The 72,089-nt window shown below is 34.4% G+C and overlaps 2 protein-coding genes across 2 annotated transcripts; one reads left to right on the plus strand and one right to left on the minus strand.

Annotated features, from left to right (window-relative positions):
- The first annotated feature begins 1,372 nt into the window (after positions 1 to 1,372).
- On the plus strand, positions 1,373 to 4,254 carry LOC100253027 (amino acid transporter AVT1I). The gene is made up of 3 exons (XM_002276419.4): positions 1,373 to 1,852; positions 2,496 to 3,103; positions 3,635 to 4,254. Exons 1-3 carry the CDS (start codon positions 1,711 to 1,713, stop codon positions 4,148 to 4,150), a joined length of 1,266 nt encoding a protein of 421 aa, XP_002276455.1. The 5' UTR covers positions 1,373 to 1,710; the 3' UTR covers positions 4,151 to 4,254.
- Positions 4,255 to 7,899: 3,645 nt separating this feature from the next.
- LOC100254731 (la-related protein 1A) lies at positions 7,900 to 39,123 on the minus strand. The gene is made up of 14 exons (XM_002272047.5): positions 38,492 to 39,123; positions 30,218 to 30,770; positions 29,734 to 29,896; positions 28,893 to 28,983; positions 28,580 to 28,651; positions 26,289 to 26,869; positions 16,994 to 17,063; positions 15,107 to 15,211; positions 14,656 to 14,999; positions 14,362 to 14,505; positions 14,214 to 14,277; positions 13,661 to 13,806; positions 13,263 to 13,367; positions 7,900 to 8,490 (listed from the first exon to the last, which is right to left on the minus strand). Exons 1-14 carry the CDS (start codon positions 38,759 to 38,761, stop codon positions 8,337 to 8,339), a joined length of 2,862 nt encoding a protein of 953 aa, XP_002272083.3. The 5' UTR covers positions 38,762 to 39,123; the 3' UTR covers positions 7,900 to 8,336.
- Positions 39,124 to 72,089: the final 32,966 nt, after the last annotated feature.

Consider the following 72,089-nt stretch of genomic DNA (forward strand, 5'->3'; position numbering starts at 1 on the left):
ATTTGATTAGTGCTAGGTTCTTTTACTTTTAGCGAGATCTAATTATTCTCAATACTTAGCAAAGTGATAATGAAATCACACATAAAAGTAGTGTTACCTTCCACTAATCTACACAACTAATCTTGCAATTGAAACTAAGGTAAGTATGTCCCCATCATGCAACCTGCTCTCTTGAAGAAAACCTTGTAAAGAATCACAGATAGTGTGTTTGGAATCTATCCACCTCTATATATTCAACAATGAGATCACGATGTATACTTTTATTTTCCTTCGGTAATCTAAACATTTCTCTTTAAAATCCAATGGCCACAAAGGAATCTTGTCTGGATTAAGATTATCTATTCTAATGATTGAGACTCATCACTTATCACAAATAGTAGTAGAACTCATGATCACTTTTAATTACTATATTGTCCATGATAAGTTTAAAAGTTATAAACATATTTTAAAATTATCAGTAAATTAATTAAAAAATTTATCTTTTCATTAATAATCTCTATTATAAATATGACTTTTATACCATATAATTTAGGGACAAATATCAAGAATTATGATATAAATAATTTATACTCATCAAATTCATGAAAAATAATTTTACTGCCTATCGACTTTCTTGGGTATACAATTCTTTCATATACACCATCATATGCTTCACACGTCTCTTGTATAAGTCTAGACAATGAAGATTGGTGACACAAATGGTATAATATTAATGGATAGAAAGACCCTGTTGAGAGTGATTGTCGTAAAGGCCTGTTTGGGTATAAAGGTTTTTAAGTTTTATCCTTAATGACATGTCTTTGAAATATTGTGGTGTGAATTCAATTAATGGTGCCACCAAACTATGTCATACCCTTCATGAAATCGTTTTCAATATATTAAATTTTCTAATAATTTCTTTGAAAAATGGACAAAAGAAGAAATTGACATTCGCAGATCTTTCTTCTGAGACCCATATATGTAAAATCAAGCTGTGGAGTTCATAAATTCATAATGACGGGCAAGGCATTGGAAATGGTCATCTGGCGGCTGATACATTTAATGCTAGCTGAATGCAACAGAAGAATGCATGTGGGCTGCTGGGGACCTTGAATTTTCATCAGCAAACAAATATAGAGAGATACAAATTAAGGGTTTCCTGTTGGCTGAAGCCTTTGAGTAGAAGATAGATGGGTCCGCATAGTTTGAAGAAATTTGCTATCCATCTCAGTCTTTCCACTTGAGGAACTTTGCGTATATCAGCTCTGAGATTCTTGGTTCCAGTTGTAGTTAATTCCATTATTAACAACTCCTATATTGCCTTCTTTCATCCTCCTATTTGCTCTTCTAATGGGATAAATCAAAATTATGAACTCTAAATTACAGTATGGGCCAAGCGGCTTATCAAAGAGAGGAGATTTTTTTGGCACTCAAAGCAAGTGTTCGGACGTGGATAATACTAATACCAACCACATCATTAGCATTAGCATTAGCATGCAAGTTGGTAGGAGAAAAGAAGAAATATCTTGTTAGGGATGATGCTACATATTTTGGAATACTCTATATATTTTGGTTCTTGTTTGCAATTAGTTGATGACTACATGCATATAGAGAAACCTACCCTCTGATGGGATAACTCTATAGATCTTTCTTTCTATGATATATTCTTGAGCTGTCTCAACACCAACCTAATTCTTAAGTGATTAGCTTTTGCCCTTGTGATCTCACAGCATGGAAGCCCAAGCACATGTGGAGGAGTTTTCTCACACCATACCTTTGATGCATGACGAGATCAACCGTGGGGTGGACTCCAGTACTCTGGGCACTACTACTTTCTTTCAGACCTGTTTCAATGGTCTCAATGCTTTGTCAGGTTCTTCTTCTTTTATCTCTTTTTACTTCTTTTATCTCTTTGTTATATTTATTTATTCTAAGAAGTGTTTTTAATATTTTTAATACTTGAAAGATAAATAAAAAAAATAGAAATGAAAAAAATTTAAATGTTAGAAAGAATGTAACACTTCCTAAAATCATTGTCAAACATACTCTAAGAGTGCGTTTGACATTATTTCTACTCAAAGTGTTTTTAATGAAAATGTTTTCTTTAAAAATATTTTTAAGAGAATTACTTATCAAATGTTTCATCAGAAAACACCATAAAATGATTTTTCAATATATCAAGTGATTTTTTATATTTTTAAAAAATATTTCATAAATTTTTTCAAATACTTAATTTTTTTTTTTTTTTCAAAAACACTTCTTTAAGTTAAAAGCATTTCCTACCAAACATTGGATTAGTGATTCTCTTCAAAACATTCTTAGACAAAACATTTCTACTAAAAACACTTGCACTACCAAACTCTATATTTGATAGGTGATTCTTCTAAAAACACTTCCCCATAAAAACCCTTCCACTAAAAATGTTTTGGGGAAAAACACTTCCAAACATTATTCATCCATAATTGGTTTTTTGGGTTTTGTTGCTCTTACTAAATCCATTCATTTTGCTTTCTCAGGAGTTGGAATACTTTCAATTCCATATGCACTTGCATCAGGAGGGTGGTTGAGCTTGATACTTCTATTAGCTGTTGCCTTCATATCTTTCTACACAGGCCTGTTGATTCAAAGATGTATGGATGTAGATTCAAATATCCGAACTTACCCTGACATCAGTGAGCGAGCTTTTGGGAACAATGGAAAAATGATCGTCTCAATTCTCATGTCTATAGAGCTGTACCTGGTGGCAACAGGGTTCCTAATTCTAGAAGGAGATAACTTACAGAATTTATTTCCAAACATAGGGTTTGAAATTTTAGGCCTAAGAATTGGAGGGAAGCAAAGCTTCACAATAATCGTTGGCCTTATCGTTTTGCCCTCGGTCTGGTTCGACAACATGAGTATTCTTTCTTATATCTCAGTAAGTGGTATTTTAGCTTGTGTTATCATCATTGGATCGATTTTGTGGGTTGGTGCATTTGATGGAGTTGGATTTCATGGAACACAAACAATTCTAAATTGGAGTGGAATTCCCACGTCTCTCAGCTTATATACTTTTTGTTTCTCCGCTCATCTAGTCTTTCCTACGCTCTACACTTCCATGAAAGACAAACGTCGCTTCTCAAATGTAAGTGAAACAAGGTCTTTGAATTCTCTAATCCATAATGTTTTTGGCTTCATTCTATTTGGATGAGAAATGAAAAATATTAGTTATAGTTGTTAAAGAGTATGTCCTTAGGAACCCAAATCCTACAAGTTTAAGCTTTTAGGAAAATTGGTTGTTTAATATGGTATCAAAGCTTTGTTTGGTTGAAAGGTCATGTGTTCAAGCATTACCGCATATTTGTTTCCCAATTTGCATTTGTTTACCTATGAGTTTGTGTCTTCACATGTGGATATGGGACTATTCATACCCGCATATGAGGATAAGTTTCTAGGAAAATTGTTAGTTTAACATGATATCAAAGCTTTATTTGGTCAAAAGGTCATGTATTCAAGCATCGTCGTATATTTGTTTCTCAATTTGTAGTTGTTTACCTACAAGTTTATCTCCTCACTTGTGGTGGATACGGGGTCGTTCATACCTACATGTGAGGGTTTTTCTTAGGAAAATTGATAGTTTAACAAGTGTTTCTCCATTTGTTGTCTTTCATTGCAGGCCTTGGCTATTTGCTATCTCTTCTGTACGATTACTTACACATCAATGGCAACTTTGGGATGCTTAATGTTTGGGTCCAAGGTACAATCTCAGATAACTTTAAATCTCCCAATCGATAAACTCAGCTCTAGAGTTGCAGTATACACCACTCTGATCAGTCCCCTATCAAAATATGCATTGATGGTTAGACCAATTTTGGATGCTACTGAAAACTGGTTTCCATGTGACTACTCCAAAAGTCCCTTAAGATTTGTAATGAAGACCAGCTTGGTGATCAGCACCATTGTTGCAGCCCTGGCACTCCCTTTTTTCGGATATCTCATGTCGATAGTTGGAGCATGTTTGAGTGTCACAGCTTCAATTTTGCTTCCATGCTTATGCTACTTGAAGATTTCTGGCACTTACAGAAGATTTGGATTTGAGTTGGTGATTATAGGGGGGATTATGCTAATGGGTATTTTAGTTGCAGTATTGGGTACATATACATCTCTAGTACAGCTAATAGAGCATTTGTAAGTATAAATTAGTCTCTCAGCTACGGGGTCACAACAAAGTTTTGTTTCATATTATGATACGATACCATTGTCAAGTAGTATGGAATGACTAGTGCATTGTTCCAAGTTGATGGGAGTTGTATTTCGGAAAAGAAAAATGAAAGAAAATAATCAAAATCTATAAGCAAAATATTTGTAATTAGCAATTCCAATATAATAATTGTAATAATTGAAAATTGTCTCAAATTTCTAATTAATAAATATTCTTTTTGTTAAAAATATTGTATAGAATATTTTCTAAGTTATATATTATTATAATATTAGATTTCTTTATACAATAAAGAAAGTTATTAAGAATATTTTTATAAATATTCTAGATCACGAGAAATTTATAGAAACTATACAAGATGGATAGAGATGTGAAGAAGAATGGGACAAATCCGATGGAGGCAGAGGATTCGTGATTCAAGGTGCAGATACAAAGAGTAAAGAAACATGAAATGTTTTAGGAACTCAATAGTTATACCCGCTTCTATCCTCTATAATATTCTCTATGGTATATTAGAATGATTATCTCTCATCCCTGGTATAAGCACGGTTGATCGAACCATATTAAAATCTCATGTACCTTTTATGTGAACTACTTTATATTTGTATTCTTTCTTTAATATATTTACATTAACCCTTCTATTGGCACAATAACAATGGTAGTTGAGTGCGGGATTGAAGCTCCAATGAGTTTGACTTTGATTTGGAGTTGGTTGTCTTAGCTTCATCCAAGAGTTTGGGACTTAATTTTAAATGCAGGCAAAGATAGTTGAAATTAACTTCATCCATCAATTGACCCCTTTGGCCAGGTGACTTCCCCAATTTATTTTATTTAATTTTATGAAACTTGCTTCAAATCCACCTCTTGAGGCTTGATATTTTAGACCATAAAGGTTTGAAACCCGGAAGAACCCAAATTATTTACCCCTTCTTTCTCTTTGAGGAGAAAGAGCTCAAAGAGAAAACTTAAAAAACAGAAAAAAAATTAATTTTTTTGGTCATATTTATCACTAATTCTTTCCATCTATGACTATTATTTATACTATTATTGAAAAAAAAAATACCTAATCCTTGAGGCTTTTAGTTTACGTGCCAACATGCTTTGTGTTGTCACTTTAGGAAATGTCATTTTTTCCGGTGTCAAAGATATCTGAAGAGAAACCTTGATATTTTATGAAGATCATCTTTTTTATATTGACACCCAAAAAACATGAAGCAAAACACAAGCAATTATTTTTGCATCTTGTTTTAAGACAAAGGGCATATATTGACCATTGTTAAAAGGGTCAAGATTTTTGTTGATTTTTCTTTTTTCAATAATATGATCTCTTTCTTGTTTAGATAGGCTGCTATATTGCTTTTTGGGGGTGTAAATTTATCAAATTGATTTTGTTTGTATATTCAATTATTTTCACTAAAAAATTGTTTAGAAGAAGAAAAAACATTTTGTGAGACACCCTAGTTACATTATATAAATGCTCTCATGAAAATAAATGGCGGTTCATATCATGGAAGTGTCTCAAATTCATATTTAGAATATATTTCTTTTTTGTAAAAGGAATATTTATATAAAATATTTCATAAGTTTATATGTGATTATAATCAGATTTCTTATAGAATAAGAAAAGCTAGTGAAAATATCTTTATAAATATTTTAGATCGAAAAAAATTATGAGAGAGATAGGATAAAGATGTGAGGAAGAGTGAGAAGCACCAAGTGAAGCAAAAGGGCTCATGGTTTAGGACGAAAATGCAAAGGGATCTAATAGTTATATCTATTTTTTGTCCTCTATAATATTCTCTATCATATAATGGAATGTTCTCTCTCATCCATAGAAGTAAACATGATTGGTTGAACTATGTTAAAACCTTATGTACCTTTCATGTGATTTGCTTTATTTTGTGTGTTCTTTCTTTAATATGTTTACATTGATGCTTCCATTGGCACAATAAGTAGTATCAGAGCTTCTATATACTCAATAAGTGGTATCAAAACTTCTGTAAACTCAAAAAGTGGTATCACAGTTGTGGTGTGAAGATCGTAGGAAAATTATTTTGAAGATGATGTTAGAGATAAAATATAATATTGAGCCTTTTGATGGGAAGAACAATTTTAATATCTAGCAAAGTACTATTTTATTATTTATTTTGCTAGTCATAAAAAGTTGCTTCACGAGAAATGAAGTCCTAGGTCATGCTTTACATAAAGCTTGGATAGTTGGAACATGAAGCTTAAAACGATGCTATTTAGTAAATCAACTTAATAATTTAAAGTGATTTAATAACTTAATTTAAGTTATTAAGTAGATTAACTATGTTTGATAAAATAACTTAATATCATAACTTAAAATTAAAAATGACTTTAAGTATTAAATCAAAATAGTTAACTTATTCTTAATCACAAATCTTTCTTATCTTATTCACTGACATCTAATGAAAGTATATTTAATAACTACGACTCCACATTTAAGACTCATTTTCATAATAAATGTTTTAAAGTTATCTTCTATAATACTTTAAGTATGAATGATGCTTAACTTTAATAAAAATAAATATTAATTAAACTTAACTATGATAAATATTAATTCTAACTAACGAATGAAATATGTCAATTTGATAACTTAAAAAAAAATTAAGTTAATTTTATCAAACAACCTTAATATTTAAAAGTAAAAAAAATAAGTAATAAATTTTAAATTAATAACTTAAGAACAATTTAACTTAACGTCAATTTCAATCATTAAATAATAAATATTAAGTTTTACCAAATGTTTGCATAGCACGACCATTGCAAACTACAAAAGACAAGGCAAGCCAACCCAAGAAATTCACCACTTCCTTGTTAATTTACCTCACCTAAACCCCCATCCTTTTTTGAATGGTGTAAAGAAAAAATTGGGTGCTAAAAAACGAAACACCAAATGCAATGAAAACAAAGCTTTCATTTTAGAAATAATTGGTTAAAAGGGATGAAATACTCCACATATTTGTGAATTTATCTGAACTGTAACCCATTTTTAACATAAATACCGTTGACTATTTCAAATATTTATACTATGTTTTAAAAGTAATTGTTACTTTTACAAGAAAATAATGAGTATGAAGCTAAAAGAATATGAAGGGTCAAATTTATGAAATTGGGTTTCCAATGACCCCTTTAATCAAATAACCCTTCATTTTATCACTTTTCTTTAACTGCTTACACATGTTAAACGTGAAATGTGGTCATCAATTACAGAAAAATAGAACGAATACATTCAAACCGAAGAGGAAAGAGTCAAAGCCTTGATGATTACATAACATTTCACACAACTGACTTTCTGATATTTTTCAACTGGTGAATGAAATACCTGCAACTAAAATGCAAATAAACATATGAAATCTGCTATGCGCCCCTATTGCTTGGCGCTCTCAACATACCAGACCTCTCCAGATTGCACTTCTCGGCCGACATATATGCAGGATGTCAGCCCTATGTTCACTGGATTTGTGACCCACCCAGCTTCATACTGAAACTTTGTTGAGACCTGAATCTCAATCTGGTATGAGACTACACATACACAAAATGGAAAAACCATAGTTTTTCCTAACCAATCCTTCAATACTCCCTGTCAACTTCTGATTGAAAAAAGAAGAAAAAAAAAAAGGAATAATAAAACTTACTCCTTGCCAATTCTTTAAAAAGACCAGAAGCATATAAATGAGTAAATGACACTATTGAGATAGTTTAGAATTCAAACTTTTCAATCTCTTATTGTTAAAATTTTTCCGAGTCCAAGACTCTACAGCTACTCTTTTGTTCCTATGTACAAATTACAATCCAGAAGGGTGAAAAAAAAAATGAAAAAAGAGCAAAGCAGCCTCTTCAATCTCTCAGGCAACTCCAAAACTGCAAAATAAAAGAGGGAATACCCAAAAGCCCAAAACTAGAACAAAAGAAGCTGAGGAGCAACAGCCACACAGAGGCCTAAACAATCCAGTGTGCAATATACAATGTACAAAAATCCATCTTTCCTCAGCATCCGCCAAAAAAAAAAAAAAACAGAAAAGAAGAAAAAAGGCTGCTGACTCCAGCTCCATTGTTAAGTTGTTAGAATTGTTTTTCAAAATTGAGATATAATCATTTTGATGTCCTTGGCGAAGACGGGCATTTATACTGGCTAATGGCTATCCTCTTTTGTGGAAGGAACTTTCTCTTTGGCACGGTGGAAGTCATCCAAGCCACGATATTTTTCCTTGAGCAACTGATCCAACTCTGGATGTTTCTTTGGAGCTGGTTTCTGATTATCTACCCCACGATAATGATGGAATGCCCTGGCACATTACAAGAAATAATCAATCATGATGGAACAGATTTGAAGTAGCATAAGAAGACCAGAGAAAACAGCAGCAGCATGCAATTAATGTGGATAAACTGATTCTTGCAGGTATATAGCCCATAGTGCACCCAATTAAATCCTCCTCTAGTTGCTGATGCAGAAAGCCTGAAACAAATTAAGTTCCCAACTCAGCAAACACAACTTGAACCCCACATTCCAGAAGAGGAATATGAAGGTTCAGATGACAATTTCTATAATCTGTTTTACATTCGTGCTCCACATGGAGAGCTGCTGGTACAGGATGATTGAAGCCACCTATCACTCTCTGTCAAAGATGTAAGAGGAAACTCGGGAAAAAGCATATTCTCTCTTTGCAAAGGAAATCAAGAGACAGGGAGGGTCAATAGCTATCAAAAATAGAAAAAAATAAATGGCAGCCTTTAGATTTTGCAAAACATGCTTAAAGCTAGTATTTAAAATGAACAAAGCAAAAGGTATAGGCTTATGGGGTTGTGATCCTTCACCCACTATCAGTTAAGCAAATAACCTCTAGGAAATGAAGTCGATAAAGATTCAGCACTCATGTGATGTCTGATGAATGTCCTAAGAGCAATCATTTAGATATTTGATGGTCTGCCTATATTTGTTATTTAGAAGACCCAAGCATGTTTGATGAATGTCCAAAGAAAGCAGGTTCAAATAAGATAGACTCTCTTTTTATGCATGATGAATAATTATATCCCTATAGTTTGGCAATGCATTAGAGCTTGAAAACTACTATTTCTACTACAACAGGAAGTGAAATTTGATAGGTGTAAGGATAGGAGTGATACAATGTCTAGGAGGAAGCAATATGAATTACCACATCAAGATGTTAATATAACTCCAAACAATATAAAGTATGGCCAATTGAAGAAGCAAACCACAAATCCATGTTTGATAGGCAAGATTTATCTTAAAAACAACATAAGCAATACCATTATATACTGTTCAGAAGGGATTTTTCATCTTTTGCCAATTTTCTACAAGTTTAAGATATTGTTGTATGAATCATACATGGTATGATTCTATGCTTTGGAGCTTGGCTTAAAGTCATTGCCATTAACTAGCCTTATGGGAGTTTTGACTATATAGACTTGATACAGGGCAGCATCCATTTTAGAATTAAAAGTGTGTTAAAAATATGAGTAGCTTAACTATACATGTACTGAATAAAAGTATCTGAAATCTTTTCTAGTGAGTGCACAAACAAATTTTTCTTAATAGGAATTTCTTGTGAAATTTGTAATTTTAATAATTTGTAGATGAAATAGCTACAATCTCGAAATGATCCTCTGCTTTTTCCTTTCAGAATTGTCGACCAGGGCTTGAAGAGGTATGACCTTGAATCTGAAAGTTTTTGAAGATTTGATGTCACATTCTTGTGCTTAATTTGGGCCTTGATTTCTTTAACTTTGAGTCTTGGCTTGATTTCAGCTTTGTCTTGACTTGGGACTTGGCTAACTTGGCCTTGATGTGACTTGGACCTTGGCAGACTAGGCCTTGGCATGACTTGAGCTTCATTGCAACTTGAGGCTTAGTGCAACTTTTTGCCTTCACAGGGTTGAGCACTTGATCTCAAATTGAAGAAGCCTGTTACAGAGTTGGATTTTGAAGCTTGAAACTTGAAGCTTTGAAGATCTTGACCTCAAGGAAGATTTGAAGATGTCTTGAAGAAAATACTTTTAAGCCTTCTAAAGCCTTCTCAAGAAGCCCTAGAGACATCTAAAGGAGCCTTGAAGATCAATGGAGAAGTTCAAGAACTTTTGCAGAAGCTCTAAACCTCCATCAGAACTTTTCTCCATCTTCTCTCTTCTCAATTGTGTACCAAGAATGGAAATTGGACCACCATATTTGAATGTTTCTCTATCCTCTTAAAATTTTATTTATTAATTAAAATGAATCTTTAAGGATATCTAAAAGACCATATTTGGATAGTCTTCAACTCATTCCTTAATTAGAATTTCCATTTCAATTATCAAATTCACCATTTTTCATTTATTGAAACAAACAGATTTCAACAATCAAAATCTACATATTTTCAATTAAATGAAAGAAAACTTGTCTTCTTGTGCAGGGCCCATGTGACACATGACATTATTTTGTTTGCAAAAAACTTATGTCATGTTTTGACTTTTAATTGACAACAAATTAAATTAATTAGCGATATTTTTATTTTTTGACAGATCCATAACTAACTTAATTTGAGTAGATGGGGTATTATAAAAGGTTAAATTTTGCCCTTTTACACGAAGATCTTTATTTCTTCTCAAATATCTTTCTCACAAGCTTTCAACAGGCTTTTGCTTTTGTTCTTGTTTTTAAGCAATCCTCAAAATGTAGTTCTAGAATTGCTAACTGCTCTAAATACAACAAGACCAATAATCTCAATGCAACTAAGATTGGAAGGAAATTCAGGATCTGTTTGGTAATGTTTTTAAAAACGGTTTTTTAGAACAGTTCTTAAAAGCCGTTTTTTAATTATTTTCATAAACAAAATTTTGTTTGGGAACTCAAATATAAAAAATAGTTTTTTCAGTTTAATCTCCATGAAGGTACTATATATGTACAATACAAAAGTTCTCAAAGTATTCTTTATATTCTAAATCGTTGCTTAGAGCATTCAACAAAAATAGAAAAACATCTCAAATTTGTTCTAAAAATTCATCGGTTTTCAGAAAAAGTTTTCAAAAAACTGTTTTTTATTAAAAGTTTGCTAAACTTAATTTCTATGTTAGAAAACTATTTTCAGTTCTAAAAAGCAGAAAACTATTTTCAGTTCTAAAAAACAGAAAACTGTTTTCAATAACAGTTTCCAAACAGGGCCTCAAATTTTGTAATGAAAGTTTTTCAAGGCATTACGCTAGATACTATCCCCCTCACAAAAAATCCAGCTTCTTGCATTTTCAGCTCATTAATCTTCCAGGAAACCCTTCAAAAATCTCAAAAAAAAAAAAAAAAACCTCTTTCCAAGCTGTTAGGGAAGCAAGTAAATCCAAATTAGCTGGATCTGAATCAGATAGTTTTACTAGCAACTTTGTTTGCACACTCACCCTTATATGGTGATCTTGAATCTAAAAGAAAAGGCCACAGAAATTTTGAGTTTTCAAAAACCACATTTAAGTTAGTCTTTTCCACTTTGACCATGCATGTGTTTATTATCTTGATACAACATTTCCGATGCTTCCTAAGACAGTAACATAGGGTTTCCAGTCACCTCCTATTCTAGTTTCCTGTATCATGTTTCCACGCATTTTCAAGGCCAGTTGGGTTTTGAAAAACCAGATTTAAGTTAGCCTTTTCCACTTTGACCAAACATGTCTGTATGAGCTTGATAATACATTTCTAGTACTTCCTAAGACAGCAACAAAGAGGTTCAAGTCACCTCCCATACTAGTTCCCTGCATCATGTTGCCATATGTGCTCAAGGCTCTATTTCACTTTCCTGCTCCACACCCAATTCCCTAAGTGGTAAACATGGTCATGTTCTTCATTTCTGTTCACTACATACGAAAAGGAAGGATTCCAGGAGTTTTCTATGAAACAAATCTGATTTTGGTTATTTAACTAGGGCCTTTTGCTATTCTATTTTTCCAAGTTTGTCTTTGCAAATCTGGTCTAATATGCTATTCAAATGTCACCTATGAACCATTACCCCAAGAATCAATGGGAAAGACCTCCATATTTTATTTACTAGATTTTCACTTCAACTGCTTTAAAGCTTCCATTTAGGTGGTTCTAAGAGCTTAATCTTAAAACCCTACAATTTAAAACAACAGAAGTTCAAACCAATGGATCTTCTTCAACCATTCTTCCCAACTTCCTGAGAAACTCAATAGTCCAAAATGACAAAGCTTTATCAACTTTCTGCAATGCTATCACAACTTGACCAATTCAATGATTCATCCCCAGTATTCTAGGCTTTTCCTCCATGACAACAGTTAAACCCATACAGAGCCATCTTATTTTGTCATCCACCAATTTAAATGAATTTCATGGCCCTTTCTTCTCTTGATAATCCTCATAGCATGGGTGGTCTATACAGTCCTGTAAGTGTAATAGATCAGACTCCGATCAGACTCTAGCTTTCTGAATTCAGAGAAACCTCTCCAACCATAATATCACTTACTGGGCCATCTTCCAGAGTGGAAGAATTGTTTCACTATAACAATTCTATTAAGCCTACAATAATTTGCATAAAATAATATTTATTTTAGTCAGCATTAATACATGAAGTGGGAGAACTGCTTACTGAAACAATTTTCATCTAAGAGTCAGGCCTATTATAGTTTTGCGTAAAATTGTGTGTGCACGGGTGCACATGCCTACAATCTTTCATTCAATGTGTGCATGTGTTTCATTTTCATTTTTTCCTGAACCAAATTTACAACATTTAATTATCATCTAGTACATACCATCACCATTTATTTTTATTTTCAGTACATGTAGTCCATAATTAGCAAACTTCTTCCCAGCAAACAACAGACATTATATATGTTTAATTCGCTTATTTGCTTAACCAAAGCTACTACAGCTACTGGACATATGTCATGTTCCATAATTGTCTATTCTTCATTTCATCACATGTAGTCAATAATTAGCAAACTTCTACCCAGAAACAATGAAACATTACACATTATTTACCGCATAAGCATGCATAGCTCAAAGTTTTCAGCAGCCAATCGAAGAGCCATTTGAATCAGAAAAAAAAAAGTTACTAAAAGTTACCAGTATTTTTCGAGACCATAAAGATTGCCTTTATGGTAGAAGTCAATGGTGAGCTGCTCAAAATCCTCATAGAGGTCCTCTCTGAATTCCTTCTCCAAACCATAACTGGAAATGAGAAGAAAAAAAATAATAAAAAAAAATTAGGAAAAACATCCAATAGTGAAAAAGCAGACAATTTTTGTGTTTATCCCTATCTTACGATGTTGTGTGGTAGTGTCGGGGTTGGGGGAAAAAGGGAGAAAGATAAAGGATGAGGGGATTGGAGTTGGATTGTTGTGGTTCTTAGAGGGAACACGTGCAAAACAATAACAAGGCAACGCAAAGCAAAGTTAAAAACTTGAAAGATTGCCTCAACTACAAATTTTCAGCATGCAAAAAGAGTTATTGGAAAATAGTACCTATAGAACCTGAAGAGGCATTCTATTCCATAATTATAATTAGCAGCTGCATCTTCCAGTGCAAATTTCCGGAATTCCTTATACATAGAATGGTTAAACATGTCTCTAAGGAAGTATGACCAAAACCTGTACAGTGTGTTCATTTCCTGCATGTAAGAAACAGAGTGCTGATTTCAGTACCATAAGTTACCACTGCACGTCTAGGGCTAATATGTTAACATCAGGAAGTTATCAACTTGGATAAAGGAACAAAGCTTCAAAAGAGTTGCTAGGGCAGGCTTCAGTATATGTGTGCATGTGGACACATACTCCTTATATCACACAGACAACACACACACATTACACATGCACACGCAATGTGTGGGTGTGTCAGAGAGAGAGAGAGACTATCTACATTCATGTTAATATGAAGCAAAAGGCCCCTGGCAAACCTAGCCAAGGAAAAGAAAACAAAAGGACATCCATGTCCTGTAATTCCCAACTTTTTACAATTTTGTAAGATCTTTGAAGGTCATAAAGATATTAAGTGATAAAGTACAGAGATAAAAGCAACCTCACTGCAACCAATTCCCAATTTCTTTCTGTCACTTAGGCACCGTTTTTGGTACTTCAAGTACCTAATGAAAAACCAAACACATGAGCCATCTTTCATAATCTGGAGAATGCAAAGATGCAGACACAAAAACAAATAAATCACTTACTTCTGCTGTTTGAAACCATTTTCTTCTAAAAGCTGATGACTAGGATGCTGAAATGGTGGAAATGACTTTGGCATGGAGCCAACTGGTGGGCTGCTGCCAGAAAGGCTCCCACGAGGTGAAATGCACAACTTTGAAGACCTAGGACTGCAAATTGAGATTTTAACTCTGGATTAGCAAAGCAGGAAGTGGAAACTTAAAACGGTAGTACAACTTGAGCATTATTTGCGTAGCATTTTGGAAGTGCTTTCCCATCTTTTGACATCAAAGCACAGCCAACAAGTACTTCAAACTCACCCATGATTTTCAGGAGGGGTAGAACCAAAGAAAAACCCGACTGAATTACTTGGTGGACTTTCTGATATGATGCCAAGAGAGTTACGACCACTCCCATGATTTCTGAAGTTGCTAGTGAAGAATCGCTGTTTATGGGATGATGCCTGCTGCTTGGGAAAGCCTTTATTTTGCTTCCTTCTAGAATTACAATTTCCTGGCTCCTCACAACCACTGCTCCCAATAGAATTTTCACCTGTCTTTGCATTTACTAACCCTGGAACAATGCTGGAGGATCTGGAGATTCCATCTCTATTCTCAAAACTAAAGCTATTTTTTCTACAATTTGATCCCTTTGTTTTTAGTTCCTGGGAATAGTATGAACATATAAGAACATCAAACAATGCAATTGAGAAACATAAATAGAAAGTAAGAATGATGATAATTAGTGAGAAAGAACGACAGGCTCCTCAACCTGCTCATAAAAGAAAAGGCCATCATTTATAGCAGAAGCAAGCTCATTGGAAATTGATTTTGATTCCTGCGCACCATTTCCAGATCCTTCCCCTGTCCTGCTATTCTACAGAGCAGAAAGAGACCATAATTCATAAGATTCCAACACGTTTAACATCCATTAAGTAAAATCTCATGCAAGCACAAGTGCATGCAAAAACATGTGCAAGCACACAAGTTAGCCCACACAAATATAGATGTCTGAATTACACTGAACAAAATTATTTAAATCCCATTACATAATTATTTGAGACAAGTTTTGCTTTAAGACAGCATCTGAGTAGATTAAAAATAATAAAAAACATATCAATTTACTTTAAGTAACAATGCTGAAAACCTACATGCATCAAAGCAAGCAACAGAGAAAAGAGGAAGTTGGAAATGAAACTGAAGCCATATAACTCAGGACAACTCTATTTCTTGGAATTGTTAATTCAGACCTTAATGAGAAACATGATGCGACTGATTTCAAGACATTGGTGAGACCGGAGGATAAGAGTCACTAGCAGTTTCAAATAATTGAAAGAAGAAGAGGAAGCTTGAAATTCACTATACCTGAGGCTGTTGGAGTCCATCTGATGACGCTTTCTCAGAGAAGACGTGGAGACCCTAACCATTTTCTCTTGCTTGGTTTAAAATTGAACTAGGTGTGTTCAAAATTATTGCAGATCTTTTGACAAATCTAGATTGTCAATATTCCTAAAGGCGTGAATTAAAGAATAGTTGGAACATAGTTAATGTGAGTTTGTGAAGAACGAAAACCCAATTTTTCCTTGATCTAAAGATTTACATTCCATATAAAAACACAAGAGTTGACCTACTTTAGGCTAAACTAGGAAACATCCTAACTCCCCTAAATTAAGAGATAAAAAATAGGATCTAAATTACAATAATATCTGTACAGCCTATTTACAGAAGAATAGTAAGTCAACCATTCCAACCCCACCAAAGCTGGTGCAAAAACTTTTGCATCCCAAGCTTGTCAATGATCCGATCAAAAATTGTATGAGATAATCCTTCAGTGAGCACATCAGCTAGCTTTGGTCTGATCATGATATATTAGATAACGAGCCATATTTATAGCTGCTTTATTATCACAGAACAACATCATTGGATTCTTCACTTCCACCCTCAAAACTGAGAATATTATTTTCAGCTAGCGTACTTAACATATCCCTTCAGCTATTTCTCCAAATTATGCCACTGCACTAGAGCGAGCAACCACTGCTTGTTTCTTGCTTCTCCTAGTAACTAAATTCCCACCTAAGAAGGGTACAGTAGCCAGTAATTAACCACCTGTCTAACGTGGATCCAACCCAATTGGCATCAATTTAAGCTTCTAACTTCAGCTCCTTGTCTCTCTGAAATAAGAGTCCCTTTCCCAATGTCCCTTTCAAGTATCAAATGATTCGATAAATTGCATCAAGGGGTGATCTAAGCAGAGCATGCATAAACTGACTTACTACAATCACTACATAGGCTATGCCTGACCTTGAATGTCACAAGTAAATCAGTTTTCCAAGCATTTGGTGGTATATGCCACGATCAACCATTTCTTCTTCCTTTTTATCCCCTAACTTGAGGTTGGGCTGTAATAGAGTATCAATAGGCTTTCAACCAAGCACACCTGTTTGTTAGAGAAGATCTTAGGTGTATTTTTTGTTGAAAAATGAAGATTTCACAAATTTTCTAACCTGTCTATATAAATCAAACACAGAAAAGAGAGCAGGTAAGGAAAGATATGCAAATGGAAGATAATCAGATGAGAGAATAAAGATAAGCCACATTTACAAACAATATAACCACTTGACTTCTACAAGAAAATGAATATACGGACCAATAACCTTACCTGTGTGACAATCACAAGTCTGTGAACATCCTGATCATTGACAACCATCTCCTCATCCTCATCATCAATCCTTTTTCCAATAACATCATTCATGGAGAACAAGGACCATTAGTAACCACACATGCTTAATTAGAAAAGTAAACAAGATTAAAAGGAACACTATTCCCCTGCATTTTGTACATTGAAAAATCACACAGCTACAATAGGGAATACCCCTATTATTCCACAAGTAAAGCAGATAAATCCAACAAAAGTGATTTCAACAGACACGATAGCTTTATCCCCACTAAAATTGAATAAAATTGAGAAAGAAACAATACTATTGCCAGTTAAAGAGGAAAAATTCTTCTTATCAATGACATTGGCAAACAAAATTTTTATGGACATTTTTTTTTTAACCAGAACATTTTATAGATAAATATCTAAAATACCTCTGCATGAAGACTCCTTGATGAATATAAGATAAGAAAGCTCACATAAGGAGGCCATATTCATCTTCAACAGGGTTTTGAACACATTTGAACAAATTTCACTCACATTAAAACAGTTTCTATTCTTCCAAAGAACATCTTGACTGCTGTAAATTGCATTTGAAGAATCTCATTGTAATGGAAGAAACAAGGTCAATCAGATAGCACAAATCTCTATAAAGTTCTATCTCACAGGGTTTTCTCAAGTCTCATTTTCCAGCATCACAAGTCATAGTCTACCATGGACAAGGCTACTTCCAATCCAAATTGAAGAATTGTTACTACAAACCTGTCACGTAGAATCAAGGCTAAGGAATTTAAATAAAGATCAAGCACATGTTTTTCATGGTTGACAAAACTCCTTTCAAATACCAGCAACTTGCTCAGATATATAAATCATTAAGAAGCCTTTGCTGAGCAAAGGACAAATGTTTATGCTTTGTGCTTGCTTGCAGCTGCAGTTGCTGGGATGGTGTCATGATAGCTAGGGACAAGGGAAGGGCCCCCTTTTTATCCTTTGCTTGGCAAATCTATTGCCAAATGTTGAGTTAATACCTGTAATTTCAAATTTTGGTCCTTGTTGTCATTGATAGTTTTGTCAAAGATGGTCAGTCTACTGTGGAATGCAGCATCACAAGAGGTTCAAAAGAACATAATTTTTATACCAAAAAAGAGAAAACAAAAACACGACTAAACCAAACCAAAAAATTAAAAAAATAAAAGACAAAAACAAAACTATTTTCCCTTCCAAAAGATACTCGTCCTCCTTTTATCTCAATGTCTAGGAGTATCAAGGGCATGAAACAAAGATGCATTAACACGGATTTTCATAACATATTGGACATCGATTTGGAAAAAAAAAGGAAGTTAAGGAAAAATATTAGAAGTGCAGAAAAATACTTTGACAATGTTAATAAAGAATAGAATCTATATTTTAGATTCAAAATATCATTAGTCACAGGCATGCATGATAAGTATGTAGCGTGTAGAGTGGAACAAAAGTACCTAATATATAATACCATATAACTTAGCCTTCTAAATAACATTAATAAACCTATTTACACCTTAGACATTAATACAACCAAAGCAGCACCACATGAAGCTCCTATGGGTTCAGATCTCTCCATCTGGAAAAGAAACCAATAAAAGATGTTGAGAACAGCAAAGAAGAGAGTTCTCAACCTTCTTGAGAAGATTTAAAACCATTATTAGATCTGAAGTGCACGAGTGTTGGAGTGGAACTCAAGTTCTTGCCCACTTCACTTATAAAAGATATTATCCCTAAATAAATCAATGAAGCCAAAATAAGTGTGATTGTTAGAGCAATGGTAAAGGTCTTGGACAGTTAAGTTTACGTGTGTAGTTCAAGTCTTAAGAAGGGCCATTTTTCCCTATAGTGGGAAATTAGGTCTAGGGTTTTCAGAATAAAGTCCTGTGCAATTCAGGAATAAGAAAATAAGGTTCTAGGATAAGATTAAGGATTCAATACGGTTAACAGAGGGATTTTATATCAGGTTTGAGTTGAAGAACAAATAGTCTTTGATTGCAAAGAAATTATGATGGGGAGAAGAAGCCTTGGCAATTAAGGAAAAGCAATCTAAGCAATCACACCTAGGATTCCAAACTAACCATGCTAAATAACAACAGTCAAGCACTCTGAACAAGTGAGCATTTATTACTAATTGAGAAACTAGAGAAGATTTTTTTTTTTTTGATAAGTAAAGGAAGTATATTAAACAAAAAGAGGAAACACCAAAAACCGGTGCCCTCTAAGTATACAGGGATTATACACACCACCTTCCCTAACTAGGAGCCTATCCGGTCTACAAAACTTACAAGAGAAGAATGACTCTCTGCTAGGGAGCCCCTGACCCAAGACCAAAGATTACATACAAAAGAATATTTCAACCTTTGAAGCGAAAGATCCTCATCCCCAAACGCTAACCTATTTCTCTCCTTCCAAACTGACAAAAAAAATACATAAAGGCGCCATTTGCCAAGCCTTCTTGCGTCTTTTTCCCACAAACCCTCTATTCCACCCAAGAAGGGTTGCCTTCACTGTACACAAGAGAGTCCAAAATATACCAAAAAGGGAGAAAAGAAGGTTCCATAGGACCCGCGTCTTGACACAATGCAGTAGGAGATGATCCACTATTTCTTCTTCAAATAGATAGAGAAAGCACTTGTTTGCCAAAGAGAACCCCTTCCTTTGAAGTTGCTCCTGTGTTAAAACTTTACCCCAAGAAGCCTCCCAAGCAAAGAAAGCTACCTTGGGAGGCACTCTTGCCCTCCAAATTCTTTCGCTAGGGAACATAGAAAGACCCCCCGGCTCCATCATAGAATAAAGGGACCTAACTGAGAAAGCCCCATCATTTGAGGCTGTCCATATCACTCTATCTTCCTCCTCCCTTTGAACCCTGAAAGCTTGGATCTTCTGCAACAACCGTTCCACCAAATCAATCTCCCAATCGTTAAACGCCCTTGCAAAGAGAGGAGACCAACCAACCCCATCACCAACAGGATTCCACACCTCCGAAACCCAAACATTCTTCAACATGGACATGGAAAAAAGAGATGGGAAGGACTCACAAAGAGGCCCATCACCACACCACTTGTCTTTCCAAAATTTCACTCTTTGCCCATTACCCAAATGGAAAGCTACCCTACCATCTAACAACCCCCACTTCTTCCTTATTGCTTTCCAAAGCCCAACTCTGTTTCTTCCCATCACATCCCGAGTACACTAGCCCCCCTCCTCTACGCCATACTTGAGGCTAATTACACTCCTCCACAACGCCTCTTTCTCATTAGCAAACCTCCAATTCCACTTACACAAAAGGGCGTTATTCATCAAAGATAAATTTCTCACCCCTAGCCCACCTTTTCTTTTCTCCAAGCATGCCAAGTTCCATCTTACAAGGTGAGGTTTATGGGCTAGAGTTCCCCCACCCCACAGAAAATCCCTCTGAATTTTCTCCAATCTCAACCTCACTTTTCTAGGCAAATGAAAGAGAGACATCAAATAAATAGGCATACTGGACATAGTGCTTCTGATTAGGGTGAGTCTTCCCCCTTTAGATATGTACTGCCTCTTCCACATAGCAAGCCTTCTACGAAAACGCTTTTCAACCCCATCCCACACCGCCAAAGAATTGAAAGCTGCCCCTAAAGGCATTCCCAAATAACTAGAAGGAATCCCTCCCACTTTACACCCCAACTCCAAAGCCAAACCCTCTATATTCAGCACCTTCCCACCGGGATCATCTCACTCTTCTCTAAGTTAATCCTCAAACCCGAACACGCCTCAAACCACATGAGAAGCCAACTTAGATAAGTCATCTCGTCTAAAGACTCCTCACAAAAAACCAACGTATCATCCGCAAACAACAAATGCGATATATGCATCCCCTCACCCCTCCCACCACTCACCTTCCACCCAGATAAGTAGCCCCCACTGATAGCCCTTCTCATCATACTACTGAAAACCTCCATGGCGATCACAAACAAATAAGGGGAAAGGGGATCTCCTTGTCTTAACCCCCTCGTGCTTTGAAAAAAACCGGATGGGGACCCATTAACTAGCACGGAGAATTTCACTGTGGAGATACACCAATCAATCCACTTTATCCATCTCTCTCCAAACCCCATCTCTTTAAGAACAGCCAACAAAAAGCTCCAGCTAACACGGTCATAAGCCTTCTCTATATCCAACTTGCATAACACCCCTCCCACATTGTCTTTCAATCTTGAGTCCACAGCCTCGTTTGCAATCAGCACTGCATCCAAAATCTGCCTACCCTCCACAAAGGCATTTTGAAACTCTGAAATCACTTTCCCCATCACCTTTTTAATTCTATTGGCCAACACTTTGGCCAGCAGCTTGTAGAGGCTGCCTACAAGGCTGATAGGCCTGAAATCTTTCAAATCTTCAGCACCTCCCCTCTTTAGGACTAGGACAAGGAATGTCGCATTTAGAGACTTTACAAATCTACCCCTCTCATGAAATTCCTTGAAGAAGCCCATTATTTCAGCCTTTACTAAATCCCAACTGAACAACCAGAAAGCCATGGTGAAGCCATCCGGGCCGGGGGCTTTATCCTTGCCTAGATCTGAAAGTGCCGCGAACACCTCCCCTTCCGTAAAGGGAATTTCCAGCCCCACAGCCTCACAGCTATCTAATCTCATGAAAGGCAGCCCCTCAACACCAGGACGCCACCCCCCTTCTTCAGTGTACAGATTATTAAAAGCACCCACCACACTATTTTTTAAATCTAACTCCTCCGTATGCCAACAATCATCCACTTTCAGCCTAGACAACCAGTTCCTTCTGCTATGCGCATTCGCCATCCTATGAAAGAGAAACTAGAGAAGATGAACAGCAGCTGGAGAAGAATTTGCCTATTGTCGAGGAAGACTTCCAAGGTAAGGTTTGTAGAAGAGAGTGGAGGGCCATGGATTGTTCTCACAGAGGGAAGCCATAGAGGTTCTCTTCCGTTGGTCTTAAGAAAGAAGAGATTGATTGGCTTTGAGGCCATTTGAAGAAGGCTTCAGATATGGACAAGTCCCTAGGATTTAATCTCAAATACAGGGAAAAAACTAGAGTGCACCTCTTGGAGGTGAAAATAAACCCCGATGGCAGATTTTGCAAATCACAAAGTTCATAACAGGCCAAAAAACAACCTTGTTGGTGATCCCAAAAAGATCCAAAAGTAGTGGATGGGGAAACATTGGAGAAGCCATAGCATCTTCAATTTTTTTTCCCTCTCAAGCAATGGTTATTAGGGAAACACAAGTAGTCAAAAATGGCAAGGAGAAGCTAGATAGGAGATGAGATTACAAACCAGTAGGGAGATGGGCTAGGGCTATGGTTTGTGAATTCCCAAAAGCACTAGTGAGGAGGACCGCAATAGGCAGAGTTAATGTGGTGCCAGGAGATTTTAAGAAAGATCAAAGATTGATGTGGTGGCTTTGTTATCGTGGATGTAGAAACTGCTAGTCTGTCACTTACAGCGGGCAGAGGGTTGGTGAGATCAAATGGGAGCATAATGCATGGATCGTTCCAGGTGGAGGAGGGCCTTTATGTCTTCAATATCCAGTTATGGTGGAAGTACCACCATACCTCTCTCAGGTGGTGCCAAGTTGTGAGACTAGTGGCCTAAAGGTTAGGGGTTGAGGAGAGGGTCTGGCACATGTTGGCAAGGGCATGACAAGGCAAGGTTTGTTGGCACAAAAGGAAGCAAAGGGTGCATCATCTTTTGATTGTCAGAGTAAGATGACAAGATGGGGGGCATCTGATGTTTTTGAAAAGGTACATACAAAGGGGTCAATGGGTGATAATGGCAGATGTAAAGCAATTGGCAGTGGTGGGGGTTGTACGAACATAGTGTGTTTTAAGGGTGTTCAAGGTGAGGCCACAACAAGAAGTGAGGGGTTGGGCTTTGAGGAGTTGAAAGGAGCTCATATTCTTAATGGTATCTTCAGTGAAGAGGCTTGGTGTTGTAAAGGCCTTTTGGAGAAGTTGTTTCTTTTTTAGAAAATGGTTTATGTGGCTTGGGTTGGGTACTTTTAGGCCAAGAGGCCTTATAAAGTGAGAGGTCTCTAGGCTTTTTAAAGGAGGAGAGGGCTTTGTTGGATTTTGATGCAGTTAGGGGGGGGGGGGGGGGGGGGTCCTTCATTACTAACAGAAATGCCGTCTTTCCCTCAATGTCATCTCTTTTGTTGTCAACTAACCACTCCCTATTGACTAATGAGGCCCAATTGGAGGAAGCGGTTAAATTTCCGTGTTCCTTCCTTTTCCTTGCATTCTCCTTTGGGGATGAGGCTTCTTCTTCTCCTTTCTCTAAGTTTGGGTGAGAGGGAGGGGTTCAGTGAGGATGATTTGATGACTCATAGCTAGATGGAAGGGTGACTGGGAAGACACCATAGTATTTTTATTCAAGCCCATTGAGGACGATTTTGGTTTATGGGAGTTCAATGGTGTTTCCAACCAACAACGAGAAAGATACAGTAGATGCGGAGGTTAGGCCAAGCAGAGCAAAGGGAGGGTCGATGGTTATTCTGAGGGGGGAGAGGTTTCATCGGAGAATTGGACCTTGAGCAGATTGGTCCTGCTTTCCATAATTTCTTGAACATACGAACAAAATCAAAGTAAGAAAGGGACATGAGGGCACGATGTGTAGTAGAAGAAAAAGTAAATATGAGTCTTCACATTTTAAAAGACAGCTTAAGAAACTGGAGTGGTCAATGAACTACAATGGAGCAAAAATAGAGAGTGGATGGAGCAGAGAAGGTTGGACTACTCATTAGGTGACAAATGAAGTTAAGAATTGTATTTTGGAACATGAGAGGTGCTAATGATGGTAATAAAAGTATGATTATAAAGTCTTTGATTAAATTGCAGAGGATAAACTTGGCCTGACACAGGAACTAAAATCCAAGATATATCACCTAGTTTGGCGCAAAGTTTAGGAGTTTGAAGATTCTTAAAGTAGGTCTGGCGAATTTGAGGGGTGTTGCAGGCGCAGTCGTAGTTTCTTAGGAAAATAGCTAGAATTGGTGAGCATGAAAGTAGGTGAGTACTTGATTTCATGTCATTTTAGGAATTGTGATGATGGGTTGGTTTTATTCATAGGGGTGTGTAGTTCTTCTTGTTAGAGGGATAGGAGGGCTTATGGGCGAAGTTGGGGGTCATTACAGGGCTATGGAATGACCTATGGTGCATTCGATGTGATTTTAACATTGTCAAATTTCTTGGGGAGAAATGTGGAGATGGTAGGCTATCTACGACCATGAGGAGATTTTCATAAATCATTGAGGACCTTCAATTGAGAGATCTTCCCTTGCTTAGGGTGCCTTTTACTTGGTGTGGGGGGTTAAATAATCAATCCTAGTTGAGATTAGCCCATTTCTGGTATTTAAGGGGCAGGAAGCCACTTCAATGGGGTAGTGTAATGTACGCTACCTAGATCTAAGTCAGATCATTCACCTATTATGTTAGATGGGTGTGGTTTGAGGAGAGGCTCTACACCTTTTAAATTCAAAAAATATATGACATAAGGAAGAGGGCTTCAAAGATATATTGTAGAGATGGTGGCTAGGGTTCAATTTTAGGGGTTCTTATAGCTTCATTATGGCAAAGAAATTGAAAGTTTTAAAGTCTAATTTGAAGAGTTGGAACATAGAAGATTTTGGCAATGTGGTAATTAGAAAGAATATGGCTCTTTCCCTAGTGGATTCTTGGGACTCTAAGGAGAGGATGGGAGCTTTATCTCAAGAGGAGGTGGTTGCAAGGGAGGAAGCAAGGATGGAGCATCATAATTAGGCTTTATGAAATAAACTAGCTAGAAGCAAAAATCAAGGTATGGTTAAAGGAAGGTGATAGAAATACTAATTTCTTTCACAAAATGGCCAATGCAAATAGAAGAAAGAAATCTTTGGCTAAGGTTAAAATTAATGGGCTTTGTTTAACGGAGGAGATTGAGATTAAGGAGGGTATTGTCCGATCTTTTAAGAACCTCTTGTCAGACCTAAGGGAGTGGCAACCCTATATCAAGGACATGTATTTTGACGCTATAAATGTTCAATGGACTAAGCCAGTTGTAAATGAAGGTCCTCTTCCTTTACTCAGTTTTTTTTATTGGCTAGGTGCTAGTTGAGGGCTGGTGATTTTTTGTATCCCCTCTTCTTTTATTTGTGCCTTTTGGCGCCTCTTGTATACCCCCTGTATGCTTTTGGGTCAGCCTCAAGGTGCCATTTTCTAATATATTTCTTTCTGTGTGTTTGCCTATCAAAAAAAAAAAAAAAAAGATGCAGCAAAGTTTGAGGAATCATTTTTAGAGAAAGAGACGTTCAAAGCCTTATCAGATCTAAATTGGGACAAAGCTCCAAGGTCAGATGGTTTCTTAATGGCTTTTTAGTAGTTTAGTTGGTACTTTGTTTAGGAAGAGGTGATGAGATTTTTTAGTGACTTTCATGAGCGGGGTAGATTTGTAAAAAGTCTCAATGCAACATTTTGAATTTTGGTTTCAAAGAAAGGGGGGTAGAAGATCTTAAAGATTTTAGGCCTATAAGTTTGGTGGATAGTCTTTATAAGTTATTGGCTAATAGGGTTAAAAAGATGGTGAACAAAGTGGTCTTCAAGTTCCAAAATGCCTATGTGGAGGGAAGTCAAATTCTAGATGTTATGCCCACAGCCAATGAGGCCATTAACTCTATGTCGAAAAGCAACAATTGTGGGGTGCCATGTAAGCTTGACATTAAGAAGACTTATGATCATGTTAATTAAGACTTCTTACTTTCAGTTTTGGAAAAAATGAGGTTTGACTACAAAGTGGATCAATTGGATTAGATTGTGCATATCAATAGCAAGTTTCTTAGTTCATGTGAATGGCACTTCAGGCTTTCTTCAAAGCTCTAAGGGCTTGAGGCAAGGGGACCCACTCTTGTATTTATTTATGCTAGCCACAGAGGTGCTCAATTGCCTTCCTAGAAGGGCTAGAGAGGGTGGATATTTGTCAGGTTTCAAGGTGAGGAGTAAAGGTGGAGAAGGAATGGAGGTTTCTCATTTGTTGTTTGTCAATGATACTTCGGTTTTTTGTGGGGCCACTCATTGATTAGTGCGTTATTTTTTGAGGGAGTAGTTTTTTGTTATACATTTTCTTTTTTTTTTGGACGCCTTTTAGCAACCAATGCATACGTCTTGTGTACTTTGATACACTCTTTTTAACACTTTTTATGATTTATATCCACAGAACTAGTGCAACATATAAAATCCACAAACAATGTACAATAAATACCATCAGACGTATAGAAAAATCATGAGATACCTTCTAGTCGAAGAAAGATCAACCTTCTTGCTTGTTTTGGGCTCCGGTTCTAGCTCTTCATCAAGCATGAATGGGCTTGCAAAGTCATTAGAAAGGTCACCTACTGCAAAAAAAGATGACACCTCGGTGCTTTCAGACTCATGCCCAACAACTGTTGTGGCCTCAGTCTCTTGCACAAAATCTAGGCAGGGATTATAACCAGTGCTGACATCTGAGAACCTGGCATCTGACTCAAAATTCAATCCATCACTTGAATCCCCATCTCCTCCAATCAAAGATTGTGCTCCATCATCAAACCGAACTTTCTCAGAATTGTGTTCTGCATTACTACAATGCGATACTTCCAAAGTATCTCCATCTGATGGAGAGTTCAACACCAAATTTCCATTGTTTGACTGAAGTTCACAGTTCCCTTCAGAGGTTCCAGTTGTGTTGTCTTTGTTGGACTCATTATTCTCATGATCAATGACAGTCTTCTCCACAACTCGGTCCTGGGGACTGTTAGCTTTCAATGGCAGCCCATGCTCTATGGAAGCTGGAATCCACCTTGACCACTCATCACGTCTTCTTATCCTGTCACACTATAGGAATGACAAATAATCCAAGTCATCAGATGACCAATTAAGCAACAAGTAACTCATTTTTGATAAGTAAATACAGAGTGTATTAAAAACAAAGCACCAGAAATGTGCTTCAAGGTATACAGGGAGTATACAACGGGCGCCTACAGCACCTCCAAAAAAACAAAGAAAAAACACCAAAAAGGCACCCTCAACAAGAACTTGCAAGAATACTCATAAAACTTTTAAATCATTACATTCTTTTGGTAATTTAAATCAGCCTTCAAAACTTATGCAAATAAAATCACCTACTATAGGCCCATATACCATGGACTAGCGGCCCACTTATTAATCCATCTATATATTAAAGCCCCCTCCAATACTACTTCCAAAAGCTTAAGGTGGTCTCAATCACAATACCTAATGCAACTGTCTGATATGGATACCAGCATTCATCTACCATTTTAGAGAAAGAGGACAAGAGAGGGAGTGAGAAAGAGGATGATTCATTGAAAAAGGCTTTATGTTTCTTTCTTTCTTTTTTTTCTTTTTTTCTTTTTTTTTGACAAGAAAATGAAAACTACCTCTCAATTGAGGTTTTTGATGGAATTTTATGAATTTGAAATTTTCCAACAAAAAAGAAAAAAAGGAATTAACAACTTGTGAAATTCAAGATTTTGGACTACTGCAGAATCAAGCAAAAGGAAAAGATGGCAGAGAACAATGATAATATTTTAACTACTTAACAAAATACAGGAGCCTCTATGGGAACTGTTTCCTAGACTTGAAAACACGTTTGAAAATTTTTTTATTGAAAGCTGTTTTGGAAACTTGTTCTGAAAATAGTGTTTTTTGAAAACATATGTTAATTGTTTTCAGTTGTTTTCTAGGGACTGTTTTGGAAAATAATTGTACAAACATGAAGAATAATTGAAAATAAAGCATTACAAATAAAAGTTACTTTTATAAAATATTTGGAAACACAAAAAACACATTGAGAACATTTCAAGTTCCCAAAAAGACTTTTTTTTCAGAAAACATCAGAGAACTGTTTTTGAAAACTATTCCTAAAAGCTGTTTTTTGGGAACAATTTTGAAGAACATTCCCAAATAACCCAAACACCCCATTAACCTACACAGATTGGAATGGATTATCAGTATCCTCCCCAGATGAAAAACCTTCTCTACTTTTAAAATTTAAGTAACCAATTTAACAGTAAACTTAATAATTCTCGTCAATCCTTTTAAACTTGTCTCCTTATTTCAAAATGACAATTAAGTACCCATGCTGAAAATTGGATAAAATTAAATTCAAGCTGACATAATTCAGTTTGAAACTGACTTCTGGCAGATAAAGAAAAATTCAACACAGTTTTAGAAAACTTGGCAATAAAAATAATTTCTCTTTATTTAAATTTTAAACAAAAGAAAGCTTTAAGAAACTTCAATGAAATTTAGGATTCAGAGCATTAGACTGAGAAACTAAAAGAATTATGAAAATTGGATTTCCAAATTTTGCAGTAAATTTGGCAATCTGAACGGGTGAAAAACTCAGATTAAAAAAACAAACAATAAAAAATCCACCTTCACAAATTAAAAACCATGTTCCCACAACTCTGGTTTCAAAGAACAATTTTTTGCTCCCAACATATATACAGTAATCAACTCATTAATGAACAGCAGAGTGGTCAAAGAGAGAGAGAGAGAACTAAAAAAAATAAAAAACCTTACCTGCACCTCTACTGTAGTAGAACTCTGCAATGCATCAAGGATAAATTGTAAATCTGTACTCATCTTCTTAACCTGTGATTCATAACATATAATTATTAAAAAAAAAGAAAAAAAAAAACAGCATGAGCTTAATGGATTGCATTACCTGAAGCTGCATGACAAGAAAGCATGGTTAAGCAAATCTAACACACTAAGTTTACATGCAGCAATCAGGTATGAACAATATACCATTTACGGTAAACAGTACTAGCTTAAATAACTTACGCTATTCTAACATAAATATAGAAGCATTGTACTGAAAAAAAAAAAATACCCTTTTAAAATCAGCAATGATGGATATTGGAACCCATCCTTGGTCATCCATCAAAGAAATCAAGTAATGGTCATTCTGCAGATTTCCATCACTGCCAAAAGAAAGGTAAAAGAGTTGGATAATAAGAGCATGGTATTTATGCATGTACAGTATTACATAAAAAGATTCATTTACATTTTTAGTGAATAAATAAGCCATGAATGTTCCATGGCCATGTTTTAGGTGTCCCTAGGAAATTGAAAGGCTTAATTATGCTTTACATAGGATTAGAGAAACAAACCCATCATTGGAAAAGGGATAATTTGGAAGGGCCTTGTAGCCATCATCACAAATGATGGTCAAAAATGACACAGCATTACTTCTCAAAATCCTAAAACTCATCCTGTGCCATTAGTTATGATCATGAGTTCCATTTATTTAATGGTTCCATTCTAGGTAATGCTCCCTAAAATCCAATTTAAAAGATTCCCAAGCCATTCAATGTCCAAGGGAAGTCCAAAAAATATCCTATAGTAATTGTGGTTAAGCACAAATAAGAATAAAGATCTGCTAAAGTGATGCTACACCTAATCCATTTTTTTCCCCTCTGCATGGAAAGATCTTAACCACCCATATCTTTTACTTGATTTCTCCCTAGAATAGAAAAGCCATCACAACCAACATCCAACCACCCAGTGAAGAAAATTGAGACGAAAATTTATGGGGACAACTAGCAATTTTCTTTTTAAAAAATATGAAATGATGGATGGAACATTCATAAGGAATCATAAACCATAATCTTATTTCACATGAAATAAACTGAAATCAAACAGGACAGGCTGGAACGCCTAAGATGACTTACCTGAAATAATACTCGATCTGTTTTACTATATTAGCCCTTAAAGCTTGTGTCTCTGAAGGTGGTATTGGAGCACCTGGACTTAAAGATGGTGGAATAAAGCGCGGATGAGGGCCCCTAATAGAGCCTGTAGGTGCAGGAGGATGATAGTATAAAGAAGCAGGACCTGTAAAATAAGTGCATACCATGTTGAATGCCATTATAAGACAAATTAGACAACCAAATAAACAAGGATTATTTTATTCAAAAGAAAATGGCAGAAGCAAATGAAGAAGGTAGCTTGTCATTAATAGATTTCACGGAGGTGGAAGTGGCTGAAGGCCCCCTTAATTTGGCCTTGACAAGCCTATATTTTTTCCTTTTAGTGTCATTCTGGTGTCTTTTATTCAGACATATTATGAGATGGCCTATCAGGGCCCAAAAAAAAACACACAAAAGCAAATGTTTGGAAGGAAAATGCAACACACTTTTACAATGTCAAGATTACCTGGAAAGGCCGGTCCAACCATGAACCCTGGAGCTGGACCAAAAAATGGAGGCCTTATGAAAGCCCTGGCCCCCATACCTTGTTGCATCTGAATGCCGTCTCTGAAACCCAATGGTCGTTGAGGATGCCATGCAGGGTTAAAATGGCCACCAGGTTCTTGCAAACTAGGTCTTCTATTCGGAAAATTGACAATATAGGCGTTGGGGTCTCCCCGTGGTGGAGGCTGAACACTTCTATTGGAATCGATACCATGAACTGGTGGAACAAAAGCTTGCATGGACGTCTCAGATCCAGACTTCACTAAATGAGGGTCAACACTAGGAAGGGGCCCAGTAACAGGTGGGTAAGCATAACCAGAAACTGGAATATGCGGCACAATCATAGAATGAAAAACAGGTGGCATTGGCGGTTGATGATAAGGTAAAGGTACAGGGAAAGGAGGTCCACCATTTGTATTGCGCTTGGAGCCTGGCTTTTGATGACGCAGCGGCAAATGCTTGTGTGAAGGATTAGGGTTTCCAGATCCATGTGATTTTTGTTGCCCAACTGATCCCTGGAACAGCAACCAAAAAACATTAACCAAAGCTAGTAAGGTACAGCAACATCAGGTATTTAAATCACTTAAAGAAAAAAGTTATTGCAGCCTTACAACAATTCATACTGGTTTCATGCAGAGGCAACACAGCAAGAAAGATCACGGTAGCAAGTTGCTGTAATATTGAGGACCATATTACTATAACACTGTTGTTTACACTACCATAGCAGTTATTAGCAAGGTATGATATAGGGTTTTGAAAAACAATTAGAACTAATTCTAATTTAAAGGATGAGATTGATTGATGAAGTGCCTAGATAGCTTTATGCCTTGTTTGGTAAAAAATATATTTTTTAAAAGTTCTCCCTTCTTTTTGTCTAATAAACCATCAAAAGGACAAACTCAACTAGCTAACAGTTTCCAAACTGAAGGCCAAGCCTATATCAAATAATTGATCAGCGTGTTTCATTCTGACAAAAACAATGAAAACCAAAGAGATTTTGAAGAACCTATTAGGAAAGGAAAAAGGAAAAAAAATAAAAGTTAAGATGTCAAATATAATAATACAAACTCATCAATGCAGTTGAAGTAAATTTTGATTGCCAAATATGTTAGTAATATGTATAGTTGTTAACTTGTGAAATGTATTATGTATTGTTTTTTTATTTTTCTGTATAATACATTGTATCAAATGGCGAATAGTCTTATATCTCTATTGTAATTTTTTAAATAGGGAAAAATAAATAGAAAAAATATGTATACATACACATATATATTGAAAGGATGAAGTATGCAATAATATATAGCTAATTAGTATGGGTTCATCACAAAATCCACCAAAACAAAGCCTTTTTGAATCTTTAACTATGATTTTTAGTTCCAAATTCTAACTAACCATATTACTTTTATGTGTTGTTGATATATGTCTTTTTTTGTCATCTACAAAGTTACAACTTTTCATACTCGCCATCATTCCTTTCTCATCAAAAAAATTAAAATCAAAAAAATCAAAAAAAAAAAAAAAAAAATTAAAATAAATAAAAAAATAAAAATAAAAACTAATATATTGAGTAAAAGTTTTTATTTATCAATCATCATCATTTTCAATGTCAATATTCAAATTATTCAATTAAAATTCTGCATAAAAATAAATTTACTTAATTCCAAACATGGCCTTTAACAAGAAGAATGTAGCTTTTCATGTAAAATTATTTTATCTTTCTCCATTTTATGATCAATTTCTAATCTTACTATACATTGCAAACAATTAATATAATAATTCTTTTTAAAAAAATTACTTGATTTTTTAAAAAAATTATGAAAAATAGTTTAAGGCATACGTGTCATTGTAATGTTGTACCATGTATCATATTGTGTAACATATGTATATATCATAAAGTACGCTTAAAATAAGATATGGATTGCAATACATCTCAATTTTCATTTAAAAAAAAAAAAAATTATTGTTGTATATGCCATGTATCATAAGTTTTTGACAACTACAATAATATCATGTTCTAAAAAATGACTAGGCATATCAAAGGCAATCCATGTAGATTAGTTTGTGACAATGTACAACATGTGTCAAAAGGCATTCATCCAAAGGAGACAAAGAAAGTGAGAATCTTGCCAAAAGAGGCATGCAAAGCTAGGTTAGCATGTGACATATAACATGTGTCCAAAGGCATGCATCCAAAGGATGCAAAGAAAGTGAGAATCTTGCCAAAAAAGGCATGCAAAGCAAGCATTGGAAGCCCATTGTGTTATTATCATTGACAAGGGGTGATCCTAAAAGAATTGGGGCAGTTAAAAGAAGAAAACTAAATGAACTTGAAAAAGTTTATTTATTTCCTCCTTTCCGTCCATTAAACTCTTCTCCCTTGCGCTTTCCAACTACATGAGATAACGTCACTTCCTTCTGCAGTGTTATGTCTTCTCTTCCACCTTCACTCAGGAACAAAGCAAGAAAGCAGCTAATTATCTAATAGAAGTGATATTTTATCCAGAAGGTGAACCAAAGACAGTCTAAATCAAATGAACCACTATGACTTCATACAAGTGAGGTTTCATTTGGTTATTGCATTGTTGTTTGTGTGTTTCTACATGGATGGATAAACTGAAGCTACAATGCTTGAAATTCTTTATCCTCTCTCCTCTTTATCATTACAATTTATCAAATAAAAGCTGTCTATCAAAAAAAAAATTTATCAAATAAAAGCTATCTAGGTCCAAGGTTCATATTTTCTACAAGAAAGTGACTTTTTTCCTAAAAAATTCTATTTTCTTAAAAAAATTCTATTTTCTAAAAAAGAGATTCCATTTTCTAAAAGGTTTTTACTTCTCAAAGAATCTATTTTTTTGAAAAGTTTTTTGTTTTTAAAAACTTCCATTTTCTAGAAATTCTCTACCTTCTCAAAGTTTGAAATTTTTTAATACAGTTACTTGGAAGATTAAAAAGTATTAGGAAAGAATAAGGAGTTCTAATAAGTCATTATATAGGCTGGACTTTGTAAAGCCTACAAACAAAGCTATTTGATGTACAGTATGAAGAATGATGCCTCCTGAGGTGGACCTCAGCAATAGTTCCCTTCGGTAATGAAAGAAAAGTCATGAATTCAAGCCTCTTTAGTATTGAAGTGGTGACCTCGTTCCTCTCTTTAAATCCTAAAATAGTAAAGCCATAGCCCACTTCACTTGATTGTAAGCAACCTTCCTACAGTTGTCCAACATGAATTCCAAACTTTTCCCAAATGATTCATTTACAAAAAGTAATTAATCAATCAACAAGAAAATTTTGTAAAGATAAAAGTCAAAATGATAATATGATATGGCTCCAAAATAATATAGCCATGTATGGACAAAATATGCACATCCATGACTAGACAAATAAATGGGATATCCAATTCCATAAGGGGGCTGGAGAAAATATGCATATCCATGACTAGGCAAATAAATGGAACATCCAATTCTGTTGTCTGAATCACAAATGAAACTATCATAAATACTCTTTTATTTGGTTCACAAATGAAATTACACTTTGGTCTGAAATGGATATGCAAGTCATTGCCGGTAGTGGCAATATTTCAAAATAGAGATAGCAGTAAGATATTTGGGTATATTTGTTGGTTAGTATCAGAGCAACCCTCAAACTCAAAAAAAAATATATATATATATATATATATTTAAAATGATATAACAGTGCTAATTCATATTAAAATAATTAAATTAAATACTAATTAATTAATATTAAACAAATTGGAAGGACAATAGGCTTCATTCAAACCCACATGTTCATAATCAAGCTGGGTTCAAATCAGGCCAGAAAATTATAACTGGATTCACATGTGTCAATCCATATCAACTAGTTTGATTTTAAGCTAAACTGCTAACTCAGAAGATTTTTTTATTTTATTTTTTTTGATAAGTAAACACACAGAAAAAAATATTATATATAACTCAGAAGAAAATTAAAAAAAAATTTCAAAAATTAAAATAATATTAAAAATGGAATAATACACATTATATTTAACAATTCAACATCAAGTGGATCTGATTAATTAACATTAATCAGATCTGGAAGTGGTAGGTGATAAATTGTATAGGATCTGATTAATTAAGTAGATCTGATTCAAATCTTAACAAACCAAGAAGATCTAAGCCAATTACAGTATACACAGTCCAGCCTTATTAAAATAAATTTGAAATTCATAACCCTGACCTAAACACCCCCAGATTAGAATCAAGTTAAAAGTTTTTTTTTTAATTTGAAAATAATAAACTAGTAAAAACAGCACTATTTATATATCATCCCAAAAAAAAAATTCTGATTGATTAATTAACATTAATCAGATTGTGTCCGGGTTCTCATCCTTCATGCTCTTTTTCATTAATAAAATGTTTGTTTCCTTCAAAAACAAAAAACAAAAACAAAACAAAATCAAAAAACCCAAACCCAGCCAATGCATAATTGGGTTGGGTTTAGGTTCCTCTTCATAATCAGGCCATGAACCCCAATCCAAACCCTCCTTTTATTCAAGCAGGTTATCTTTATTCAAGCAGATTGTCTATCCATCACCATGCTATCTTCCAGGATACAGCATCTCATCCCACTACAGGGATGATTTCATCCTATGTACAGGGTATAAACAGCTTGGCAGGATTTCTAATATGGGGTGCATATTCACATTAAAAATGCTATCAAGTCCCAAGTACGGAGATCCACACATACAAGTGTACAAATATTTTTTTTTTATGAGAATCAAAAAAATGACCTATATCCAGCATACCAAAGATAGCCTATGCAATAATTTTCTTTTTCTTTTTTATAAGATATTGTATTAAGAAAGTATAGAACGCATAAGAGTACACTGGGAGTATACAATAAGCAAAAAAACAGAATAAAAAGGGGGGTAAACAAAAAACAACTTCCACCCTCATGAAGGACCCAACCAATCTACACAATCAATTAAGGACAAAAAATTCCCAGGAATGTACACCTGAATCCACAAAGCAAGATTGTTAAGGAAAGAACTTTTAAGACATTGATCCAACATCTCTTCATCTTCAAACACTCTTCAATTTCTTTCCCTCTATATAGTCCAAAAAATACATAAAGGGGCCACTCTCCAAGCCTTCCTACTACTTCTTTCCACAAAAGAACCTTGCCACACTAGTAGGGTGTCCCATACCGAGGCAAAAATAACCCATGGGATCCCAAATAAAGAGAGCACCAACAACCATAAGATCCTTGCCTTAGCACAATGAAGAAGAATGTAGTCAATGGATTCTGACTCCTCTTTGCAAAGAGTGCACCTGTTGACTAATGACCAACCTCTTCTTTGGAATTGGTCCAAAGTCAACACCTTCCCCCAATAAGATTCTCAAGCAAAGAAACTCACCTTAGAGGGAACCCAAGAATTCCATATAACCCCTACTAGAAAAGGGGTAGCAGAATCTAGTTCCAACAACGAGTAAAGGGCTTCTACGGAAAACCTTCCTTTGCCATCACCTTTCCCAACCAATCTACCATCTTGCTTCCTATTCACCGAATGACCTTGCAATTGAAAAAGGAACGTAATCCAACTCCCAATCATTTAGATGCATAGCAAAATGGAAGTTCCAAAACCCTCCTCCCTCCCTTTGCTCCCACAATCATGCTACCCACACCTCTTTAGCCTCAGATAAAGCAAACAAAATAGTCAACATCACTTTTAAAGGCTCTTGACTACACCAACTATCTTTCCAAAACATGACTCTCTTCCCATCCCCAATTGCAAAGCAAACTTTTGAGTAAAAGAAATCCCTCTTTAGCCTATGCAATAATATTAGTACCATTTATTGTCTATATATATATATACTAGTAATAAGGGCAATATATATCATTCCTAATAACATTCATTTTGGCATATAAATATCTTAAAAGGAAATGAGATTGAGGAGCTAGGCACTCTTAATGAGAACTGAAAAGATAAAAAGATAAAAATGGCCCCAAAAGCTATGTACTTAATTCATGTGATGTCAAATACATGTACTTATAAAAGCAACAACATCCATAGGACGATGCATGTAAATAGCTTAAAAATTGATATCAGGAACTAGAAACCCTTTAACAACAACAAATGTTCTAACATTAGGCCAAAAAAATTAGGTTTTCCACTCAGGGTGTGACATATAAATATTTTAATCAAAGAATATAAAAAAGAAGAGGAGAAAAGGAAAGCCAAGACCAGTAATTAGCATATTTTGTTTCTTGCACTTTTATTCAAGGATTTTTAGTAAATTCACATCCTCAATATTTTAAAACATCAAAATCCAACAGCATATGAAGAAGGAAAAGGAGAAAAAGACGAAGAGAAATTATGCCATTCCTTATCACTATCATATTTAAACCTCAAGTGAACATATAAAGTTTCAAAATTCGAGGGTTCAGGTTCACACAAATACTTCATAAACCTCAAACACAAGGAGCTCCATGCAACACACAAACATTAGAGGTATTGCATCATTATGCACTTGCTCTGTCCTTCATCCTCCTGTCCATAATTTTCAATTATCTCACAATGAAAATCTGAAAATTCATGGACTTTATACCATAGATGATTTGGAAAATTTTGAATTTTAAAAATTTTCCATGTTTTCCTTCTTCAGTTTAAGAAAAAAAACATGGACATAAATAGTAACTCTTATCAAACACCCATGAGGAGAGTCCCCTTAATATAGTAACATATACATGCATATGGAATGTAAACACATATTTGACTGTAAGTATGCACATCTACATACGTATGAGAGTTATATACTATGAATTATTTCCCCATTTGCTTTTGGAATCTTCCTACGTCCCAGTGTATCATTCGAGTAGTTGCATTGCAATGGTGATTCCATAAGGATGGTAAGGATGTTTTCCTTATAAATGGTCTAGTAGCATGCTCTTCGCTGTTCTAAGCATGAAAAAATTAAAAATAAAAATAAAAACCCAAAAAAAAAAAGTTTTCCTCTCTCAAAAATTATCCATCTGATAGATAATTTATGGAATCTAGTGAACTTGCTGAACAGTCTCAAAACTCAAGCTTTTCTCAAATAAGTGGGATTAACATAATAACAAATTGTCTTTTGGCGCTTCTAATATATTCTCTTATTTATCCAAAAAAAAAAATACATGTGGAATTTGAAGTTCTCAAAAATAGGAACTCTCTAAAAGTTCAAGTTCCTATTAGGCTGATTTGCAACCCAAGAAACCCCTCTGAATTAAATACCAACTGAATAAATAGGAAAAAAAATAACAATCTAATGCAAAAGTAATGTGAATTGTGATGTGATGCATTGATGTGAAATGCTCACCACAGTTAATTACTTGCTAAAACTTGATCTAGTTGCTAACACGAGTAATATGGGCTAAGTAATTTATTACTAATTCTAAGTGAACCATAAAAGAGTTAGAATATTTTAATATGTTCTGCATCAGTCCTTAGTGGGAGGCCATCATCTCGAAGATGTTACCTTAGTAGGAGGCTATCATCTCGAAGATGAACATCCTCACCACCTCTTCCTTGCCAGGAAAATGGGTTACCTTTTATCTCTAACCAATCTATCTACAATAATCTCATCCCTTGAAACTTAAACATTTTAGTAATATCATCAAAAGAGAAATTGAGGATCTTACGTCAATTATCCTATCACTTGATGAAATCTTCCTTTCAAATTCCTGGATGCAAGGTGTTGGTCATCTTTGGAAAATAAAGATATTTTCACATCCAAACCCTTGTTTTGAAATCTTTCAAGAACAGATCCCATAGTGGCCTGTCATCCGCCTAAAATTGCTCCAAAAGACCACATATGGAATTTAGATGCCGGTGTTGGGATACAAGGTCAAACCAAGGGGACGAAAATGCAAAATTTAACTTCAAAAACTAACTTTAATAAAATTTTCAGCATTAGTTTTCCTCCCTTTTCATCCATTGTTTCTTAATCTTAACCGCAGAAAGGACCTAGAAGTTGGTTACAGGTAGTCCTCATCACTCCCCTTCCGCTTATTACAAGGCATAATGTTTCAGTTTTTTATCCAAAGAGACCTACGTACCAACAATGCAGTAAAACTACCAATTAGATATTCAACTCATTAGAAATATATGAGATTAAGAAAATCAGAAATCAAACACAAATAGCCACATTTTCTACTTCTTCTATATTGAAAAATCAAACGGCTCAAAACAGCCACAAAAACCTTAAATTTCACTCACCTGCACAACCGGTGGCTGGGGCGGCGGAGGTGCACCCCCACCAACAACCGGAGGCGCCGGCCGCACCCCCGCCAAAACCGGCGGCTTGGCGGCTGGCCCCGGATTCTTGGGCCGCTGCGCATCAGAAAGCGCCGGCCACGACTCCGCCCCCATGACAGGACCGTCGCCTCCCTTGGCGTCTCCGCCGAGCGGCCTCTTCCACGGCGACTTATGACCGCCGCTCAACTCCTTCGGATCCTCGCCTCCAGCCTCATTCTCCGCCATCACCATCCCCTCCAAAGATCTCCCCAACGCCGCCACGAAACCTCAACCAAAACCACCCACTCTCCGAACCTTGAATTCAAACTATCAATCAACCAATACTCAAGAAAACAACACGCGAAAAGTCATCATTCAGCGACACTAGGATATCACCGGAAGAAGCGCAATTGATACGATCAAAATGAGGTTCATTACAGAGACTTTTAGCTTCGGATCACGGGCAGAGTAGGATTTTGACCGTTTTGTTTAGCTAAAGAGCAGGCTTGGAGGAAAGAGAGAGTGGCGATTAGGGTTTCCCCTATGGACAGTGAGATTGACAGTTGAAAACGCCTACAAAGTGCGCTACTGTTGGAAAGGCGGAGCAGTGAGTTTGGGTTTGGGTTTTATATGACTAGAAAGGGCTATTGCCACCACTGATCTTTAACTGCTGCCAGGCGTTTAATATGTGACTAACCAATCAAGTGCTTAGGGTGGATCTGACAGCAGCAAAAAATGGTTTGGCAATTATAAAGGTTTTCTTAATAATTTTAATAATATTTTATTTTTCATCTCAAACAAATAAGAAAATTATTTTTATTTTTTAAAATTTTTCAAAATGTAAATGGTGTTTTACTAAATCAAAATGTTGACTTTTACACAAAAAATTATAGAAATTGAACATTGATTACAGAATATTGTAAAGTTATAATGATGATAATAATAATATATAGGAAAAAATAAGTATTGTTGCACAAACTTTACAATTTTCTTAGTTAAATTATTTAAATCATGAATTAATCAAATAATATACTAAAAAATATAAAATCATTTATTTATTTTTAAGTAGGTGACTTTGGATCTCTCTAAGTTCAGTTACGTTAACAAATAAATGATGATTAAATGAAAGAAAAAAAATAAATAAATCAGTAATTGATTGTGATTATATTAATAATGTGATGATAAGGTTCTATATGACCATTTAATCTCGGGTTTTTTTAAAATTTATCTTGTTATTTCCACAAGACAACAAAAAGTAATAATTTTCACACAAGTAATAATTTCATGCTAATTCTAATAAATATAATCTCAAAAACATTTTGATGTTTCATAAATTTTTAAGAATTTACTCAAATTGTGAAATTCACGTATGACAACAATTGCTTTTCGAAAGAATCATCATCTTTTTTTCTTATCAAGATCAAGTTTTGAAAGAGGATTTTGCTTCATAGGCCCCCTTTGATCACAGTGGGCGTCAATAAATTGAAGTTGTCCACTTCATAGTCAATGGTAAGTTGTGCTTCTTCAAGTTTCACATCTACAAGTAGTGTTTTCAGCCAACATTTTGCTTCAGTAGTCAAACAACTTGTTACCTTTCTTGTTTCTTCAACCTAGGTTAATATATAGCATGTTAGGCAACCTCATCTGTCACCTAGGATTTTATTCTTCATATTTTAATAGAAGAGTTAACTTTTGTGAATCTTGTCAATTTGGAAAATGTAAGTTTTTACCTCTTTGAACTATGGAAAATAAAAACCACTAAACCACTCTAACTCATACATAATGATATCTTGGGACCTTCCTCAATCCCGTTTATGCAAGGGTTTTATGGAGAATTAATCATTTATGTGTACGATTGTCCATTTCTATTGTAATTAAGATATTAAAGCCTAAATAAATGATAGCTCTAGCCAAGAAAAACCAAAAATAGGGTTACCACAACTTCATAGTGTTCCTAGTTGTCATCCTCTGATTCATATTCAATTGTTTTTAGATATTCCATTCTTTTAGATTAGAAAGATGAATTATTTGTTAAAGGTAAAAAAAAAAATCCTAATTTAAATAAATCAAAATAAAATATAAATAAAGATTTTCTAAAATAGACCGATTTAGATTGTACAACAAATATTGATTTTCAATTTAATTAATCAAGATTAGGATTTCCACAATCCAACTTCGAATATAGACCTTTAGGAAAAATAAGGGTATATAATTTAATTAGTCTTAAGGTAATAAAAATGTATGGTCAAATGACATCAACTTGAGTTTCATATCTCAGAGTTGATTCGTATCATGACTTTTATTATTTTATTCTATTTTTAATTACCTAATAAATGGATGGATATGAAAATCTAAGTTTAGGTCTAGGATTTTTAGGGTTTTACCACTTTATGTGTATTAGCTTTAAGGTAGGTAATATTGACAAAACCTATGATAACTACAAATAAAAAATGATCAAGAATCGTATTATCAAGGAATATACGATTGTACCATCTTCTAAGTTAAACTAACTTTATAGAGTATTTTAATCTTAATACCGATGTTTTAACTTTTCATTCATTTCGTTACTAGTCTGATTTTACTCATTATTTTCCTTTTGATTGAATCCTAGGTTTTCATGTTTGATCCTAAGGTAGCGAGAGTTTTCACATATACAAGCCATAAAAAGTATAAAAAATGATCATTCTTGATTTTGAAGAAATTAGAAACAATGTTGTATCAAATAATATAAAAGAGAAAAAAAAAACTAAGAAAAACCTTTAATGTTTTCTTCTTCCTCAGGAATCGTTAAAATATCTCTAATTATTCTTTTTTCCAAAATCTAAAATTGAAGCTTTTATAGCAAAATAAATAAATAAATAAATAAAAACAAGTAACATGCTCCTATTGACCACATATTTCCCAAATAATTACCTAAAAATAATTTAAAAAAATACTAAAATATTGATTTTCAATTGTGTGGGGCTTACTTAGGGTTGACGGAGTGCCAAAGATGCAATTCCTATTAGGAATCTCAAATTACTTTGTTTCTTGACCCTGAATCACATAGGGTACATGCAAATTATTCTTAAGTTTTTCTAGATCTAACATAATGGAAAACATGACATCAAAAACCATAATAGAGACTAAACCTAGAGTTTATAGTTTTATATTATGATATGTATATTCTTAGATTGAATCCAATTTGGAGAAGATGTAATGTAGAACTCGTCTACCTAAGGATCTTTCACTCAATCATCTCTTCATCAAAGAGAAATGTAGGTTTCTCTCTCTCTTGAGGATGGCTAGGGTTTACTCTCTTTCTTTCCAAAAGACGATGGCAAAATTGAAGCCCTAAACCCCTAAAAAGGTTTATATAGGCTTCCTTGTAGGCTTAAGTGAATTGAGCCTAACTTGGGCTTAGGTCAACTAATCAAACCTACTAGGGTCTTAATTAATTAATTAATTAATCATATTAGGCTTCAATTATTAAAAAGAGCATTCATAAGATCTAGTTTAATCTTATGTTTTCACCAAAACGCCCTTATGCATACTTATGAACTACATACTCAAAATCCCTCAAATAAATGTGTCACCATGAATCAAGAGCTCAAGTGGGAACGACTATGGCCTAAAAGAAAATACCAACTCTCTTAAAATCCAATTTTGAAGTTGACTCAACAATCTACTAAAGAGAGTCAATTGAACTCTAGTATCCTATAAAATTAGAACGAGACAAAGGTTAGGTCTATAACTTACTATCCACTATATGCAGACCCCCATGAAGTGACACTCGTAATCTTAATGCTATCAACCTCTCAAGATTACTTATCCAATCTTTGAGTTATATATTCTCCTATTATGTTATCAACTGATATAATCTAACTCACAAAGAGCATATGTCAAATTTTACTCAAAGAATTACTATATCATAGTTTTCCTAATCACATGCCCTTAAGATCACCCAAGGGGAAATACTATTTCAATCCCATGAGATATCATGATGTCTTTGTACATGATAAGGTCGGGGCTTCGAAGGATCACAAGATTCTTTTGATATCTAATGTGAGTTGGTCCATGAGCAAGGCTAGGTCTTGATCTATCTTAGGAATAGTGACAAAGAGAAGTCCTTTGAGTTTGATACCACACCTTTTACCAATGGTTTGATGAGTATTGATTAAGCTTAAGTGTCTCTTTTTTGTCTCTTACTTACAAACATTAACGATTACCAAAAATCAACTTACCATGTGTGAGCATTGGGTCAGGGCTAGCACCATGATTAAAGTAGCTTGGAAATCTCTCAAGCTAGCAGTCAAAGGAGTCAGATGGTGATGCAGATCTTCCTACCTTACCAATGGGAGTGAGGCTGACGTACCTTCATGTAAGAGGTTTTGATATAACAAGTTTGAGCCTTCTAGGAGTGAGGGTAATGAGCATGACCCCATTCCACTTACCATAGCTCTTTTATCAAAGTCTCCATGATGATGGTGTTATCTGCCCTATTTTTAGCCCACTGTAATAGGATTTTGCTTACACTGGGTTAATGTAACTTGGTTCTAAACATCACTTGAAAATTTGAATTCGTATTTCATGTTGTAATTATGCAAGTTTAATAAGGTTGGGAAAACAATTGTGGGTTGTTTCAATGTTGTAAGACTTTAGGAAAGTGATTTCTACATTGTTGCCTGTTTTTTACCCTCTCTCTTGGTCAAGGAGAGAGGTCAAGCTATGACCAAGACCTCTTATTAAGGCAAGGTGATGAGTCTTTTGTGTCAAACCATGTGTATGTTTTGGTTGTCCTACAAGACGATCATAGCTCTAAGTTTATGGACCAATAGAGCTCTATTTTTGGGGTAAGTTTCTTATGAGAGCTATCTTCTAATGTTGGGGCTTAAGACTTCTCTCAAAGGTTGCATGTTCAGTTTTTCCCAATCTCAGAATTGATAAACACAAAGATCTTATTTTATTGACAAGTAACACTCAAAACAGGTAGCTTGAAATGCAATGGTTTAACTATAATATATTTTTAAGTGGGCTTGATTCTAAGGTTTGGACACTTTGTTGCCATTAGGTTAGGACTACCAACATGCCTCTTATGAGATCACTTTAATTACATGATTTAGTACTTGTCTTGCATTTGAGGACTCCACTTTTTTCTCATTGTTGTTTTCAACTTGTCTATTGTTTGTCTTTCCTTAAGCAATTCATTAAGGGCAATATATTTTTAGCAAAATAGTGAGTTTTTACATCTTATTTCTTTGAGTTTTCAAAGGTTTAAGTTCATCGAAGAAGGTTTTAAGAAAAACGCTTGGTATAAATTGCTAATATAAAGGCAATTGTGTAGGTAACTTTTACCTTACCAAAAGCATTCAATTTAATTTAGATGTTTGTTGTTGTCTTACTTCTTCTCATTTGAGCTAGGTCGAGTAAGAGGTTAAGAAAAGAATATGTTGTCTTGTCTAGTTAACATTTTTGAAGAGTTGTTTCAATTTAAGGTGGAGCTAGAATCTGAGTCTAATATCATTAACAACTCTTGGTAAGAGATTTTTCCACTTAAAGAGTGCTTAGAAGAGTGGGAGTCTTGTTTTGCTTTACTTTCTCAAAGAGAAAAAATAGTTGAGTATTCTTCTTGAGGAGACTAGGTGGGCCAAGGTATTGTGTGAGACAAATTTGCATCACTTATAAGAAGAATAAACTAAGGAATAAGAAGACCTTTTTATGACATGGTGTTGAAGTAAGTGTCCAACAATTTTTTAGCTTGGGATAAACAAGACCATAATAAGGGGTACCTAAGTTGGAACGAGGTATATTTCAAATTAGATGTTGAATCCTTCGATCTTCTTCAGTGTGGTTCTAGTAATAGGTCTAATGAATCTTTTAGGCAATTTTTGATGAATGATTTGTTGCTTAGTATAAGTGGAGGTTTGACTCAATCTGACTTGGAGTTAAGTTTTAACGATTGTCTTTATCTTTCACTTCGCCTATAAGAGGTTATTTGATGAGGGTCTTTCGATGTTTTTTTTTGTCAAGAGTTAGGTTTGGCCAGAGATTAATTAGGGTTTGGAAAAATAAGATTACTTGTAGAAGCTCTACTACGATGGATAAAGTTCCCTTAGTAACCCCAGAAATTAAAAAGATGAATCTATTAACAACTTACATCTTTAGTGATTGTTTACATGATTGACCAATGACATCATTGAGTGACTACCTGATCACTAAGGATTTCTACTACCCTTTCCCAGTTTGGGTTTTTGATAGTGAAAGGAAGTTAATGCATTCACAAATATATCAAAGGTTGCTTAAAAGTGGCATTGTAAGGCAGGTAAGACTTTTTCCAGAAGTGAGGGTTTAGCTTTTACTTCAAGGTTGAGCTGATCTTAAGGGAATAGGAAGATTCTCCATAAGAGTTTATAGTTCGCGTTGGAGTCATAATCTTTTCATTTATCAAAAATAGTCATTAAAGAGTATGTTGGTTGAAGTTCTTACATTAATAAGTATCAACCAAACTTGGTATATCTTGAACTGAAGAGTTATCACCAATAAGTCACTATGAGGTAAGGAAATGTGAGCCAAGGTTTCAAAAAAGAGTTTAATAGCTATGGAGAGCTCCACGTGGTGTCTTACCAATTTTTCTTTTAGTTGTGTTGTGATCAATGTTGATTCAATCGTTGTTTAAGTTTTCTTTTAGCCCTGTCAAGTGAGCAAGTGTTAATCATGCGAATTGTGATACTAAAACTTCTTCTACAGGGTCTAATTCAAGTTGCTTATCTAGTTTGATCTCATTTATTGGGCATGTTATCATTTGCTCATGACATGAGTAAGGACCTTTTAGGGGTAGGGCTTTTCTTAAAGCCATTGTCATAGATAGTCCTTTGAATGTTGTTTTCTACCTGTAATATCTTTAACGTGAATTGATAAACAAATTTTCATAAGGATTTCTTAGGTGCTTACCTCAAATTGAAGAGATAGTTCACGTTTTCCTTGGTTGGGAGTTATAATCATACTGTTTTAGGAATATCTCAAAGAAATAGACAAAAACACATATCAATTATCAAGTCAGTTGGTAACACCATGTGATCATTGTAAGTTTGTAGGAAAAACTCAAAAAAGTAGTCCTTCATGGTTGTCTGTTAGTATTATAAATTGTTGACAATGGTAGAGATGTTTGATTGGGTTACTCATGCCATTATGCAAGTTGAACCTCGAGACCACACAGTGAATAGGCAACTTTTCTTGAAGAAAATGAGAAATGGTAGGTGATGCACACACTCTGCTACAATGCTTTGATGCCTTCGAGGTCAAGTTGAATTGTAATTTTAATTGATAGACCTTCACAACTAGTGCTTCGTACATATGTCCTAACTTTGTTTGACTATAAACTTGGTCATTTGAAGGTTTTTTAGCTTGGGGCCAAATAATAATGGGATTATGATGTCTTGTAATGCTATTCTTTGAAAATTCTTCATGTTGCATTTGGTTTGATGGGTTTTGAGTCCTTAATATGAGTTTCCTATGAGTTGATGTGTTGTACAACCTTAGCTCCATACAAGCAATTTAACTTCTTTATTTATTTATTTATTTTATAGTTCACTAACCATAAATTAGAAATAATGTAGATAGGGAGCACACATATCTTGAGTAGTTTGTTGTAAAGTTCCAATATTGTATTTCACCATTGAAGGTTTGGTCATACATCAACCTTTTTCTTTCTTTCCGAGTAAGGCTTCGATGTGCAATTCTACTAGGGTCGATCTCTTTGCTAGATTCCTCAACCTAGTGCTCATGATTATGAGGTTGTCATTATTTGTTAGCTTGAGATTCCTGATCTATTGTTTGAATGATCTTATCATGAGGTGGACCACTTCGTGACCCGTCTTGCCTTAAAATAATTCTTACGTCATAAATCAACAAGCTAGTTCAATTATTTAGTTCACAGGTGATTAATATAATTTGTAATGTTTCCAAAGTGTATGGTAAAAAAGATTCAGGGTGAGCTTTCTACATATTTGAATTGGTAGAATTGACCATTATGGTTTTGACAACAGTTCAAATTTTTTGTTGGAATGCACATTTAATGATTTTTTTTTTTGTTAAAGGTTTCACTGTAAGGATGACACGTGTTGAAAGGTGGAAGTTGGTCTGGTGCAAAGTTGACCCATACTCATTTGTCTTAATGCATACAAGTGCGACCTATATCCGAATATATAGAGGTTAGCTTAGTAAAGAGATGCCCTAGACTAGGAAGATTAACAAAAAGGTGGGTTTTTTGGTCAAGGGTTTAAAAAGGGATACCTTTAGATCTTTTTTGGTTATTCACCTTAGTCATTTATTTTTTTTGTTAGACTATCAATAAGAGCTTTTGTTTTGAGACTAACTTGGCCTTAAGTTTTTAGTTTGAAGGTTTTCCCGACTTGTAAGACTTGGTTTTTCATCATTTTTATTTTCAGAATAAAGTGAGCTAAAGATCATAAATAGGTGTGTTAGGGAAGACTTATTTGGACTTCAATTGACCACTTTCATTAGTGATAAGATTTCCTTCCATTAAGGTGATGCATATATGAGCTGACATCAAGATCACTCTCATGCTTTTTTTATGGCTCCTCATTAAGGTTGCGTAAATAGGATGACCTCTTAAGGTATATCTAATTTTTGAACACTTGAGGTGCTTTGAAGTATGTTTCTACAATATTTTTCTGGCAACTTTTTTAGCCTATAAATTTTGTATGAGTGTTTTCGATCAAGCATAAGACCACAAACAAGTTTCGCCCAAAAGAAAAAGTCAACCATTTCTAATTCATGTATGTTGAGTGGGTAGAATGTTAGATAAACTCCTAAGCAGGTTTAACAAGATGCAATATGTTTTGGGTGGTCGTTTTAATGGAGGTTCAACTGTTAACTATAAGGAAGGATGTGCTAGCTATTAGCCATGTTTAGATTAATACATAATGTATATAACCTCATTTCTGGTGAAATGAATGGGACCCAAAATCTCTTTCAATTGTTATTGATCATTAGCTCACCATTATCTTGTAAAGCTTGTTGACATATTGGTTTGAGTCTCTTATGGGTGATGCTTTGTTAGAGCTTGCAAGCATAATTGTGGATGAATTTGTATAATTTTCATATGAAGAGCTCTTCTTGGAGAAAATGGCTTTCTTCCAATAGTCCATTTTTGACATCAAACAAACTTACTTCATGTAACCATCGACTATGTCTTTATTGTACAACATTCCATTTGTATCCACTTAAAGTATCAAGCAAATCTAACCCTACATCCAAGGTGGTGGTTTAGTTCTTGCAACCTTTTTCTACTCCTAATATTTGTACTGCTTTGGATTTTTTAATTACTATGCTTGCATCCCTTTTCAATCAAGTCATTAAGTTGGGTTGCTTTACTAGTCTTTGAGGACAAGGTATCCCTGATTACTTGAGATGAAGATCATTTGGTTCTCCGAGATGAAGATCGTCCAATTTTTTGTACCTTAGTGTAGACCCTCAATTTTGTCCCTTTAGCACATGACTTTAAGTTCGTTTTCAGTGCTTTAAAATAGTTCCTTGGTGGCTCATTACTACTCGTACAACTTACCTTTTTTCTGAGTCACCTCGGGGACTTTGGTTAGGGGATTATCTGACCCTTTATTGTGATCCTTGGCAGTCTTGATTTAGACTTAGGCTTTTCGTTCATTTTTAGGATAGATTTTAGGGTAGCTCATTTAGGCACCCTAGGCCCACTTAGGCACCCTAGGTCCACTTTAGGACACTTAGTTCATTAGGCACCCATGTAGGGCCGTTTAAACGGGCTTAACTTTTATATATATATATATATATATATATATAGATAACTCTTATTATTGTTATTATTATTATTATTATTATTATTGCATGCATTCGATAATTATATATATTTTGTTTATTCATTTTCATTTTTGCTCTTTATTTGTTTATTATTATCATTGTCATTATATTATTATTACTATTTTTATTTTTTTTATTTTTATTCTTATTTTATTTATTTACTTACTTAAAAGAAAATTGTTGGAATTGTTTAGATTTAAAAAAAAAAATATGCATATGACCCCCTTTGTTGGAGGACGAAATTATATAATCTAGTCTCTCCTAGTTCTCTTCCGGGGATTTTAAAATGATGTTTTATTCTATTATTTAGATTGGTTTCTTTTTCTTTCCTTTGAATTTTTTACTCTTATCTTATTCTATTTTGCATGAGGAGAAAAATGGCATGGGATTTCTTTGGGAAGATTATGAGCAAGGCAAAGACGATTCTCCAAGCAATGAGGAAATCATTCTAGCGCACAGATTTTGGAGGGGGAGCAGTCCACTTTGGAGAGTGGGATCTCCATAGCCGCCAACACAAGAGGTCTCCACCGGCATACTAAAGGAGGTTTCTGAAAATGGACACACAGCCGGAGTGATTGAGGAGGACATTTACCAAACTGGACACGGGGCGGTAGAATCTCGAAGTGAGTCACCATGTATGCACTTCCCATATCCACATGCATTCAAAATGGAAGCAGAATATTCAACGAGGGAGAGGCTGCCATAGAAGATCCCCACTTCCCATAAAAAGATCTATACAGGCTGGCTGTACTAAGTGGAATTTTGGGGGGATCCTCACGCAGCCATAGAAGGAGTGGGCTGCCACTTAAATAGAGAGATAAGAACAGGAATTTTGGGGGGATCAAGAAAAGTGGGGGGCTGCCACGGGGAGGGGGACTGCAAGCACACAACCATATTCCTCACCATTAAGAGAACCAGCACGCAACACAGATCCCATAGAAGACACGCACCAGCAGCAGGTCACTCTGGGGGAATCTTCAAGGCTGCATCTCCAAAAACACCCAACTACCATTGGAGATCCACACCAGCTTGTCAATCCCCCTACCTGAACACCACAAGCGCACCAGAATTTTAAGGGAAAGGCTTCCACCACTCTACGGATCTTCACGACTTCATCTTCAAGAGCACAAGTGTGCACGCTGTCAAAGGAAATTCCTCTCCACTAACGTGCAGCACTTTGAGGACTTGCTGTGCATGGATATCCATCACATAAGTCACCTTTAGAATTGTTTTTTTTTATTAAAAACTCTTACTGGTGGAAAGTGGCCTTCACGTTTTAAGGTAATCTAATTCATGCTATTATAATTTCGTTTCATGAAATATTCAATTCAATTCATACTTGTTTAGGATTTTATCTATTGTTTAGGTTTAATTATTTCCAATAACATTATATTCATGATTTAGTTAAAATTATTCCTATTTGGCCTATGCATTTTAAATTTTATTCTATTTTTTTTATTGTAAATTCATATTTAGTTTAAATGTTAATTTTTAATTTCTTTTTCTTAACTAAGTAAATTAATTTTGATTTATTATCCTAGCTTGAAGATTATGATTTTTGTTTAACGTAGTTACAATTTATTTGTTTAGTTTGGCAAATTAGATTTTTTTTAGTATTAGTTTGGGCAATTTTTGTTGATGATGGAAAAGTTAGGATTTTTTAGAGTTTGGATAATTCATGATGATGGTTAAAAATTTAAAATTTAGATTAGCATTATTTTTGTTCTCAATAAGGAAATCCATGTTTAGCTTAAACGTTAATTTTTAATTTTTCTTTACTATTATTGATTTCTTATTCCATCTTAAAAATTATGATTTTTGTTTAACGTAGTTACAATTTATTTGTTTAGTTTGGCAAATTAGATTTTTTTTAGTATTAGTTTGGGCAATTTTTGTTGATGATGGAAAAGTTAGGATTTTTTTTAAAGTTTGGATAATTCATGATGATGGTTAAAAATTTAAAATTTAGATTAGCATTATTTTTGTTCTCAATAAGGAAATCCATGTTTAGCTTAAACGTTAATTTTTAATTTTTCTTAACTATTATTGATTTATTATTCCATCTTAAAAATTATGATTTTTGTTTAATGTAGTTACAATTTATTTTCTTAGTTTGACAAATTATATATATATATATATATATATATATATATATATATATATATATATATATATATATATATATTTTAGTATTAGTTTGGGCAATTTTTGTTGATAATGGAAAAGTTAGGATTTTTTTTAGAGTTTGGATAATTCATGATGATAGTTAAAAATTTAGAATTTTGATTTGCATTATTTTTGTTCTCAATTAGGAAATCCATAATTTCTTCTAGTTTAAGCTTTAATTTATCTTTTAGTTTAAATGTTATTAAAATTCAGTTTATTAGTTCAATTGCTTCCATGTCACTCTTTTCATATCTAAAAGTTGTTAAATTTAATTCATGATTCTTCCTTTTAGTTTATTAGTTTTAGAATTTAAGTTGGTTAATTTATTTCATTCTGCGTTGATATATTCATTATTTAAAATAAAAATAATAATAATAAAAAAATAAAATTAAATAAATAAATAAAAAATAATAATTATTTTAGTTTGGACTGATCCTGTTTTAGTTGATATTTTTTAGAGTTTTAATTAATTTGATTGGTTTCATATTGTTTAGTTTATGTTAAGATTTTTTTATTTTTTATTTTTTTTCTATTCCATTTTTCCATTAATTCTATGCTTTCGAATTATAGGCTATTAGTTTAATCTATCCCCATGTTGTCATTTTGTGTTTAAAAATAGTTCATTTTAGTTTTTGACTAATTTTATTTATTCTATGTGTTTGTTTTCTTTTATTCAATTGTTTAGTTAGTCGATTAAATTTATGACTCCAAATCATCAATATTAGTTGCTACGTATCGTTTGTACTATTTTAAAGATCGCATAATATTTAGTGCTTGATTAAGTTTATCTTAAGATTAAATGTTGTTAAAGCTTCAGTGCTTGTAAGATCTATGGTTTTGGTTTATCACTTTGGTCATCCTTTGTCAAATTCAATTTTTAGAGGCTATCGAAAAATAGTGAAGATTGGCCTCCATTCTCACCTTCAATTTTCTTGGTTGTCAAAAATTCTACTTTGTGATTTTGTTCTCTTTTCTTTTGCTTGGTATTTTGATTCATAAACTTTATTGCTTTCAAATTAATTTCTTTTTATTTTTAAAATACAACACTATTCTCAAAATCTCATTTTCCTTAAAAATCCATTTCAAAAATTCATTTAGAGTTCTTAGAATCAAAATCTCATTTTAAAAAAAATAACGTGCAACCATGTTTTGATCGGTTCACATCTTTCAAATAAAATTACAGTTTTGAATAAAACACGAATCAAAGCTTGTGGTCCCAAATAAATGGGGTAATTCTAAGCTAAATTCATGTATATCGATTGGGGAATTGGTGAAACCCCTACATAAGAAAATCTTTTCAAAAATTATTTTTGTTGCCACTTTTGTCACTTGTTGAAATTATGTCTATCTTTTTTTAGAAATTGTATACAAGATGAGTGTGATAATTATTGTTTTCATATACTGTGATCACTTTTGCTATGCTAATTAGATAATGAGCATGTTAGGATTTCTATATTTTATTATTTGTTATCTAACCCCTTACAACTTGAGGAAGCACGTTACAAATTATCTATGCTATCCAGGTATGTCCCCTATCACCTACTTTCTGAATTCTGTGAATATGCTTGTCATTGTGAAATAATGCTTATGTCTAATAATGCTTGAGTGTTTTGATATACATGTTTCATTGTTTGATTATTTCTAATAAAATACATGCTGGATGATATATTGTTTAAATTAACCATCGATGTTTTATGATAGCGCTTGAGAAGTAGTCCGGGTACGCATCCTAACCTTCCTTTATTATGATTTGATATTGTTTGACATGCTATTTTTTTGGAACCACCTAGCCTACTTAGGTATCCATAATTAAACCGATTAATTGCCACATTCCCCTAACTTAGTTAGTAGAGACCTTTAGAGGGCTTAGAGGGGTGCTACCTTTTAAAGGTACCTTCCCAATAGGTAACCTGATCCCCGGACTTAGACTCGGGTTTTTCAAAGACATGCTTTTTCCAAAAATTATGGAGTCACATTTTAGGGTTTTTCTTTCTTGTTTTATTTTTCCTTTAAAATAAAAATAAAATAAGTGGCGACTCCAACTTTTTCCAAAAATTAATTTTTCACAAATAAAAAGCGAGTCTCGCCGATCGAGTGGGGACGCACGTGAAAAATGCGGGTCCACACTTAGGTTTGCAATTGGGTCACTAACAACCTTCTAATGTACGAAAGGCTCCACTTTTCGTACTTACTTTACTTGCCATGTAAATATTTTTAGGTATGACCGAGAAATAAGAAAGACTAAGTCATAGCACTTGAGGCTCAAATCATGGAACATAAGGTAATAAATTTTAGGTAGACATATTTCTTCAAAACGCTATGGTATTCAAGAATTGTTCTTTTGGCGTGTAACGAAGGGTTTAGAGTTTCTATTTTGATCCATGTTTTTTTTTTCCTTCAAATTTGTGGAATAATTGGTCATAAGATGTATCGTAAAGAACTAAAAAATAAATAAATAATTAAGACGTTAGTTATCCATATTCATGAAGCTTCAAAGTTGATATTTTCTTGAATATCACATAGGACAAAAATGGTTGAAGAAAGATTTTCAAAAGGAAAAGAATTAAAGGAAAAATCTCTTAGAGAAGGTGAGAAGATGAGTCACAACTTCTATCCATTATTGATGTTCTCATTTTTATGGTTTATAAGGCCTTAGTGGAATTTTTTAGTGTTGAATAACAATAGATTTGACATCCAAATCCTCTTGGAGTGATTAGGCTTCATTCTCAGTCCTTCATAATAGCTTTTTGTTCTAACTAAGTAGGGAAAGCTTAGGCATTCCTACAAACAATGCTAATGAAGAAGCTAAAGTTCATCATGAATAATTAAAATTTTATTGCATCATTTGTTGGATATAGAGTGGGATTTTTGCAAAGCGAAGCACCTATTTGAGAATTTTTACACAAATTTGAGTGATTGCAAGAGCTATGGAATGCCTTGTTTAATTGCATGGCTAAGGTCTTATATAGCAAGTGGGTTTGTTATTGGAATAGGTTTTTCTGTTTTTTGTTGACTTTTCTTCGTAAGAGGCTAAGGATAGTTGGTTTCTCATTTTAAGGGTCAAGTCTACCAATTGGTTAGTCCTCCAGGCATGCTTTTTCTAAGGTCCTCATTTATGGTGAGATAAACTTTGATAACTTCAATGACCAAAAAAAAAATTCAAAAAATTCAAAATCAGATTTGCACAATTTGACATCCTCAACTTGAGCTAAATCTTGGAACTGTCCAAAAGAACTCGTCACGCAACTACTAAAACCAAACTTAAGCGAAGGTCTCCATGCTAACTTTTGATCAAGTTCAAATAAACTTCTCCCTCTAATATGACTCCTCATACTAGAGATCATAAAAAAATACTTGACCAAAGATAGTTCATCAATGACAAACAACTCAACCTTTCAAGCCTACACTTTCAAATAAATGATCAACATAAGAAGCAATTGCTCATACAACTACCATTTCTTGACATTATAACCTTCACTCATCAAGTCCCACCTTCCAATACAAGCATAGGAAATCGGGGTCAAGGGGGCAATGAATGGGTCAAAATTAACCTAGTCTAAAAGTACTATCCCTCAGATGTATAACCTTGGCCCACTTCGGCCAAGCAAGCAAGCCTGATTATCCCAACCACAAAAGCATATGTTTTATTTTTACTAACAAGCACAAAGTTGCCTAAAAGCTGGAAATGCTTATGAGACGTTATTGCAAAAGCCAAACTCCACTGAAAAAGGACTATCGCTAAATGAAAAACAACCAATGTTTTCAGAATCGAATCGGTCATTGAATCATAAAAGTTACCGATTCACGGTTCACTGGTCGAACCGGTGACATCATAAATATGTATTTTATATATTATTAATATTAAAATTATTTATAATTTTTTTTAAATATATTAAACATTAAAAATCAATAATATTATTTTTTTCATCTTTAATATTATCAACTTAATATACATAAATGTATTAATATTCTTTTTTTTTTAAATAAAATATATATATTAAAAGTTCTATATCTTATTATTTAATTTATTTTATGGTTGTAAAAATTATAACATTATTTTATTTATATTATTTACAATTTTATTATTATAAAAATATTGAAAACATTATTCCTATATAATTTATTGTTGTGTGAATATGTTAAAAATACTTTAATAGTGCAGTGGTGTTGTCTATGCCCCTTGAATCGGAGGTCATCGGTCCAAATCTTGATGGTGTGTTGTTATGCTTCAAAATTTTTTTCTCACTTCTCCCATTTGATAGCCCACTCCTCAACAAGGCCAAAGCCCATTTTGATCCATTAAGGTAAGAATGGATCCAAGTTGGAACTGGTTCAACAGGGGTTCGATGGCAATCTTGGCTCAATCTATGATTGGAACCGGATTAGGCCTCGGTCAACTGTTAGACCGTTTGAACTAGTTTATTCGTTCCAGTTTTTAAAACATTGCTAACAACCCATGAAGCCTAACTAATATAAAAGGGGATTGATTGCTCAAGTAAGAGGAGCAGACTATTTTTTCCTTCTTAAGAAACTCAACCACATTATATTAAAAACCTAAAGAAAATTCTTGCATTTTCAACCCTTATGCACAATTATAAATTACAAACCCAAAAACTCTGAAACAAACATGCTACTATGAATTAAGAATTCAAGCGAGGACCATTAGGACCCATGAGAAAAGATTGAATCCTTCATAATCCAATTATAAAGTTGACATAACATGTCACTAAAAAGATTCAGCTGGACTTAAGTATCCTATGATATTATAACAAGACAAGCCTCAGATCCGAGACCAACTATCCACTACATCTAGACCCTTTATGGATGTGTGTTTGTATTCTAATGAAGTAGTGTTATCAACCTCTCAATACTACTTCTCCAATCCTTGAGTTACAAATCCTCCTATTATGTGATCAAATAACATACTTTAACTCACAAAGAGTATAAAAGAATTACTATGACCATAGTTTTCTCGATCATATGTTCATAGGATAACTAAAGGGGATATGTTATCACAATCCTATGAGATTTTATGGTGCCTCTATTGAGAATACTTGTTCCCACTAACCTCCATCGATGAGGACCTAATTCGTAGGAAATATATGAAGACCTTAGAGTCTCACCCATAGGTTAAAGCCTCTTGTTAACTTTAGCACAAACACAATATTCACCCAAAGTTGTTGTATTGTCTCTCAACCATAAGAGACTACTAAGCATGTACCAAAGTTTGTAGTGGCTTTGATCTATTGTTAAGATCCTAAAGTGATCACATATTCCCTATGTATTGAGTCACTATTGATGGAAGCCTCTATCAATAAATATCCTCAATATTAACACCATGATATCTTAGGGACTTTAAGACGGTATGTATCCTTGGGTGATTCTAAAGACATGTGATCAAAAAATTAATCTGTGGTTGTAGTAATTTCTTTAATGGAATTTGAAATATATTCTTTCTAATCTACGACATGTAAGTTGATCACATAATAAGAGGATTTGTAACTCAAAGATGGTAGAGGTAATCTTAAGAGGTTGATAGCTTTCACTTTATTAGATTACAAACATCAGTTCATGGGAAGACTATATATAGTGGATAGTAGGTCATGAACTTGAGTACTTAGTATCTCATTGTAATATACATAGGGTATTGGAGTGTAGTTAACTTTCTATAGCGAGATATTAAGTCAATTTCATAATTATATAATAATGGAGCTAGTATTGTCTTATGGGTCCCAATAGTCCCTATTCGAGCTCATATACCTTGATGTCATGGTTTACGATGGTTGGGTTGGTTCTTGGTTCACTTATGTGCATGAGGACATTTTGATAGTCACTAAAAGTTGCACTAGAGTTCGTGAGCTGTATTTCTAAAATAGACTAATTAATTAATTGGAGCTTGACCATAAATATCTATTGTAAACAAAATACTAAAGCATGAATATTTAATAACTTTGGTAAAGAAAAATAAGAGATAAAGTTACCACAACTTTGTAGTGATGAGAATCCTGTATCTCTTTATTCCCTAACCCTAGATCGTATAGGTGCATGCAAACTACCCTAGACCTATAAATCCTATGCAATGGAAGCAAAAATTATATTTTTAACATTCTATGATCCAAGGAAAAGTCATTAGAAAAACTTTACCGTTGATTTTGATGTTCCTAAATCAATTCCACTCAATGAAAATGAACCTGAAGAGTTCGGAAGTCTCATACACCCAAGATCTTCTGTCCCAATGACTTGAATTATGATATTGGCACTCTAAAGAGTGGACTTTGGAATAGAGGAATCCTCAGCTCTCTTTCTCTTTCTAAAGTTAAAAGAAAATTGTATCTTAAAGTAATGGAAACTCAAATCCCTAAGAGGTATTTATAGGGTTCCCTAATGAACTTAAATGACTTAAGCCCACTAAGTGCTTGAGTCATTTAATTTAGCCCAAAATGAGTCCTAATTTATTAATAAATCTAACAAAGCCTACTAATTAATTAATTAGCCCAATCTAGAGACCTTGTTCACTTATCCTTGTGTAACCTAATGTAATTACCAAAATGCTCTTATGCATAAAAGTGAACCTAGAGCCAATTTGACCCCATAATCCGTGTCATCATAGTATATGAGCTAAGAACAAGGACCACTAGGACCCATAAGAGTATTAGCTCCCTCAAAATCCAATTCTAAAGTTGATTTAACATCTCACTATAAAGAATCAACTGAACTCTAGTATTATCATCTGTAAATAACAACGAGACAACATGCGTTTGGGTTCATAACCCGCTATTTATTGCATTTAGTCACCTTATGAACTAGTGTCTATAGTCTAACAAGGTGAAAACTATCAACCTTTCAAGACTACATCCTTGAGTTATAGGTCCTCTTATTGTGTGTTGAACTAACATATCTTAGCTTTCTAAGAGCATAATGTCAAGTTCCACTTAAGGAACTACTGTGACTATAGTTTTCATGAACAAGCCTTCTTAAGATCACCTAAGGGGATACACCATCTCAATCTTATGAGATATTATGATGTCTCTATTGAGAATACCTATTAGTATCGCTTCCATTAATAGAGAGTCAATCCATAAGGAATATATGATCAACTTATGATCTCACATGTAAGTCAAAACCACTGCTAACTTCAGCACAAACTTGATATTCTATGAAATTTGACAGACAACACAATGAAGCAGTTTGATGAAGTCATGACTATTTGATAGCCTTAAGTTATGACTCACCGTAGGTTCTATCAAATATACCATATACATAAGTGCACACCATGGAAAACCCATTCTGATACCCAAGACCAACCATCTCTCCAATTAGGATATGGTGCACTACAATCTCTAATGGGTTGCCTAGACCCATAAACCGATTTGTGAATAAGTCATCTGTTTGCAATGAACTTCTGACTTGGATCTTCCGTGCAACTCCTAATACACCAAAATCATGTAAAATGCAAAAAATGCAGGTAAGAGTGCTTACAAAGTATAATGCATGGAAATAAGATAGATAAAAGTAAACTGGAGCTTTATTAAATAAATAATAAAAATTCACATGTTTATTATATCATGTCATGTTTTTAAGGGCTCTGTGCTAACATGTAGTATTCTGGGTTGTCATCCTATGGGATCGACTTTAATGTGTTCACTTGTTTTTATATTAGAAGGATTAATTATTTACTAAAGTTAATGAAACCCTAAATTAAATAAATAAGGATAAAATATAAATAAATATTTCCTAAAATATTTAATAAAATAAATAAAAAAATGTTCCAAAAAGTTTCACAATCTAATGTCAAATCCATAAAGAGAGGAATCGCTATAAAATATAAGATTTAATATCAAAGTCAATTTGTGACCAAATTGAGTTGTCTTAAAATCAATATTGCATCTGGAGCTTAGATTTTTTTTTTTCTCTTTAAAAATAGATTTCTAGAACCATGAAGTAAATAAGATTAATTACCAGTTCAAGCTTTGGCTTGTTAAACCTTCTTGTTTCTTGTAGTTGTTTTTTTTTTTTGGCAGATAACGATAAGGAAGACCAGAATAATAAATGATAAAGAGTTACAAGGAATCACTAGTATTAGGTAATAATCTACCATATCATTCCTTAATACAACTCACAAGGATATGACTAAAGACTCATAAATTGTAACCCAACCAATTATTAATCTCATTGTTATAATTCTTAGACCAATTAGATATATGATGGTTAATTTTGATTTTCAATTTTATTCAATTAAAAGCTCATATCCATGTTTGTAGATTTAACCCTTAGATTTGTTAATAGGAGGATCAAATTATAGTAACTTGTGATCAAGCTCTTCCTAAGAATCACTAGTATCTTAATAAGAGTCCCTCATAATTTATTTATGGTGACCTAATATAAAGGATTTATTCCTACTAATTAAAACTTGAAAACAAAATCAAATCATTCAATATATTATTGTTTCTTGCTACTCTTATTTGGATTCTTCGCCTTCATGTTAGCATATCTAAATCAATCAAGTTAATTAAAGATGATAAAAGATTTCTCCTCACAACCAATGTTTTGCCAAGAAAATAAAATAGGAAGATGGAAAAAGAAAAGAAAACCTAAAACTTTATTAAAGACTTTCAAGAAGGGAGAACAATTTTCCTCTTTACATTCTATCTCATTATCCCATAACCTAGAACTAAAGGGTTTATATAATAAATTCAATAACCTAAAATGTGTCACACTTCCATTGGTCACTTATTACAAAGAAAATTCACAAACAACTTAAAAGACTTAAAAATATTACAAGTTCTAAATGTGTATTATACATTTCAAAATGGATGAAGGCATTCAAAACTCGATCACCAAGGGTTGAGTTCAAAATTTGGGTGAGTTACAAATCAATTTCCAACTCATAAGTAGAGGAAAAGTGTCGAACTCTAACTCACACACTGCCAATTCGCTTCCAACATGCATAACTTCCTCATTCAAGTTTCGATTTGCACACTGTTTGAAGTATTAGACTCCTAACTTCCCAAGATTCGAAACAATATATATCATGCCCAAAAATGATGGTAGGAAGTGCTCCAAATTTCACCTCAAAGTCAAAGTACATGTTGTAACCAGATTTTTGAGTTCCAAATTTCCAAGTGAACTTAACTACATTTTCTTCAAACATCCTCCATTATATTTGCTTACCCTTTATCTCACTTCATAACATTTGTTGCTAGTATTTCATGTCTATGACTTGCTTATTACACCCTTGCTTGGACTTTTTATGGTTCATAAGTTCGGAGTCTCTCCTTAATGAATATTTAACCCCTTTTAATCCCTCAATTGAGAATTAAATTTGCACTTAATTTTTTTCACCTATTTAACATGAAATTAGGATCAAAATAAAAGTTAGATCCATAACCAGGGTCTTAGCATCAATTTGAGTTAAATTGAATGATTTGAGTTTTTTATATTGTATATAAATCATGTCATAGTTATGCCATTGAAGCACATATTTTGGCTCCAATAAAATCTCTATTAGGTTAAATAATCAATTAGAACCCTTTTTAGGTTAGATTAAGTGACCCAAACCTATGGTGGATTCAAGTCAGTTAAGCCCAATGGGAAGCCTATAAATACCCCTTTTAAAGTTAAGGCTTCAAACTCTTAGACTTTTACTTCTTTCATTCTCCCTCATACGTCCACAAAAAGAACTCTAGCCTTCACCCTTTAGATTTCCACTATCTATGTACCAAGCTTCAAAGAAGAGCCATAGGACAAAAGATCAGGGGTTTGAAATATCGTTTTTGATTTCTACAACATTCAATGTCGGGAATATCTAAATCTAGGTAACCACTGCTAACTCATTATATTAAATCTAGATTTTCTTTTAAAATCAATTATTTTCCATTGCGCATAGGATCTAGTACCCCTGTGAATAGTAGCATGCATCGAACGAGATTTAGGACCTAAGAACAAAGTAATCCGTAATTCCCATCAATATGGTATTAGAGCCTTAGGTTAGGTTAAAGCTTCTTAGAACCTTTCTAGGTTGAACACCTTTGTTTTGTAAGGTTTAATATTCATCCCATGGCCCTAATGTATGTGCATGAGACATTATTATCTATTCTTGTATTTGAATGAATGATTGGTTATTTTTGTTCTCTAGGTAGGTTGTAAACCCCATAAGGGGTATAGGATTTCTCTTTTTAATATTAAAAATCTATCTCTTAATATTTTATAGATTGGTTGTAAACTTCAATTTGGAAGAAGTATAGGGATTTTTTTTTTTCATTTTTGATGTAAAATCCAATTTTAATGAATCCATGTAATCCATGGAGAACATGGAGGCAATCCAATCGATCACGAGGCATTCATGATAATTCTACAAACTAGAAAAATGTAAGTTTCTTGATGGAACAACGATTGGAGGTGCAGAAAACTTGCTCTCAAATTTGTAATTGTAATAATAGTGCTCGAGCACCCAGATTCATGCTCAAGTGATCATCAAGTGCTCAAGTGTCCTTCCAACTTCATCCAACGCACTTGGTAGTTGCATCACTATTTTAGGGTTTTAGGGGGGTAGTTTAAGGTTTTTGTAATCGTTTGCTAACCCTATTTTGTTGCAATTTGATTTGGTAATTTTAGATTTTGGAAATTCAAATATTTAGGTTACTAAATATGCAATAGCATAATCCTTAAATGGGAATTTTACTTTCTAATTATTTTATTTATTTCCTTTTATGAATATTACAGATATGACACGTGTTAGGAAGTGTTTAATTAAAATAATTTTTAAAAACAAAGGTAAATTTGAATTTTCTTATAGAAAATAAATTTTCATGAGAAGTTTTTCCTCAAATATTATTTATTTAATGTTGAAAGTTGTTATTTTTGGGTTTCAATTTCTTTTTTAACATTCATTTTGTTTAGAATAGGTGATTCTCTAGGTTCTTCCCCCAAGAAAAAGATAATAACTCCAATGATTGTCCTTTAGACTTTTCTCCTTAGGAGAAGGAGGATAACACCTATTCTTTCAAACTCTTCTCTCTAAGAGAAAAATGATTGTGTTGGATAAGGAAAGTTAAAGGATTAAGAACATGACAACAATTCCTATTAGCACAAGCATTTCAATTTAGGAAATAAATAAAAAAATTGAATAATCCCATGATAGATAATTTATTTTAAGAAAGTTACCAAAATTATCTAAAGTCTCTTATTTCAAAATATTAAGTAGAAAAAGGTCAAAGGCAAACCAATAACCTCCAAAATCAAGCCCATTTTTATTTTTGGAACATCATCTTCTTCAAGATGGGTTGACCTAAGGAATCAAGGGATATGAACTAACCTTTGTGGACAAAACTATTTGTATTTCTAGTGGGAATAACCAATGTTGAATGTGGAACTCTTCACTTGGCAACATAAATGTCAAGGATCTTGGTTACAAACTTAACATAAATGTGGAGCGTTAAAATCACCTGAAATGGTCTAACTTGCACAATCTGATGGCTAAATTATAAAGGTATGTTAATCATTACCTTAGGATAACCTTTTAAGGTTTAAGGCAGGTTGATTAGTTAGAGAGGATCCCTACCTATTAATAAGAATCATGACTTGCCTGAAGTAGGTTTGATCTTTATGATGGTAGGATGCCATGCATAGATATATGTAGTTTGAGAGCACTACATTTTTGCTAGGGTTTATTACACTTTATCTCCCCTCCTCCAACCTATAGCGTGTTTTGCACATTGTACCCTCAAGTTCAAAATCGAGCAATATACCCTTCATCATTTCTAATTGCATATAATGTGAATTTTTTTAGAGATGACATTAATTTTTTGGACGAAAAGACATGTGTGTTTCGCTTGATTGAGGGAAAAAGTGTCTTTTTTGCTATAAGTGAGAACAAAAGGGTCATTATAATTTTAAATCCCCACACTGCAGTTCTTTTCTCCCGCATCAATCATTCATTTGTCGTATCTGGTAGCAAAACCCTAAACCAAAACCCTAAAATCCCAAGGAAGCTAATGTAGGGCTGACATTGAAGAGAAGACATGGAGTTCAACGATATTTCTTTGTCTTTCAATTTCTTTTGGGTTAGGGTTTTGTTTGGATCTTTCAGAAATTTTGAGGAAATTTTGGGAAAATTATGGGAAAGTAAATGTGGACCCGCATTTTTCACGTGCGCCCCCACTCGATCGGCGAGACTCGCTTTTTATTTGTGAAAAATTGATTTTTGAAAAAAAGTTGGAGTCGCCACGTATTTTATTTTTATTTTGAAGGGAAAATAAAACAAGAAAGAAAAACCCTAAAAAGTGACTCCATAGTTTTGGAAAAAGCATGTCTTTGAGAAACCCGAGTCTAAGTCCGGGGATCAGGTTATTTATTGGGAAGGTACCTCTAGGAGGTAGCACCCCTCTAAGCCCTAAAAAGGTCTCTACTTACTAAGTTAAGGGAAGTGTGGCAATTAAATGGTTGATCATGGATACCTAAGTAGACTAGGTGATTTCAAATATTGCATGCCTAATAAGAAAACAAACCATGAGAGAGAATCGAAGTGCGTACCTGAACAACTTTTCAAGCGCTATCACAAGACATCAAAGTTAGTATAGAGATATAGCACGCAACATGCATTTTATCCAAGCAAGTCAAACATACATCTAAGCACCCAAGGATTAAATCAAAGCATGGATATAGCTCATGATAGCATGCATTTTCATAGAATTTTGGAATTAGAGGATAGAGAACGTACCTGGATAGCAAGTATATTTTATAAGATTCCTCGAAAAATGCTAGATTGGTTAGGGCAAGCATAGATTATATGAAATATCCATTATGTCTAATATACAGTTTCAAAGCCAAAATTGAGCTAAGACAAATTAAATGACTCCAAAAATAATAACAATTTCAAGTAAGGTATAAAACCATCAGCATGCGGTTAGAAAATGAAGCATCGTAAAACAATTTCTAAAAAAAATGGCCTAGAGTGGAATTTGATTACAAAAAATTTCAGGAAACAACTCCTACACACCTAGATTAACATACCGAAAGCCAAACACTCATTCAAAAGACAGATTATCGCAAAGGCACCTAAAGGTTCTACAAAGTCCAGATTAGATAAGGAAAAGTGACGTGCATAAATGAATTTTTAAAAAATAATAAATGATCCTATAAAATCATAAACAAAATCACACACATATTTCAAAATTTCTATATCACATAAAAAATAAATTCGGGGTCGAATAGTACTCAAAAATATTTTTAAAACTATAAATCTAATCAGATGTACAAACTCCAGCATGCGCAGTAGGCACAACTTTGAAAAATCATATCTCCCTCAAAAATGCATATTTTCTAATATTTTATGTGTCTAAAATCAATTTCAAGAAGCTTATAATTGAGAAAAAATATTGAATCAATTTTAAAAAGTCCTCTAGTATTTTATTTTTTCCAAAATATCTTGGGTGTCCAGAACTATGTGAAAACGGAGTCCCCCTAAAGACTCATTTATATCTTCTATCTCAGAATGACTTTCTAACTAAAAAAAAACCTCAAATTCAAGTTCAAGAAGTGAGGAAAGTCATAAAATTTCTGGAAATTTTTTACAGATATCCTAAAGTTGTCAAAATGAATTTTTGAAGTTGAAGGGTCAGTGGTTTGATGAAAACTGGCAGCAAAGATTAAATTATTTAATACCTAAGATGGGTAGTTCTTTTCTTTTTAACAAACCGATTTTAGATCAAGAAATCTCAGTAGGAAGGGGTCTCAACAGGTATACTGATGTTATAGCTGCACCTGAGATGACAAAGTCTTGTGTATTTTGTAGGAAGATAATCATAAACAGGGTGCACAATGGGGAATTCACGTCAGAATGGTGGCTACTCCCTTACGTGCTGAAGCTGATGTACAATATAATTTCCCCACTAGCTACCACCATCCCTACATATCTATCACTATCATCCAGCCCTGATCCCAAAGGACCCACCATTTGAAGTCTCATTTTTAAAAAAAACATAAATTTTATGCTGCAATCTGGACCTAATTCCACTACCCTTTTGACCACTGAAGTTGTGCAATGTACGAATGTTTTGTCCACCAATCTGCTGCTCTCTCTTTTAAGTGTACACCACTCTTATAAATCTCATGCACAACTTCCTCTTTGAGTGTATACACCCTCTCTCTCAAGCACAAATTAGAACACGAAACCAATTATAGAACAAAGTGATAATAACACTGAGTAAGGAGTTCTCAACAAACATACCGAGGAGCGCTCTCTTCTGGCAAGGAGATCCCACTGGTTTGTCGTCTGAGATTTCTTCAACCGCCCTCTCCTTCTTCTCCACCGACAGCTTCTCACTTGAAAGTCTTCTCTGAAAATCCAATTTTTCCGCCTCTCTTTCTCTCTGTTTTTTTTTTCTATGTGCCGAAAGTCTCACCAAAACCTATCTGTTAGAGCTTTTTTATAGCAAATAACAGTCCTTCTACGTGAGGAGTCTTCCTCTCTCCAAATTTTATCTTATGCACCGGAAAAACTCTTTTTTTTTTTAATTTCAAACAATACCAATCCACGCATATCACCTACAATCCATGCATATCATTTAAAGAGTTTTACCGTTTTCAAAAACTTCTCCAATGGTAGACTTCTTCCATAAAAATTTCAAATTATTAAATTAAATAAATAAATAAATAATAAAATAGATAATAAATAATAAAATAAATAAATAACTAAATAAATAAATCGGAGAATATAAAATGATAATAATAGATAAATGAATAAATAACAAGATAATAAACAAATAAGTAAGAATACTAAATAACTAAATAACTAAAAATGATTGATAATAATGAAAATAAATTAAAATAAATGAATAAATAAAACCATAATAAATGATCAAATAAAAGTGGTTAGTAATAATAAAAAATAAAAATAAATAAATAAGTAAATGAGATAAATGGGTCATACAACCATACAAGTCATACTAAAAAAAAAGACTAATGGGCCAAGGTGAGACTAAGTGGGCCAAGGTGAGACTAAGTGGGCCAAGGTGGACCTAATGGGCCTAAGTGCCTAAGTGGATCTAGGGTGCCTAAATGGGCCTAAGTGCCTAAGCGGGCTTAGGGTGCCTAAATGAGCTACCCTAAAAGCTATCCTAAAAATGAACGAAAAACCTAAGTCTAAAATAGGGCTGCCAAGGGTCACAATAATGGGTCAGATAATCTCTCGACCAAAATCTTCGAGGTGACTCAGAAAAAGGTAAGTGGTATGAGTAGCCATGGGCCACCAAGGAACTATTTTGAAGTACTGAAAACGAACTTAAAGACATGTGCTAAAGGGACAAAATTGAGGGTCTACAGTAAAACTCAAGCAAATTGAGGGTTAGGGTTTTTATATTAGGGTTTAAATTTTTATGTTATGCTTCCGATTTAGGGTTAAGGTTTCGTTTTCATGTTTAAGAAAATTGAGGAAATTTTAAGGGTAAATTTGGGGAATTTATGGGATAAATAAAACTTAATCCAATTGAGGGTTAGGGTTTTTATGTTAGGGTTTTAATTTTTTTGTTATGCTTCTAGTTTAGAATTAAGGTTTTGTTTTCATGTTTCAGAAAACAGGGGGTATATTTGGGCAAAATTTAGGGCAATTTTTTAGGAAAACTTAGGGAAACTAAATCTGGTGCTTAGTTGCAGTTTGTTAGGACAATTTTAATTTTTTTCCTTGTAATTAATGTTGCATTATTGATTTACCTAATATGAACATAGCTGAAATTTATTATGTGTCTGCAGATCGACCATCTCAATATTTTACCATAAAATTGCATTATGGAGAGAGGTTTAGGGGTAGTAAGGAAGGTGTACCAAGATTAGTGATTATGTGGGTGACAAACTAGATTGTATTGATAATTGTGACTCAGATTTAATGTCATTGATTAAGTTGGATGATATAATGAAACATTTAGGATATAAAGATTGCTTGGGATATTACTATGCTAATAAGAATGGAGAATTAGTTATGGTGCTTAACAGATAAAATTGTGTTAGAGATGTGTAGTTCATTGTCAAAGGATGGGGAAGTAGATGTATTTTTCAAGTACCCAGAGGTTTTACATCTGTCTGAAGCTGAGATTGAGTCTTCAAATGCATGCAGTTAGCCTACTAAAAATGTGTGTGAAGGTGAAGACTCTAGGATCAATGTTGCAACAACACCCAATGTAGATGAAGTTGTTGATAAAGCTGAAGATTCATCTAAATAGAGTGAGTTTGTTGATGATGAGTATTCTATTAGTGATGATGATGACTTGTATGATAATTATGTTGATGCTAATGAAGAGTGGGTTAGAGTAAAAAACAATAAAGAAAAAGATAAGGGAGTTGAGGAGGAAAACATAATAACAGTGAATGATGTGGAGGATGAGGAAAACCTTTGTGATGATGACATGAGGACTTTAGATAATGGTAATGAAGAAGAAATTAATAGAGATAAGTCTCAGTATCCTCAATTTGTAGCTAATACAGACATAATCAATCATCAATTTAGTGTGAGGTTACTTTTCACAAGTGCAACTGAGTTTAGAGTTGCGGTGAGGGAATAGAATATGCCATCAAAAATGAAAGGAATGTGAAGTTTGTTAAGAATGAGAAGGACAAAGTAAGGGTAGTATGCTCAGCTGGATGTCCTTGGGTGGTTTATGCAGCTCAAGTAAGGGATGGGAAGACTTTTCGAGCGAGGACTTATAATGCAGAGCATACTTGTGGCAGGGTATTAAAAAATGATAATCTAACCTTAAGGTACTTGTGTAAGAAGTATGTTGACCATTTTAGAAACAACCCTAAGTTATCTATTAGTGTATTCATGAATACAATGAGAAGTTCTCTTGTATGTGAGTTATCTCCTAATCAAACTTATAGAATAAAGAAGAAGGCACCGAAACAAATACAAAGTACTCATGTTGAACAATATGTTAAACTTTCATACTATTGTGCTGAGATCAAAAGAACAAATTCGAGTTCAACAATGATTATGAAAACAAAAATGGTTCATGACAAAGTCGTGTTTGAAAGGATATATAATATATATATTTCGATGCATGCAAGAAATGGTTTTTATCTGAGTGTACGGTTGTGGTTGGTCTTGATGGGTGCCATCTTAAAGGGCCACACTTTGGGAAACTATTGATTGTTATTGGCATTGACCTAAATAATTAGATCTTTCCAATATGTTTTGTTGTTGTGGAGGTGGAGTTAAACGATAGTTAGTCTTGGTTTCTATAGTTACTGATTGAAAACCTTTTTATCAACAATTTAGAGGCTTGGGCTTTCATTAGTGATAAACAAAAGGTATAAAATTATGAACTTGTGTTTTCTATTTAGCCCTAACTATATTTGATGGTTTAAGTGTTTTTTTTTTCTTTTTATTGTCTTTCCATTTCATTTCTATTTAGGCCTAGCTATATTTGATGATTGAATGTGATTGTATTAGATTCAAATTAAATTGAGGCCTTAGGTTGAAGTCACCTAAATTTATTAGTTGTCTATAGTTACTGTTGCATGTGTCATCCATGCACTAGTATTGGGCCACACCTGGGGTTTTATTTGCAGCTACCTATACCTGTGCCACCCACATTTGGGTGTCTAGGGGACTTATCTACAACTATTGTTACTTATGTCATCCACATGGAATGGGGTGTCATCTATTTCCTTTGTTCTTCAAGGGTGCATTATGGTCCAACAAGATAAATAGAGCCATATTTTCTAACAACTTAGATATAACCAAATATTTTTTATTTAGGCTTAACAATATTTGATGGTTGAATATGATTGTTTTAAATGTATTTTTTTTCTCTTACCTATTTGTTTTCTATTGGGTCTTCAAATGTATGCATGGTTAAATGTATAACTTAAATGTACATTGTTAATTCGCGTACGCATGGCAGCATGTTTTAAGTTTTAAGGTTTTTTTTTTGTGTTTTTCATTTGTTTTCCATTTTTTTTTATTTGGCAGTGATGTAATTTTTGTGTGCAAGGGTTGGTGCTTGCTATTGAGGAATTGTTGCCCAACTTAGAGCATAGACATTGTTTGAGATACTTATACAACAATTTCAAGCAAAAGTTCAAGGGACTAGCATTGAAAGATAAAGTTTGGAAAATAGTCATTGCTTCAAATATCCTTACTTTTAGTAAACATATGGAATGGATTCAAAGCCACTTTCTCTTCTCAGTTTGGGCTTTCAGAGCCACCATATCTTCTCAGTTTGGGCGTTCAGAGCCACCATTCCTTCCCAGTTTGGCGTTCAAAGCCACCATCTCTTCTTAGTTTCGGCGTTTAGAGCTATCATCATTCTTAGTTTCGGCGTTCAGGGCCACCATTTCTTCTCAGTTTGGGCTTTCAGAGCCACCACCTCTTTTCAGTTTCAGTGTTTAGAGCCATCATCATTCTCAATTTTGGTGTTCAGAGTCATCATTGCTTCTCAGTTTTGGCATTCAGATCCATCATCATTCTTAGTTTCGACGTTCAAAACCATCATCATTCTTAGTTTCGGCGTTCAGAGCCATCATCGCTTCTCAGTTTCGGCGTTCAGAGCCACCATATATTCTCAGTTAAGGCTTTCAGAGCCACCATTCCTTCCCAGTTTGGCATTCAGAGCCACCATCTCCTCTCAGTTTGACGTTCAAAGCCACCATCTCCTTTTAGTTTAGCGTTCAAAGCCACTTTCTCTTCCCAGTTTGGGCGTTCAGAGCCATCATTCCTTCCGAGTTTGGCATTTAGAGCCACCATTCCTTCCCAGTTTGGCGTTCAAAGCCACCATTTCCTCTCAGTTTGGGCATTTGCTGCCACATTTTCGGCGTTCAAAGTTACATTCCTGGCATTCAGAGTCATCGTCCACATCCAGACGTTTAGAGTCGTCGTTCACATTCAGGCATTCAGAGCCATCATCATACACCTTCAGGTGTTCAGAGCCATCGTTCACAATCAGGCATTCAGAGCCATTATCCAATTTAGCATTCGGTGCCACCATCATATTTTCAATTTGGCATTCAGAGCCATTAGTCAGCCTTGCATTCAGAGCCACTATTTTCCTCCAGTTCGGCGTTCAAAGCCACATTCCTAGCATTTAGGGTTGTCTTTCTCTTTTAGTTTGGTGTCCCGAGCCACGTTGCTAGCATTTATGGTTGCCATTTTCTTTTAGTTTAGCATTCAGAATCATTCTTACCATTTGGAGTCACTTTCACCAGTCTTGGGCGTTCAGAGCCATGTCTTCAGTTTGGCATTTAGAGTCATCACCTTCTTCAGTTTGGCATTCAAAGTCATGTCTTCGTTTTGGCATTCAGAGCCATCGTCCAACTTGGCATTCGGTACTACCATATTCCTTTAGTTTTGGCGCTCAAAGTTGTCGTGCATATTCATTCAGGCATTTAGAGTCATCATCTTTCCTCCTTTTGGCGTTCAAATTCATTCCTTCTCAGCCTTGCCATTCAGAGTCACGGCTCCTAACATTCCTATTCACTGGTATTGCGCATCTTACCTTCATGGTTTTGCATTCATCCTTGGTCTTTCCTCACCTCGTTACCTTGTGCTTATCGCTTATTCATCATGCTCTTCTAGATTTCCCTTTTCCCTGCACATGACATGGTCCATTGAGTTCATGGCACATATTTCGGTCATGTTGTTAGGCACCTCACACTTAACATTCTCATGTAGTTCACATAGGGCAATCCCCTTTGGACGCATTCTTTTCTATACTCTAAGATGGTTTGACCGTTACTCATCTTTGACATCGATTTTTCGAGTCACGTTTAGAGACATCTTAGAGCAAGTCTGGATCCCTAGGGCAGCTTTAGAGGCGCCTTGAGAGATGTTTTCCTCTTAGGATCAGAGCCCTTTTGTTCGATTTGAGCGAGTTTGTGTTCTACTTGTACCTTTCGGGGGTCTTTCTTTGTTCTTCGGTAGAGTTCACTTCATTCCACTCACTTTTCACACTTTAATTTCACACTTTATTTTCACTCTAGTGTTCGTATTCCTTGCACTCATGAACTCTACCGAAGAATGGCATATTTGTAGACCCTTCAGGTAGAATGGGTTATTTTCTATTATTTTTATTATTTTTTCTAGCCACTCTGAGATGAGCCATTCTTTGGCAGCCAAAGGAGCTTGCAGGTGACGGAAAAACAGTTGGTGGGCGAGTTGTTCTGGGCATACGGATGGGATAAGAGGAAGAGAAGGCAGAGAGCTAGTTGGAGCTATAGAGAGAACGACAGTTGAAGCAGGGGGCAGGTACTAGCATTGCATAAAAAGAAAGATATTTCTTTGGGCTGTGACAAGGGGGTAGATATAGCTTGGAAGGGAAGCGAGCAAGAAGGGGTTCGGAGAAGAAAAAATTGGAGAGTCCTTATAGAGTAAACGAGGAACAGGGGAAGGGGATGGCAACTTGATGGAAGCTAAGCAACTTTTGCTCGAGGAGAATCGCTCAAGTTTAACTATCTCACACCTTAGGTTCTCCATTTTTATAGTCATACTATGCTTTTTGTTGATATTTGGATGTTTGTTTGAACTATTTAATGTGTTAAACTTGTTTATCATTTCTATTTGCTTGGTCTTTGTTTCTCCTGTATGAGTTGCATGATAGTTATGTCATCGTTCATGCGTTAAGACCATTCAAACTTTCTCACCAGCCTTTAAAACTCATTGATCTTCATGAAATGGAGCTGGATTTAATAGTATTACTTTCTCTTGTACATGCTTTGTCTTTCTTCAATTTATCCTCTGTTTTTGGTATTTTTGGAATGTTGAGTATCGTGTTCAGTTTGGTCGTCTGGGTTGGGATGCTCCTGAGAGAGCTCAACATCAGAGCCTTTGGGAGACACTGTCCTATTGTTTATTAGGCGAGCTGAAGATTTGACAAGCCAAGAGCATTAAGGAGATATTAACAGTTTTGGTCCGGTGATAAATCTCGAGTTCACCGTGATCGATGGGTTATTTGCACGAGGGCTTAACTGGTATGGATCAGGAAGTTGCTGTTAGAAATTTACATGCTATATTCGATTCCAATATGCTTGCAACATGAATCAAAACCGAAAAGACTAAGAATAGTCTACTTACCTCCAGCCATTGTAGTTGGTTTCAAAAACCCAGATTTCCAAACTCTGATCTCTCCTTTTTTTAGATGGTGTTTTTCTGAAGATAATAGCAGAGTGAGTTCGGGACCATTTTTTTTTTAAAAACTTTATAACAGTGGCTTCCATCAAACCACGTTGCCTCTTGCCACCATGTTGAGCAGTTGGTGGAACGTGCTCCTTAATCGCAGCGGAAGTGAGATGGTGGAGGACGTGGTCAAAGTGTTGGACCATATCATGAAGTGAGATGAACTCACACGTGTATTCAGCTTACATTCTCCCACTTGGTCCACACCTTTAACCTAATGTCCTAATTTAGTCCATCAATTGTCTCAATAAGTAACAAATACATGAATCATGGCGATAAGTCCTCTATTTAACGAGTGTTACCTTCCATGTATTACAATGTACTCATTTCTTAACATTATACTTTATGTGGCAATATTACTTAATGAATAAACCCTATGTTCATTCTTGGTCCAATGAAGTTGAATTTTCTCAAAATTAA

This window comes from Vitis vinifera, chromosome 6 (genome assembly GCF_030704535.1).
Source record: "Vitis vinifera cultivar Pinot Noir 40024 chromosome 6, ASM3070453v1".
NCBI lineage: Eukaryota > Viridiplantae > Streptophyta > Magnoliopsida > Vitales > Vitaceae > Vitis > Vitis vinifera.

What these genes read in the sequence shown, in the direction of transcription:
- LOC100253027 (XM_002276419.4), top strand. Translation starts at nt 1,711, where the DNA reads ATGGAAGCCCAAGCACATGTGGAGGAGTTTTCTCACACCATACCTTTG. An exon ending in TGGTCTCAATGCTTTGTCAG is followed by an intron (nt 1,853 to 2,495) that starts GTTCTTCTTCTT and finishes TTGCTTTCTCAG; the next exon opens with GAGTTGGAATACTTTCAATT. An exon ending in ACAAACGTCGCTTCTCAAAT is followed by an intron (nt 3,104 to 3,634) that starts GTAAGTGAAACA and finishes CTTTCATTGCAG; the next exon opens with GCCTTGGCTATTTGCTATCT.
- LOC100254731 (XM_002272047.5), bottom strand. Translation starts at nt 38,761, where the DNA reads ATGGTGATGGCGGAGAATGAGGCTGGAGGCGAGGATCCGAAGGAGTTG. An exon ending in CAGATCGAGTATTATTTCAG is followed by an intron (nt 28,984 to 29,733) that starts GTAAGTCATCTT and finishes TTCTTTTGGCAG; the next exon opens with TGATGGAAATCTGCAGAATG. An exon ending in CTACTACAGTAGAGGTGCAG is followed by an intron (nt 26,870 to 28,579) that starts GTAAGGTTTTTT and finishes TCATTCCTATAG; the next exon opens with TGTGACAGGATAAGAAGACG.